General features: G+C 40.7%; 1 protein-coding gene across 3 annotated transcripts; it reads right to left on the minus strand.

Moving 5' to 3' along the window:
• Window positions 1–31,456: 31,456 nt before the first annotated feature.
• On the minus strand, window positions 31,457–40,797 carry pcdh18b (protocadherin 18b). Of its 3 annotated transcripts, none has more exons than XM_026358559.1 (4): window positions 37,855–40,797; window positions 37,386–37,441; window positions 36,904–37,073; window positions 31,457–32,928 (listed from the first exon to the last, which is right to left on the minus strand). In XM_026358559.1, exons 1-4 carry the CDS (start codon window positions 40,342–40,344, stop codon window positions 31,970–31,972), a joined length of 3,675 nt encoding a protein of 1,224 aa, XP_026214344.1. In that variant the 5' UTR covers window positions 40,345–40,797; the 3' UTR covers window positions 31,457–31,969. The 3 variants fall into 3 exon arrangements, with proteins under 3 accessions (XP_026214344.1, XP_026214345.1, XP_026214343.1); XM_026358560.1 differs by having other exon boundaries at window positions 36,958–37,073; window positions 37,386–37,474; XM_026358558.1 differs by having other exon boundaries at window positions 37,386–37,474.
• Window positions 40,798–72,089: the final 31,292 nt, after the last annotated feature.

Below are 72,089 nucleotides of genomic sequence, written 5' to 3' on the forward strand. Positions count from 1 at the left end.
CAATGTGAAGAAATTATGATGTCCTGGCTATCTCCTGCTGGGGAGTTGAGGCCATTCAGAGAAAAAAACCCAGCAGTGGAACTGATTCAGTGTCTTTGCTGCAACAACTTAATGACTTTATCTGCATATATGTAATGACATGGTTGTTTTTCCATGCTAAATGGAAACATTAATGGGGTAACTACCTGCAGCTGTTGCAGTCGGTTGCAATGTCATAAGGGCTATTTTGTGGCTTGTCAACTTGTTGTGTCCTCTCCGTTTCCTGAACACAACACAAAAGCCATGTGTGAGGAGAGGGGGCAGTTCTGGACAGTCTGCAGCCTCAGAGCTTGGTCACAGGCAGAGTTTTTTTGTTTTTTGCTTGGACCGTTAGCTAATGTGCTGCAACTGGAACCTGCTATGTATTAATAAGGCCTTTAAGGCAATTAAGTCCAGTCCAACTGTGCACGGGACACATTCCCTTGTTCTTAAATGTCTATATTTATGTAAATTACAGTATGTGCCTTGCACAACTTGTAACTGTTGGTGGAAAAACTTGAAAACTGGCCCCAAAATTTCCATAATTTAATATCACCAATGGCTTATCATGTTCTTCTTGATCTGCCAATAAAGTAATTGTCAAGAATGAAAGAAATAGAAGTGAAACATTGCTAAGCAATGGCTGTGCTTCTACCCTTGGAGAAGACTTCTGTGTTTAGGAGCACACAGCAGATGTTCAAAGCAACATTTAAAATTAGAACCAATGTGAAGTTTTGTCTCACTAGTGGCTCCTCTTACTTATCTAATTCTGTACTAATCAGGCAGGGTGGGAGATGCTGCATGAGTTATATGAAATAACTGGAGTGCTTTTCTTTCTTCAAGGGCATGATTATTAATGAAACTCCTTCAGGCAAGTACATGCATGAATGTTAAAGTGTCTCTTCCTTGGCTGGAAATTAAAGCTTTAAAGCAAATTGTACAATTTTTACATATTAATGATGACTTGTGATAAGAAAAAGTGCTGTTGACAACCAAACATTTCCATGCTGGTGTTGTTGAGAAATTGGGTGCTATGAAAGGTCAGCTTTTCAGACACAAATGAAAAAAAATACAAAACATTTTAGCTTGATGAATATTATTTTTACTTTGCCCCACTTAATAGAACAGTGTGATGAAAATGTAAATCTAGCAGTCAAGGTCAAATGTAGGGTATTCTTACTCTTTAAATAATTTATTAATGACATACTGATTTGTTTAGCATGAATGTTCAGTGCTGCCCAGAAAGGATGATTTGATTGTAATTTGAAGATGTTAGTGGTGGGTGTCTCTCATTGCTCTGTTATCATGCAATACATGGATGTAGTGTCTGTGTTATCACCCTATGGGCTCTGGATGTCAAAAATGGAGTCAACAAATTTTTACAGTTTTACAAAAATAGACAATCTGTACAGTGTATTCACACTTTCTCCACATTTCTTTATGTTACAGCCTTATTCCAAAATAGAATACATTTTCCTCAAAATTCTACTAACAATACCCCATCATGACAACATAAAAGGAATTTGTTTAAAATCTTTGCAAATCTATTTAAAAAATAATAATTATAATAATAACATTAATGTGTACATTAGTATATACAGTCTTTGCTCAATACTTTATTGTGCATACTTTATTTAACAAGTGTTCTTGAGTATGATGCTACAGGCTTGGCACACCTATTTGTGGACAGGTTCTCCCATTCTTCTTTGCAGTACCTCTCAAGCTCCATCAGGTTGGATGGGGCACAGCTATTTTCAGATCTCTCCAGAGAGGTTTAGGCAGGTTCAAGTCTGGGCTCTGGCTTAGCGGGCACTGAAGAGGATGAAGAGTGGAAAGGCAGTTGTCATACCTGTGGAGGTATATAAGTGTCTAGGAGAGGTGGCAGTAGAGTTTCTGACTTGTTGTTTGTTTAACAAGATCTTGGAGAGTGAGAGGATGCCTGAGGAATGGAGAAGAAGTGTACCAGTGCCAATTTTTAAGAACAAAGGAAATATGCAGAGCTGTGGTAACTACAGAGGAATCAAGCTGAGGGGCCAAACAGGGAGGTTGTAGGAAAGAGCTGTGGAAGCTTGGCTAAGGGCAGAGGCTCTGAGCCCCTTCTTGTTTGCTCTAATGATGTACAGGCCAACAGATGAGGCTAAACAGGAATCTCTATGGACTATGATCTTCGCAAATGATATTGTGATCTGTGGCGATAGCAGGGAGAAGGTGGAGAAAAATCTAGACAGGTGGAGGTATGCTCTGGAAAGAAGAGAGGAATAATGAAGGTTGGCTGCAGTTGGAATGGAAGTGAAACGGTGCGGTTACAGAGAGCAGAGGTAAGAAAGGTGTAATACTTAGAGCAGGGGTCAGGAACCTTTTTGACTAAGAGAGCCATGAAAGCAAAATATTTGGAAATTTATTTCAGTGAGAGCCATATAATATATTTTAAAAGTTGTTCGGAAGATCATCAAAAAGTTCATTGTTCATAGCATGAACGTTTTAGCATACTCGCCATCTGTGAATGGTTTTCTGTTCCTCACTATTGCTAAAGATCCAGCAAAGCTAGTGGAATTATAGTGACCTTGCCGGGAGTTTATACGCGGAGTTGCTGCTGGCTAGCTTGCATCCTGCTCAGTAGCTCTTGGCACACTTTCTTTCTGCTGACTCCCTCAGGCTATTTTGATGCAAAGGTAGCATGGAGCGTGTCAAAGTGCCGCTTTACATTCAACCGTTTCATCGATGCAATTTTGTCATTGCAAATTATACACACCGCAGAACTGCTCTCTCCACAAAAGCGAATTCTTCGGACCATTCGTCCCGAAATGTACAATACTCATCATCTTTTTTTCTTTTCGCCATCTTCTTTGTCGAAGGGTTAGCTTTGAGCTAATGACCAAGCAGACTGATTCAAAAGGGGGCATTTACCTGTTTAGCAAGCAACCTCTAACGTAGGCCAGTATCATCCAATTAAAATAATGGACAATTGCTCCTGCAGCAAACTGCAGCCCTGAACAGGACATGAGCAGTGAAAAATCGATGGATGGATTAAAACAAGTGAGAATATTTTGTTTTATCTGCGAACCAGATGCAATTATCAAAAGAGCCACACCTGGCTCGCAAGCCATAGGTTCCCGACCCCGGACTTAGAGTCAAGGGTCCCGAGCAACATAGCGTGTGCAAGCAGGATGGAACAGGTGAAGAAAAGGTGTTGGAGAGAGCGCTGGAGGTAGCACTTCTTAAGATGGATAGGATACTGAACACGTCCATCAGAGGGACAGCCTATGTCAGATGTTTTGGAAATAATGTCAGAGAGGCAAGATTATTATTAATAATAATAATAATAAAAATAATTAATACTTTATTGATCCCCTTGGGGAAATTGTGGATTGAGGTAATTTGGACATGTTCAGAGGAAAGATTGTGACTATATTGGAAAACGGTTGTTGAGGATGGCCAAGCAGGTTATCTGGAAGAAGACCAAAGACAAGATTTATATGGTGAAAGAAGACGTGAAGTTAGTTGATGTGAGAAAAGAGCATGCAGAATATAGGGTTAAATGGAGGCAGATGATTCACTGTGGGGACCCCTGAAAGGGAACAGCCGAAAGGAAAAGAAAGAGAAGATTGAGACGGTATGGGTGAGCCGCCATTTTTTTTTTGTACCATTTTCTTCTGTTTTCCTAGGGAGTTAGAGTTTGATATCTCCACAGCAGGGTCTAGGTAGTGGCGTTTTTTTGGGGGGGATTAGGTTCTTTTGTTTGTTTTTTGGGCCTATGTTCACCCTGAAGTTTTTTTTTTGTTTGTTTGTTTGTTTCCCTTGTCAGTCACAAACCGTAGCTCCTGAACTTTGGTTTAGGGACTAGGCAGAAAACCTTTTTTTAACCTTGTAAGTTGCAGTTCTCTCCCCTAAACAGAGGCATCACTCCATGTAGCTAAAATCTGTCAACCATGTTTCCAAAGTGAGCCCAGGGCAGAGGATAGCAGGACTCCTGATTTCTCTCAGTAACCTGGTTAATGTGTGTTTTACAAACTTTGCTACTCCAGTGTTTTTAGATTTGTTTTCCGTATGTTTTTGTGGCAAATTGAAGTGTATGTTTTAAAGATTTGGACCAACAAAAGCAGCATGGGTAGCTGCAGGACGAACAAAAGCAGCATGGGTAGCTGCAGGACCAACAAAAGCAGCATGGATAGCTGCAGGACCAACTAAATCAGCGCTAGCTGCAGGTGACCCTGGACCCCGGGGAGCCTTCCGCCTCCGACGTGGACGTCGGCGCTTGCTGGGAACCCCCATCCACAAAGCCAGGCGGGTTCCCTCATATAGTGAGTACAGGGCGTCACTAAAAACTGGAGGCTGGCTAACTGAACAGCCGCTCCGAAGGTCCAGATCAGGAGCTGACTGGCCTTTGAGCTCCGCGTAAATAGAGCGGGCCTCCTCTGGGCTCAGAGCAACGGGTTCCAAAGGGTCAGGTGAGGTGAGTGCAGTGCCATAGGCCAAATGGGAGCAGGGGAGAAAAATGGAGCGACCAGTGGTGGAATGAGGGAATTCCATGGTCGCGATAAGGGCTGGTTTGTTCTGTTACGAACTGGGACGGACAGGACTGACGGGGACCAAACAGGTAAGAACAAAAAAAGGTTTTATTAACAAAAAGCAGGGGACACAGGGAACTAACACAAACTAACAAAGTATCAACACAAAACGCTGCGGGAACGCAGGCAACAGACGAACCAACAAAACATACAAAGTACCAACTAATAAACCACTAGACAAAAATACAAACTACAACTCACTAAAAGACATACAAAGTGACAAACGAAAATCACTGCAGAGGGCAGGAAAACGAGAACAAAACATACAAAACTAACAGGACAAAGTATCAACTGAAAAACACTGCATGAGCGCAGACCGAACAAATCAAACCGACAAACCAAAAACAGAACAGTGCCTCACAGACAAACCAACAAACAAACAGACTAACTGACTGACCAGATTGTGGAGGAGTAGTGTGCTGCACGAATGAAATCAGGGTGAAAGTCAGGGTGAGTGAGCATGAAAGTCAATGTGTGAATGAGCGTCAATGAATGAGCGACAAACCAGCAATGAGCAGAGGACGGACGGGAGCTTATAAAGTGGAGGGATGCACAGGTGAACTGAATGAGTCAATTAGTCCGGTGAGTGAGAGTGGAGAGTAGAGGAAGTCCATATGTGGGTGTGGCAGGAGGGTGAGACACAGAACCAAACATAACAGACAGGGGAAGAGGGAGGAATCGTAACATTACTGGCAAAAAGGGTTACATTTATGGGCTGTGGTTGAGTAGGTACTGTGTGCTGGGTATCAACCTCTGCACTCTTTAATTGATGGTGATCCATTATTGCCTTATTAATGTTTGAAGTTGATCATAACTTGAAATTTGAATGTGTCACCAAGTAGCCAAGACTGACTGTAGCATCCTCCTCTCCATAACTAACACCAAGGGTTCCAGAGAAGTTCCCACTCATCAGTTTAAGTTTGTTGGTGAAAGGAAATGTAGAAAGTAGGTTTTATTTTGTACACCTATTTTTAACCCACCCAAAAGACACGCAGGCTGTCCTTCATTTTCCTTTGTTAGCTCAGTGTAAAATTTGATGTTGAAGCTCCATAGATAGCAACAAACAGTACCGTTTGTTTTCGCTCTGTTTTTAGCCATTTTTACCATTACAATACCAAACTAATTTAACTATTAGCAGGTTCTGTTTGACATGTAACCATTCATTTATATAATGTCTAGCTATCTAGCTACTATTAAAAATGACAAGTTCTGAAATGTAATTTATTCTTTTATTTGTCGAATTTTAGGTTGTCTATTCGTATTTGACAATAGAGATTATAATATGCATGGGACCTATAAGTCACACTAAATAATGTGCTGTAAATATTGTATGTCTTTCATATGTGTCCTAACGTCTGACTGATTTTTCACCCTGGGGAAGCTTTTGTCTCTCGGTTTTGTCAATGTCCTGCTGAAAGTCTATGTCTGTTTCAGACTGTATGCTTCCCTGATTGTTAAAATGCCACAAGCAATGATGAGTTAAATTACTGAGGAGCATAATCATTATTTCATTCCCCACCACCCCCAGTGATGTTAATCCCGTATGAATGGGGCTTAAGACACATTAGAATAAATTAGCAAAAGAGCCGTTAAAGTGCTAACCTCTTCTCAGTATCCTCTCTCTGTGTCTTCTAACACTTCAATTCTAACCACTCTGAGTGTGTGATGTGTTCACACTGAAAAAGAGACTAAATTAAGTACAATCTAAAATGTCAATTTGCATAGTTATAGTTAAGAATTATCCTAATGCTCAGAAACAAAATTGCTAAACTTAATATTCCCTGTTTGTCTTGAAACTATGGGAAGAAACAATTTGAGTGCCTTGATGTTGTGACTGTACAATCTCTTCAACCACCTTCGGCATCTGTTTTAGTTGTCATAAAGTGGTGGTCATTCAGTTGCATCCAAAACAAAATAATTAGAACATTACTTGAGAATGCTGCAGAATAGACGCTGGGTAATGACTTCTCTTCATTGGAAGTGTGGTCGCACCTCTCTAGAGTCCTCTTGCAATACAGGCAAGCTTTGTAAAATACATACAATGAGAATTAAAATTAAATACATCAGTCAGATGAGATTTTGCTTATGTAAATGGAAACACTCCCTTTGCCGGAAACAAAGATCGAATCCAATCTTCAGGCCAATTATCCCCCTGTCTTGTTTTAACACAGGAACATTTCCCAAAGCAGTGACAGAGAGGTGAGCGACATGTCAACAACCCCTCCATGTGCTTTGGGTTCAGATTTCTCAGCAGCCATCCTATCAGAGTGGAGGCTGTGAGGGAGGTCATGCCAAGCAAATTTAACATACAGTACAGGGAGGAACAGGGAAAACAGGGAGGATAGACAAAGACAGCCGAAGAGAGTAAGGACTCAATTAAAAGGGTGGAATGCTGAACTTGACTTGTTTCCTTTTTGTAGGAAACATAATCAGAATCAGAGTGAGGTTGGGGCTGGATGGCAAGAGTGCAAAGTGTAGGATTCTGACGCAGCAGTTCAACTCTATCTTCATCTCGATTACATGCTATTTCGACATGTTACATTTTGAAACTACCTCTGGTTTCCATTTAATCATGCATTTTTGTTTGTGTTTGTCTTGAATGGACAGAAAATGGAAAGAAACAATGGACAAGGCACGCATGACTATACAGCATGGTCATAAAACTATGATTCTACACAGTGAGGGACAGACTGTGTGGGTGGGTGCTTGTGTATGTTGCAGATACAGTGTTTTCTTCACTTGACACATCTGATCACTTCATACACATGTTTTGTTTCCAAATTACAGGAGCCCAGCATAATTTTCTAGATACTTTCTGGATTGACAACATATGAGTATATGTGCTGTAAGCAATGAGCAACAAATTTGTTGGTTCTAGTTGCATTGTGGGGTGGCTTATTCCTTTGGACATGAAGACCATTTAATTTCTCCATTTCATTTTCAACATTTACATTGTCCACCTGCAGGCTTCAGACGGACTGGCTGGGGCTGTCAGTGTACAGAATGGCTGCTTGCTAAGACTCGCTCTCAACCTCTTCATCAAATTCACTGTTATACTTCAAATTGACCAGGACATGAGCCTCATTTTGAAAATATTTCTCATCTTCGAAAGTGGCCATTCCCTCCAAACTAGCTTGTCTGTCATCCAAAATCTGTTCTTTGGCCTCCTGAACGAATAATTGTTTACCATGCCTATTGCCTTACTGATCAATAGTGAGCCACACAGGCAACCCTATTTTTTATAGTGTTCCTCGCCCAATTACTAGTGTAGTATTGTACTCTGTACAATGCCCTTTGAAAATAAGAGATAAAAGATGGAGGTGTGAACTACGGTTCTGCAGAAGGAAGAGGCTAAAATTCCTCCTGAACGATGTGCCAGTCTGATCCACAGCTACAGGAAGCGCTTGGTTTATGTCATTACTGCCAAGAGGGGGTCAACCAGTGATTAATTCACATACTTTTTCTTGCCACTGTGTATATTAATTTATCTATACATTTCTCTTTATTATGCCTTTGCATGTGGGAGATCTAGATCCTGCTGCTGATAATATAAATGAGCAGTACTCCATCAATCAAGATGTTTAGAAACCCTGTTCTTCACAGGAAAATGAGCAGAGGCCAATCAGTCTCTGGCTAAAACAACACTTGGTTCATCTCTCCATAGTTAACATTTAAAATGGGCTTCACAGGTCTGAACATCACATAATAAACACATTGTCTCTGAAGTTAGTGTTAATTATTAAAACTAACCTCTTACCAAGTTTAGTTTTATAGAAATGTAACCCACGCTACTGTTCACGTTATTTTGACTAGGTTTATTGTACTGCTTTCTGTTGTTTACTATGCTTTGTAAAATACACTGTGTTAAGGTTTAGATTTCTTCTCTTTGACAAATTAAGTCACATTATTTATCATCATAATTGTTTCACTTATCATTGATCAAGGATTTTACATATATTCACATGTGTAACATTTAAGTTGTTTAGGATGTTTAACATCCTACCTGTCCTGGTTTACATCGGTGACAGTTTTGATTGTAATGAAATGAGATTAACATGTGGGCAGACCTGTGCTGAAGCTCAGGTAGAGGGAAGTTTTAATGTACTGTCAAGCTGTGCTGGTATTGATTAAAGAAGATTACTGCAAGAGAAACTGTAGCCCGCTTTTACCCACAGCCAGAGAGGAAGGCTGGACTGGGTTACAGAAACCTAGTTTTCAGGAGACAATACACTATCATTCTTATGTTGCAAAAATATTGTACAGGCATTTTGTCTCTGAATGTTTGCACTTCTGCTGTGTCTTCTTGGTCAAAAGAACTTAAGCTCATTCTAATGTTGATCTCCTTGTAAGTCACTCGCTTGAAAGAAGCATAAATATAACACACAATGGAAACAAAAAGAGAAGCTGCAAAATTGGATAATAGCAGGCAGAAGATGAGAGAGAAAAAATGGGGAGTTTCAAAGATGGGGACAAGTAAAAGGAACATTAGGAGATGCTGGAGAAAACAGTGTGCTGGGTATTTGAAAGTGTATTTTTGAAAGGGAGAGGGAGAAGATGGTTGGCAGAAAGAGTGAAAGGCAAATAATCAGAAAGGCAGTGGATTGAAAAAAGCTCTGCTTGACTTGGCAGAGCATGTTTTGGTGTAGTGGAGCATACATGAGAGAGAGCATGATGAGTAGTAGGCAGAGCAGAAAGGAGAAAGGAAAAGACCTTCAGATCAATGTGAGGGTCAGAGCTTGTAACCAGGAAAGGTGACTGTGAGACTGTGTGACATATGTTCTAATTCTCGTACATGTATGCTAACATCACCTGCATGATTCACTGCAAGCTGAAACTCCTGAGTGAAATCCATACATGAAAACCCTTCTCATTTGATTTGACAGATACATTAGTGTCTGAGACCATGTGGGAAATCTGTGATAGTTTTATGCAAACCTGGAAATAATCAGGCGGAGGATTAGTGTAAAAGATTTCAGAATCTGAGCGACCTCTAGGCCAAAACTAATAATATATCTGTGGTCATGGCCATGTTAATGTCTAAAGAACATTCATGTGACACTATGGTGGATCTCATCCACACATTAGATGCTTGTTCATGTAGATCATCTTGGTCTCTCCCATTTCTCTGTACCTTTCTGCTGGTATTGCCAGAGCTGTATGTTCCCTGTTTGTAGTTACTGTCTCTACCAACCTTCCCAGTGTTTTGTCTGCCTCTTGCTGATCTTTTCTTTCTCCACTTTCCACTCACCCCATCTGGTCGAGGCAGATGGCCACCCACGCTGAACATGGTTCTGCTGGATGTTTTTTCTATTAAAGTGAGTTTTCCCTCTCCAGTTTCTCCACTTTTTGTGTATAGCTCATACTTAACTGTTTAAGATCTTTAAACTAAGTCTAAGAAGCCAGGATACTTCTGTGCCGACCTCTTGAGTTTCTAAATTATACCTGAGGGGGCACAGCCAGGTGACCTAAAGCTGAGATGTGATCAGAGCTCCTTGGATGATGTAAATATACAATAACCATTTAAAAGGTGTGTTTGCTACTGTTGAGTATTTTTAGACCTTCTTCTGTTTATTATGAGATACACAAAATAAAAAATAAACATGTATTATTAAAACAATATATATTAGTTAATGTTCTGCATATACTGTATTTTGTAATTGTTTTGTAACACATCCACAGAGTAAACATCTCTTAATATTTGAACATGGAAATTGGTTGCAAAAACATTTTTTTTTTTTTTTATCTGTAGCATTCTATCCACTTGTGTTTTTATTTATCAATGTTTTGAGATTTCTCTTGACAAAAACTCCTCAGGCTACCATAAAGAAGCAGGCTTCACTGTCAGATTTATAGACAGCTGAGTAAATTCCTCCCACATCCCAACACAATGATTTATCTATCACATATCTGATATAACATAGTAATAATAAAAGCATATTGACTGACTGTGGGAGAGGAGGAACCTCCATCAGATCACCGCTGGGCCTCAATGTCTCTCAGTAAAAGTGATCTCATACTGAGCATGTTCAGTTCGATCAGATGGACTGCAGAGAATGATGTCTGGCGATAACAGGAAACACTCAAATGCCTGGAGATGATTGATTGTTTCTAAGATAACTATGTTTTAGTGAAAATGTCATCTGAACAAACTCAATGAAATAACAAAAAGTCCCAAGCAGGAGCTATTTTTTACTGTCCACACGATTTGTTTTGATAAGGTAGGGCTAAACAACAGTAACACCTCTATATTAAATATGCAGTTTCACACCAGCACAAACTGCAGGACATATCACTGCTGACCTGGACAACTCACTCTACACTTTCTGCAAAGACACAGCAGTATGTGCTGGCAGTTCAGTCAAAGTTACTGAGACTAACAAAAAGCTGAATAGATTGATACTGATGATAAAATGATGTGAATTAATAATTGGTTGAACCCCCTTGGCAGCAATAATCTCAACCAGGTGCTTCCAGTAGCTGTGGATCAGACCTGCTGCATTAACCTACCCCTAATCACTGAAAGCTGACCAGGCCCTGGTGCATCAAAGCAGGCACAAATCATTATGTTTCCTCCACCATACTTTACAGTTGGGATGATGTTTTCATCCTCATCCCAATGTTCTTCCTAAACAGTTCAATATAGTTTCAACAGTCCAAAATATTTTGCTAATGTGTCCATGTACTCTTTGGCAAACTTCAAGCAGCAATGTTCTTTTTAGAAAGCAACAGTTTCCTTCATGGTGTCCTCTCATAGACACCCTGCTTGTTCAATGTGTTACATACTGTAGACTCATGAACACAGATGTTAGCCAGTTCCAATGATGCCTTCAAATATTTGGCTGTCACTCGTCATTTCTTTACCTCATTGATGAGTGTTTGTTTTGCCTGTTGAGGTCATTTTGACCGCCCACTTCTTGGTAGAGTAGTCTGTAAGTCAACAATTCTTGATTGTAGATCCTCTGAAAACACTTTTGGCAAGGCATGACCCACAAGTGTATTCTTCTCGTACGGAGCAAACTCAAAATGTTTGAGTGGTTTTGTCAGTTGAAGTCTGGTCCACACATCCAAATAATTTTTCCTAACTAGACTCCAGGTTAGCTCCAGTTAGCTGTTTGGAGCTTATTATTGTCTCGCATAATTTTTCCACAAGCACTATAAGATTTGTATGGTTGTTCTCAACGAAGACATGAAAGATTAGTATTTTTTGTGTTGTTATTTTAGGCAGATCATATTTTTACTCTTGACTTAGATGAAGATCATATAACATTTTATAACAAATTAATGCAGAAAACCACAAAATTCCATATATTATGTATATTTGTTTTTTATTCATCAACCCTATCAAATTTGTAGTATGCTTACAGTGATGGCAAAAGGTCAGGTAGGGTTAACATGAGGGTAGCTGCTCATGTTAGATGAAAACGCTGTGCTGATAGGGGTGTTTATAGGATTATTTTACCAGGTGACATCTATTCAACAAAACAACTCCCTGTACATATATACACACCCTTTATATTGCAAACATACTTATTTCTTCTTACAATAAGTCATAACTAATGAAACATTTATGACTGAGAGCTTATGTATAAAATAAAAATAGGGTTTGTGCTTAAAAGTGCACAATCTGCAAAAGTAGTGAAAAATGTTCATTATCCCTAAAACAGCACATGTCTGTAATCCCAGGGAGTAGAATTAATTAATGCAGCCTGAACCTGGATTTTCTGAAGCCTGCAGGTTGTTGTAGTAGTGGAGGAATACTGCAGGAATACATGTCACACTACAGCTGTTTATTGCTGTTAAGCATTCCTAATGTTTGTCAGACACTGTATGCGTTTGGTGTTTCTCTTTCAAAACTGGTTACAGTTGATAGAGCTGTACACTGGTGTCTTTGGATGGCAAATGTGCCACACATTGAAGTTATTGTTTAATATTAAAATAAAAAAATACATCCATCCCCTTTCATGATCTCATGTGAGCAATCAAGAATGAAAATTTAATCCTGTACTGACACTGTCTGGAGAGAAGCTCCGCCTGTTTACACTGCGGCCACGTTTTTGTATTAACATAGCACATCTGGCATGTTTGCAGTTTGTATCGTGGTGAATGCTAATGTTACCAGTAATAAGCGGAATGGGAACACCTGTGCACTTGTGAAGCAGGCAAACAGCATGGCTGTCAAATTTACCTTTGTGTATAACAAATTCAGGTTACTCAGGTTACAGAATATAATTGTATACAGAATTATATAGAAAACCCAACAATCCCATTTGAGCAAGCGTTAAGCAAAAGTGGAGAGAAAAAACTGGTGGGCGGCCAACTGCCTCGACCGGTTGGGGTGAGTGGCAAGAGGAGAGGGAAAAGAACAGCAGGCAACAAAAACAACAACAAGGAGCAAAAACATTGGGCAGGTAGGGAGGGTCAGTAACTGCACTCTGGAGATGAGGTCCAAGGAAGAGGATACCTGCAGAAAAATAAAGAGATAGAGGGAGATAGAGGAGGAAACACAACTACAGAGAGAGAGAGAGAAGATACAAAGTTAATGACATGCAATGGTGGCATTGGAATGGCTAGAGGAGAAAGGAGAGAGGAGAGGAGCTCAGTGTATCAGTAGAGGTCCCCCAGCAGACTAACCTACAGCAGCATAACTAAGAGATGGTTGTGGATGAAACACTATACTTTACAGCAGCAAGACACAACACCGTTCACACCTGCCCATGTACACCTCTAAGGTGTCCAGCAGATGGGTTTGTTACTACTGCGTCATGTCCACTAACAAATACATACAGTCTGCCAGTGAACATCTTGAGGAGTGAAGTAGTTTGGTCTTGTGGCCAAACCACATACACACTGGCCTAATGTGGGTCATGTTTTGATCTGTTATTCAGTTCTCATAATACATTCATGTGGCTGCACATTTTAAAACCTAGTGTTTGACGCACTCAGAGCCCATTACACAATCACGTTAGTGATTAGTAAACTGCAGGGAAATAGATTTACACATTGTTATGTTGGTGGTGTAATCATCTGCCAAAGCTCAGTGTGAACAGACAAATGAAAACTCCAAACTTTTTATTTATTTATTTCAAACTTGAACTCCTCAGCCCCAACTGATGCAGACTCAAGTGACATCGCTTTAGGACATTTATCACCCTTCACACAGCTCTGTGTGAAACCACAAAAAGCTTCAACTTTGTCCAGAAGTGGCTGACACCTAGAAACCCGCTTTGATGAAGTTCCTCTTAAATACTGGGCTTCAGTCGGAATGCTTCCCCAACTTTTGACATTTTGTGATAACTTTGAAGGAATTCTTTCATGGAATAGTTAAATCACACTACTGTAGATCTAGTTTGTGAACACTGCATGAAGACTGTTGTGGCCTTTACATGAAAATGTCTCACATACAGGACATGATGTGTAGGACCTGCCCTCATATTCTATGTTAGTGGTGCACATGCTCAAATTCTGCTGGTAGATGCTATGTGATTTGCAGGCTAGAATCTAAAGGTGAGATGGTGCTGTAGTGTAAATATGGATATGCTTACATTGGCATTCACACACAGACTTATCTCCTCATTCTTTACCCAGATTATAAAAGAGGTGAACTGCATATTAGCGACGGTCATTTTGCAGAGCCTCGTAATTCGTCACAGAAATCACCCTTCATGCAAGATTAATTTCCCTCTGAAGACTCGCTTCATGAAAGGTTATAAATTGACTTTAATATTAACTAGCCTCTTGCCTTAAGGACACAAAGCTCATTCTGGTTGGTACACTTTCCCATTTTTCCCCCTCTCACTCCATAGTACTCCCTCTGTCTCTTGCCCACGCTCCTTTCTCCAGGCATGCATCACAGACGTGCAGACGCTCATGTAATAGAATGTGATAACAAATCCAAATTATAGTGCGGAAAAAGTGCTTTCATTTGTCTAACAGTAGCTGAGCGGGAGCTTCTAAATGGGCTTTAGTAAAAGTAAAGAATTTTCTTCTCCAACTGTGTATATACTGTATGTGAGAAAAAATAGATCATTATGAAAATTTGTTGCACTTTCTCTCACAGTAGATTTATAATTTTGTGTCCCCTCTGTCAGCCATTATTGCCTCAAACAAAGACAAAGGAGGGTGCATAAGAAGGAGGGTTTTTTTCTTTCTCCTTCACTGTCAGGACTTAAAACACATTTCTCTGCTGTCTGTTCCCACTCTATGTGGGGTGAAAGTCTATCACCGCTTCTCTGAGCTCCTAAATAGCTTCTGCTTGCAGTAAATACAGTGCTTTGTTATGATTTTTGAAGCCTTTTCATGTGTCTCCCTTGGCGGAGCACATCAGTTGACTGGAACTCCAAATCCATCCCCCCGTGTGTAAAAAAAATTATTAGAGAAAATGAACTTACAGCAAATTTCATCACTTTTCATGCTCTCTCTGACTTGGCTGGGGTCCCATTGTCAAAGCAAGTGGAATATACCTGAAATCTCTCCTGGAGTGGAAACATAAAACATGCAAACACAATGCAAATGGTGAGGGGGTGTGGGGACAATGGCGTTCAGGTGAACTTGTTGAGGGTTATTCATTTCTCATTAACACTAAAACACTGCAACAATAACACACACAAACACCCACACACACACCATCAAATGTAATCAGTTAGTCAACATTAAAAAGTCATTGTAGCTCATCTGACTGGCAAAGTGTTTTCCTGTTCTGCTTTCATTTGTCAGGCTGATGGAAAAAAAGGGTGGAGACATTGCTGCCATTCGTCCAGAGGAATAGTTTGACATTTTGGAGAAAAATGCTTCTTTGGCTTCTGGCTTCTGGAGTCAGAAGATATGGAGGATATAAACCTGGATCTGGATCTAAATCCAAAAAGGGCAAAAACTGTCAGAGTGATGTCATTTTTCTTGTGAGTTTAGGAATAGGAGTAAGACCAGCTATGAATATGCCTAATGTAGGATATTAGTTCTATGTCTATAAACATGTAGGACAGCTATAAAGGATTCTTTACAAGTCAGTAGTTGCCAGGAGATGGCAGTGAGGTGTGTGGGAGGTCAGATGTTTTTGTAACTTAATAACAGTTAATTAGGCCTACAAGTGACATCACATGCTTCCCTATAAATAATCCTATTCATTTACGTTTACATATGACACTTTTATTCAAATCATCTTATAAATGAGATATAAAGCAAGAAAAAATATCTAGGAAAATAATTTAGTATTAGATAAGTAAAGTTCTCTAGAAAGAGCTGAGTCTTTTTCTCAATTAAAGGTTTTACATGCAGAGAAAGATGTAAGTGCATTTTGCTGAAAAGAGCTGAAAAGTTTTTCCTGGGATCTTTTGAGGTGAGGTGAGAGAACCACGAGACGTCATATGCTGGCAGAGACCTGGATGAGGGAGTTCAGGTAGGTCAGTGCTGTTGAGTTGACTATTTTGTAGGCAAGGCTCATGGCTTTGAACCTGATGTGGGCAGCTACAGGAAGCCAGTGCATAAGTGATGATAAGTGGTGGAACATGTATCCTTTGTGGCTGATCAGAAATTAGACGTGCTGCTGCATTTTGGATCATCTGGAGAGGTGTGATGATGCAGCTGGTAACCCTGTCAGTAAGAAATCGCAGTAGTCAAGCTGAGATATGACCAGAGCCTGTACGATGGGTCGTGTTGTATAGTTCAGAAGATAGTGTCTGATCTTTCTGATGCTGTAAAAGGGCAAATCTGCCCTTGAGACAGAGGAGACGTGGTCGGTAAAGCTCAGTTGATCATCAAAGATCACCCCAGGTTCCTATTCCTGAATGAAAGTAAAAGTAGGAAGCCTTATGAAAATGTTAAATCCTGCTCTGAAGTATGGTTATTTTTAGTAAACTACTAGCTTACAAATGGTGATCAAGTAGTAGTTGTAGTAATTCTGAGACACCTGATTAATATGTCTGCATGTAGCAGATCTGGAGTAAAGAGAGAATATTAAAGGCAAATCTCACACTTTGGTTTCATCTGCTCATTTTAATTGGAAATCAACACGTCTGATTTCTTAATCATTCATTGGAGAGGAAATTGCCTGTTCACTTTAGAAGGAAAGGAAGAGTAAGTTTGGAAAATTAAAGTAACAAATAGTGTTCTGTTGGAGAAATGCCGCAGGATATAGGATCATTTATTGCATAGATGGTTATATATTAATATTATGGCAGAACAGCTCTGCTCTAGAGGGTGCTCCCCACTGAATCCAAGCAGCAGTGAGAGGTTCAGCAGGGAGTGCAATAAAGCCCTGAGGGCTCTGAGGAACAGAAGCTAGCAGACATATATTACCCAGATACATGACATACACACTGATTTGATGGAACATGATTGCTGACATGTTTCAGTGTTACTACTGAAAAGTCAGCTGATTCAGACTGAGTGCACTGCTGCTCTGCTCTGCCAGAAGTTACACTGTTTGTTTTGCCAGCGAAGGTTGGAATTGATGACTGGAAACCGAATAAAAAGCAACCTTTGAATAGAAAACTTTCTGATGACAAACTGTTTTACATTTTTGGTCCTCTAACAGTAACTGAACAATATTGTGAGATCGTAATCAATGACAGCAGCAACTGTAGAATTACAAACTGTTCTTCCACCATAGACACAGCATCCAACCTGTTACTCTATGGTAAGACTTAGGATTGTGGTTTACAAGACACTAACTCAGATTAGCATAGTGAGGCAGATGAAGGTTGTAAGTCTCAGTTGAACTATGAAATGAAGGCAGTTTCTTACAGCAGGGTTGCATTCCATGACATTCACAGACACTGATACAGCAGTCAAGACCCTCTGTTACATTCATGTACAGTTGGCTCATCAATACTGTATTAGGAATAGCTGGCAAATTTGCTGTGAAAAAGTGCTGGGAAACATTAACATAACATTATATCTTTGGTACGTCTATATAAATGAATGAGTAACTTTCAGGTTTAATGTCAACCATCTAAATCTTCCTCTAGGCGTTGGCTAAAAAAATGCCGCTGTACTAACAGTATCCGCTCTGTTTAGCTTGAGAGGAGAAGCTAAATGAACAGTATTTTAGTCGAAATGTATGTGAACTCAGCTTCGAAAGTACTTATTGCTCTTCAGAGGAACATGAACAAGCTTTTTCCATCATGCTCACAATAGAAAAGACAAACTGTAACCATGGTAACTGTACTCTGCAAATATGGTGACATCTATAGCCTCAAAATCTGAAAAAGGAAGCAATATAAAAAATTTAGGAAACAATCAGTAGTGCAATGTCTTTGTTGACTGAAACTAACAGAAATCATCATTGGTCATCAGTAAAAAACAACTAATGGTTTTACCATTGATCATTTCTGACCTACAACATTAAAACATTGAGGCCAGTTCCTTTATGTTTGCTGTAGACTGAAAACATTTGAGTTTGACATCAAAAGTAAATATGACACATTTTAGCTTTTACTGTCAAGTGTTTACGTCTGGATATGATAAACAACTTAGAAGATAGCACCTTCAGTTTGAACCCATTTATGTGAGCAAAAGTATTAAAACAGAAAGACATAGGTTGGTGAAGTGGAAGTGAAGTGATTTTTGTTTTTTGAAAGATTTTTAATCTACTAATATTTAGTTGCAAATCCTTTGCTTGCAATAACTGCATCAAGTGTACTGTGACCTGTTGACATCATCTAACAATATTATACATACAAGTGTGTATTCTTCTTTTGTGATGCTTTTCCAGGTTTTCACTGCAGCCTTTTTCAGTTGTTAGTTGTTGTATGTTTCGGGTGGTTACTCCCTTCAGTCTCATCTTTAGCATTATAAGGGATTTCCCAGTCAGTTTGGCTGCATCTTTGTTTGAATTGGTTGACAAAATGTTTCCATAGACTTCATCAATGTTACATCATCAATGAAGATTATTGAACCTGACCCAGAAGAAGCCACACAGCCCAAGCCATGACATGCCTCACAGGTGAGCTCACAATATAATTACATAAAGATACTTACACTGATACCACAAGGCATGACAATTGATATATGTTACAGGGTGCAGGGCTACTTATGGGACCTGTGGTTTTTTACTGTGCTGCTTCCTTTTGATTTCACAACACTACACCACAGCCACAGTAACTGTGTTTGTATGAAAATATACGAAAAATGAAATATTGTATTTCCATCCATCCATTATCTTTACAACTTGCCCTCTGAAGGGTCGCAGGAATGCTGGAGCCTATCCCAACTTTCTTTTGGAGGTGGGAGAAAGCCAAAGTACTGAGTAGAACATGCAGACTGCACAGGATAAGAAACCAAGCCAACCCGTGGATTTCATCCCGCGTCAGTGTTAACCACACCACCTACACCACCCTGCCGCCCCATATTGTGTTTCATAATAAAAATAAATATTATCAAAGCTGCCCAAATAAGACTTCACTGGAATAACGTTTCTTTGCAGAATACATGTAAATGAGCATAACTGGGAAAAGCATGGCTGCTGGAGCTGCTGCAGACTCAAGAACCAAGGATTTATGTGTCACCTACTTTTTAGAATGTGCGGTAACGTGAGGCAGGGGGGTCTCTGGACAGACAGGGATACCAGTCTCATTCAAGCCTGTCCCAGAGATCATCCATTCTGCTGTTCACAGACTGGATGCCTGCAGGTATGACATTACTTGTTGCTGCAGTTCCTGAGCTCTCTGCTGGCCACATCCACCACCAGAGATCTTGACTTTTACACACAAAAACCTAGAAAAGCGGTTCAATCAGATGTTAAGGTCATCATTACTGTCACTCCCAACTCCCCAAATCCCTGCCGCTCCCTGTGCTGAGCTCGATATTTCCCTTTGGATGTGACACTGCCATGGTCAGTACACTAACTACTACTTTAATGTTGTACAATTATCTATCAGCTTAATGAAAGCTACATTCACTATGAAAAGGCAGTTTCAAACAGAAACACCATGACCACTGTTTCTACCTGTACTGTATATGGGGTTATGGAGCATGCTGATTGACTTGCTGATATTGCCCTTTTACTCTCTTACAATACAGTTCAAGCGAGAATTGGAGATACAATCACATCCAAGCATTTAACTAATAGTTAGGTAGGTAGTTTGTTATCTGATTGTTGACTACTATTGCAGATACTACGTGACATTGTACCCGTTCCTATAGCTGCAGCACACTGGCTGTAGTAATAATCAGGAGGTGAATGTTGAAAAACGGTGACATTCTCGACTTTCTGTGTGTGGAGTTTCCTGAGATTAGGGAGGATTTCAGCCAGTGTGGAGACAGACTGGGCAACAAGAGAGCTGACATTTATCAAATATTTGCAGATGCTTTAACCAGTGAAGCCACAAGCTATACTTAATTGATTTTGCCGTCTGCCTTGCTGTGCAGTGGAGTCCAAATGAGTAATCCTTCCCATCCTGTCGAATGTGTTTATTTGTGTACTGTATGTATGGTCAGGTACTTTTATCTTAATGCTGACAGTTCTATCATTTTTGATAAATACAGTATGAGCTCACTAAGACATTGCTGAGATCTGTGCACTAGAGGGTGACCACGCAAACCAAACTCAACACGACCTGTCAATAACCGAGGGCTCAGACAGAAACAGAGACTGGGGTTTAGTCACCCAGATCCATTTTTAAGATGGTGAAATGGCCTAAATGTTTCCTTCTTTATCATAAGATATCATAAGGTGGCCAAAAAAACAAACAGACAAAAGAACACCACACAAACTCGGGTTTGGACACATCACACTGTCATGCTGTCACGCTGGATTTGGAGAAAAACTATAGTCTGATTCATACTCATACTCATACTCATACTCATAGGTCCAACAGGTGCTGTTAGACAATAAGTCAGTATCCTGGTTAGAAACAATCCATCTGTCTATCTATATTGTTTAAACCACTTGATTTTGAGGTCAAAATCAGCTGAGCACAGCTGAAATTGGGTCCTCATGAACATTTTGTATTTGCATGTGTGCTGGAGTAAAACTTGTTAATGGGTGTGCGTTTTAGTTAAACCCACATGAGTTCCAGTGTATGTCAGAGGTTTAATCAGCGGCATGTTGGAGTAATTAGAAGCAATCAGCTCTGCTAGAGTCAATCACTCATGGCTGAGAAGACAGCAATTTTGCATCAGGAAAGAGGAACAGAAGAGAGATAAGCAAGGCAACAAGATGGAGAAGAAACAGAGCTCAGAGAGACGGTGAACGCTGCCAGTTGTATGTATGTTTGTTTGTTTTCGTGTTGCACATATGAACAATTTCAGGGAATCAGTGGCATTCCTTAGTGATTGACTTGATGATGATTGGAGGAACTGAACCCAGGCCTGGCACATGGGGCCCCAGCAGACCCTCAATGACAAACAGTGTTAAGCAACAATCATGCAACAATACAATAAAGGGGCAGTTTCTTTAGAGAAAACCAAACAGCCGCTACACAGGAGGACGGCACAGCACAGGACAAGTAACACCTCAGGACCTGAATCAGCTGTGTACCTTCATCTAAAGGACAAAGGACACTCATTCGAGGACAATGATGTCCGCATATTGGTAAGAGAAGAAGAGTGGGTTAATAAAGGGGTGAAGGAAGCCTTGCATGTGCAAATCAACACCCGCTCACTCAACAGAGGTGGAGGACTTAGACACAGCCTGTCTTCTATTTATCATGCTGCCCTTTCATCTATACCCAGAGAGATCAGATCCAATTCACACCGGTACCAGGTTGGACACAACAATGCACTTTAGGTGGTAGGAGGGGGTGGGCAGAGGTGTGAGTATGACATCCTTCACATCCTACCCTCTATTGTTTCCATCTAACGAACCTGTTCAAGCCAGGGGTGGAGTGAAGCCAAACCTGGAGGATAAATATGTCTCTAATCTCTAACCAACTATCTTCAGACTGAAGAAGCTACTTGGATGAGCAGCAAAATGTTTTACCTAATAAGAAGGAAGTTCAGTTGTCATGACTCAACTTCCAGATAACTTCACCTGGACAACTGAGAATCTTCACGGACACAATTCTTCCTGTAGCACGTTGTATGTTTTTTTCTGGACTTGGCTTTTTTGCTTGCTTTGTATCTCCCTTTGAAGAGAAGCGTCTGCTAAATGAATAAATGTTAATGTAATTGTGACTGAGAGATCTACTCTTCATACCAGTTTATTATCCTTAATTAACTTGAACAGTTTCATTGATTGGAATCGCTAAGTGTCCTCACATCAGACAGTGAAATGATTTGATAACTAATCTCTGTCTCCTATTCCAAAAGAATGAACTACACTCAGTCTAAATGAATGAATATGTATTGATCTAATGGCTCATAACAGAATAAATGTGGATGGAAGGTTAATTCCAATAATAAACTATACAGATAATAAGTAAGCATTCTAAATTTAATGTGGTAAACATGGTGATTTTAACAGTAAAGTAATAAACTCATGGTGAAAGAAAATGTCTAATCCCTAACACTAACGCTTCTACTAATTTCCACACTTGTTCTTGTGTCAAAATAAAGATGGACGACCACAAGAAAGGACAGATTTCAGGTGTGATCCTGGATGCAGAGGCGCTGACAACATGAACTTAGAGCCTGTAACAGAGTCTCAATCCATCAAACAATAATAATAATAATGTTATTAAGAACAAATACTGATAAATAAGATAAATGAATGTGAGCCTATTAAGACATATATTTCTAATGTTTCTAATGGATACACTAGGGTGCATTTCTACTCTGTATGAACACCAGTGAATGGGGACAAATAAAAGCAAGTAGCTTTTTACCAGCTGATAAATTTTGTTTTACTACCATAGCAGAATTGTCCATTGACATATCTAAAATATAAATGTATTTGCTTTCAGTTATGAGATGGTTCATCCAAATAAGTATTTATTTACACATGAGAAATTTTACTGGCATTTATTTTGATTATACTTATTATATAATAAAAAACGGCAAACTGTTTATGATGCAGAACATCCTGTTTGTCATGGCCACTGGTTCTGGAAAGAGATTCTGAATTTTTTTTTAAGTGTCATTTTTCAGTGCTTTGCCTCTATGGGTGGTGGTTGAAAGAGCAGACAGGATTGACTGTCAAACTGGATCTTCACTGCAGCTGGAGACAGCTTGAAAGTTATCACCAACAACAAGGAGGACCATGACGTACTGCACATACTGTCCCAGTGCCACAGCCCAAAGCACCCGGAACGTGGTCAAACCACACACACAGACAAAGCATGTGGTTCCAAAGAAAGAGGATGTTATGTTATAATTGTTATAAGAAGGACATGTTCATTCAAAAGAGTGGGAACTTTCAGAAGTAGAACTACCCCTCCCCAGAGACTGACTGGCCCTCCAGGACTCTGTATCCTTGTGAGAGGATGCATTTTCTTGGCAGTCAGACCCAACAAAAGTCTCCCACCTGACAGGCAACGAGGAGCAGAGAGCCAAGACAATCCAACACATCACCAGCTCAATCTTCCAGCAAAGCAGTGTCCATATCCATTACCATCTTTCATCTTCATATTCTGGCACTCCAAACTCAGCTGCAACTGAAATCCATCAGGACTTTGTTTATTTGGTCTCAAATCTGCTAATTAAAAAGACTCCCTAAGTGCATGCAAATATACTAATGGCATTGTTTCCCCTTTAAACTAGTTGAACATCACAAATTCTATATTCTTTTGGGGGAGTATTAAGATACATTGTGTGTTTTGTCCTGTACAGAAAATTGTTTACTTTTTCTATTGTATACTGAATTGACCTTTAGAGTCACCAAATAATCTAAGTGTATGTCTTCGGACTATAAAGAGGAAACCTACCTCAGCCAGCCAGCAGAAGCTACATCTGTTCACCTTGGAGCTACTTACCCTCAGATACATATTTGCACACCATTTGCATCGGTGTGTGTTGACAATCACTGGTGATGTAAAACAATATTAAAACAGTTATTAAACCTCGAGAAAAAAGATGAAATGATGAATCATGAGCCACTTGACTTTCAGTAGTCTATGATGTTTCGATTGTAGGTTGGCCATTGTTAGTGTTTAATGTGCTCACGTCAAATTGTCACTAATCCTGTGCCCGAAGTGTGGTTTCAGGTCCTCTGTTATTCAGTTTATTAACATAAACTGTACTATTTGCAAACGAGTTTATGTTTAATCAAATGTCTAAACACAAATGATGCCTAAGCAATACATGAATAATGCACACAGAGTGGAAGAGGAGGGTGAAAAGAGACTCTAAAGGTTATTTTTGCCTCTGGGCTTCAGAGCATATTCATGTATCTCCGACTATAACTGTGTGAAAAAGTGCTGTTTATTTTGAGTATAACAACACAAGCGTGTATAGTAAGACAGACTGTTGTTTCTGATGCAACTGCTCCACAGTTGAGAGCTGTGCCAGACCAGTTCTACCTGTGACTGAAGTTGATCTGGAGCATAGAAGGTGCACAAACTGTATCTCACAGTTAAACTTATCATTTATGCATTGCTGGTGGTGTAAAAAGAAAAAAAGCGATAACAGATGTGCGCAGCAATCTGTTGAGGCTTTGGCAAAGGGAGGAGAAATCCGATTTAAGTGTGTATACCGGGCATGCATTTTAACACCAGGTGTAAATGTAATCCGCCTAAATCAGAACAGAGACACATGCCAGATATGAGACACATGCTGGTGCCAGTTGGAAAGGAGGCCATAGTTGGAGAAAGAGGGGATATCGAGGGATCATATCCATCCTTTTGTTATTCTGCTGCTGATCCATTTGCTGCTTTAGTCAGAGAGTTGGCAGCCACATCCACAGGGAGGGGAGCAGAGCAGAAAGTGAGCTAAGGCTCTTGAGGAAAAGAAAGAGCTCCACCTAGTGGTATGAAATAATGTGCAATTAGTCTAAACACACGTACAGTGAGAGGTTGGCTACACACTCTTGTCATAAACTGGCTGTCATATAAGTAAGAAATCAGTAAGTGGCTGTTTTTGTGAAAATGCAATGTCCACAAAACACACACATGCACGCACACACCCACACATCCACCCACACACACACACACAGATACTAAATAGACATGTCTTCAATATATTGTATTGTTCCCTTTGTCTTCGTGCTTTAAAAACCACTGTTGCCTTTAAACACAGCTTTAAGCCCAGTTGCTCATCATCACACGGGGTCAGCCTGTGATTATAAACACACACACACACTCCCTGTCGCCCCTAAACACAGCTTTATTTTAGAAGGTGTGAGATGGGTTCACGGTGCATTTCTTTATTAATATGCGAGGCAGCTTTGATAGCAGATTAATTCATTAGCAGCAGTGTCTGTATCTCTTTGGCAGGGAGATGGGTTTGTTTGGTAATTAATCAGGTGCTGTTGATGTAGTGCTGCATGGAAAAAAAACGTATGTGACAGGTTAGTTAGTGCAGAGCGATACTTTGCCAAGTCTGCGTATGCATCGTGTTACACTGTGACTCAGGTGAGTGATACGCTGGCACACACATACACACACACATAGAGTGTGACACAGATCAGTCACACTGCTCTTCAGCTACTGCTGATGCTGGAACTGTGCAATGGCCAGCAGCAGCTCTGAGTTCTGATTATGTGGCACTGGGGGAATACTGCACTTGGTGGATATGAAAAAGGCTGCCTTTGAAGGTGCATGGTTAAAAAAGTTTGCATTTCCAGGTATCTAACCGTGCAGCTTTGGTTTCTCATTTGACATTACTCTCAGAAACCAGATTCATTTTAGCTTTCTGTCCGCATTATTTGCAAGTCTGATTATATGAGTACCAGCTCTCTTTAAGAAGAAGCCTAGTTAAGAATAAATAACTCTTTAATCCAGACACATGGTTCTTGTCATTTTCAGACGCTTCACTTTTACCATGAACAACCAAGTGTAGCACCACACATGTCCATAGTTTGAGGCTAAAACGATGGGCAAGAGACATAGCCACCAACACCCCTACCTTTATCTTTTCAGATACTCAACTTCCCAGAAGCATGTCAGTGCCCTCTAGCAGCTGTGGGAGTTATGACTTTTGTCCACTGGGGGCAGAGGAGGACGTATTATTGGCAAAATATGAGAGAAACATAAAAAACTAACTTCTGAGTGTGTCACTGTGCTGGAGCTCAGTGTTTTGGCTTTAACATCATTCTTTACTATAACATTCAACCTCACTGCTCCCGTCACTCTTATTTCCAGCAACAGTGGGCAGCTGCCTTCACTTAGAAATCTACTGTCTATGATTTGTAGAGCAGCAGCAAACACACAGACCAACACAGTTAGAGATTAAATAATGAACATTATGGAAGATTAAGCAGTCAAAAATTCACCTCAAGACTAAAAAGAGAGAGAAAATTGATTGAATATTGAACAAACGCTATAATTTCAGTATCATTTCATGTATGTATGAATACATTTATGTATGACATATTTGGCCACTGAGGAAAAAACTCAAGTCTTCAAAACCAAATACTGTGCAGCTATGGTTAGAGGACATTGACTTCCATCGGCTTTGTATGTCTGACACAGACTCTCTCTCTCTCTCTCTCTCTCTCTCTCACACACACACACACACACACACACACACACAAAAAGCACTTATATCAAGCTAATCTGCTGTGGGTTGCCCCCACTGTGTTCACAGATAGTAGCCAGCAAGGTGTTTACTGCCATGTACAGGAAGATTACAATGGCTTATTGAGCCCTAACAGACACACACAAACACACTAACACACACATTTCCACTGCCCATTCCACTGCCTTACTACTGCTCACACAGGCTCACACACACTCAGTTGCATCAAAGCAGATACCTACTAGACTGTGGAATTTCATGGTTTTCTGGATTCATTTGTCATAAACTGTGATCTGATCTTCATCTCAAGTCAAGAGTATTAACAAGATAATGTGTGTAAAATAATAACACAATAAAATCAGATATTTTATGTCTTTATTGAGAACAACCATAAAAACCTCATAGTGCTAGTGGAAAAGGTACGTGAACCCTTAGAATAATGACCTCCAAGAAGCTAATTGGATGCCTGGCCAAATAGAGCTTTCAGAGCATCTATCTAATCATCAAGAATTGATTATTTAAATAAAGCTGGAAAGGGTTACAAAGTAATGCCAAAGACTTTAGAAACTCACCAGTCTACAGATCTTCAAGTTTTTATCCTTGCTCTTAATAAAGACATAAAAGATCAGTTTTTTTGTGTTATGATTTTTGTGATCCAACCAAAATGTCTTCACAAAGATGATGTTCAACTAAATTGGTCCACACAGTGGCCTCAGGCCATGTACACTCATGGCTAACTTATACACATGATCACACAAAGAAACCAAGAATTAAAAATGCTCCTATTCTAAATGGGTGACATAAACACACACACACACACACACACTGTGATATCGCTCTCTCGTGCGCATGCACACACACACACACACACACACACACACACAAACACAGTCTACTGTCACATCAGTGCAGATTACATTCATTTCAATTTCAGTTCAATTTTATTTGTATAGCGCCAATTCAAAACAGAAGTCATCTCAAGGAACTTTACAGTGTAAGGTTTGAGACCTTACAGAAAATATTTATACAAGAAAATTATAGAGAAAACCCAACAATCCCATTTGAGCAAGCTTTAGGCAACAGTGGAGAGGAAAAACTCCCTTTAGAGGAAGAAACCTCCAGCAGAACCAGGCTCATAGTGGGCGGCCATCTGCCTCGACCGGTTGGGGTGAGTGGAAAGAGGAGAGAGAAAAGAACAGCAGGCAACAAAAATAGCAACAAAGAGCAAAAACATTGGGCAGGTCGACTGGATTCTGGAGATGTACAGCCCCAGGCCAAGGATACAGTTCAGAGAGAGGCAGAGAGGAGGAAACACAATTACAGGAGAGAGAAGACACAAAGTTAATGACATGCAATGGTGGAATTTGAATGGATAGAGGAGAGAGGAGAGGAGCTCAGTGTATCAATATAGCTATGATAGCTAAAGGCTCTGCCTCCCATTCTACATTTGGAAAGTCTAGGAACCATAAGTAAAACATCAACATCTGTGTGACAGCAGGAATGAAGCCAACAACGCTACTATTGTCACAGTGTGTGGGTGAGTGTTTGCTGATACACACGTTGAGGCATCTCAGTGTTTATGCAGAATGAGATTTTCTACTGTGCTGTGTGTGTGTGTGTGCGTGTGGTATGTATTATGATGGATATGTTGTCATTACCAGTTTTGCATTGACTGTCTGACCAACAGAGGTTAGACGGCAGCAATCCATCTTGTTGAGAACACTCAGGGATTTTCTTATTTCTTATTTCATCAGTCAAATTGAGTCGATTTCTCTACAGTAGTCTATCCCAAATCAGAGTTGTCTTAACAGTGGGCAAATGCTGCAACATGTGGTCACTGGCAGCAGTGCCTCAACTGGGAAATGACAAATACTGTTGTTGTTGCCATAATGGGGTCCAAAGACATTTTAAATATCTCAGTCAAGGAGAAAAACATTAAAGTAGTGTTTCCATTTCATGAGATGGAAGTGAAAGATGAGACAGACAGAAAGTTACGGAAGAGCTCTGGTTTCAGCAGATTTTTGAAAAAATCATCTGCAGTTTGACAACCAAACTCAATGAAGATTCAGTCGATTGATGCATTGATTGATGTATTGTCATCTGTGACAATATATTTAATGGATTTTGGATGACATACTAGAAAAGAGTCTTAGATGTGTTGAAGGTGAAAAATCATTACTAAACAGACACTGTTGACAACAGTTCAAATAAACATTGCTGGGTCGGTACCAGATCTCAGAGGGCAGGTGGATAAGAAAGTAAGAGAACGGCTGGTAAAGTCACAGGGTTTTAACATGAATAGATCCATACAAATGATCTCTTCAGAGAGAGCTCAGGTGAGCAGCAGAACAACAGAAAATATTATATTATATAGATATAAGAAGCACTGAGGAACAAGCTTGAATATGGGCATAGCTTAGACCACACATTAACAACAGTGTTTGTACCCTTCTGTTAAAGAAAGAAAAACCTACAATGGTCATTAAAAGAACTTGAAACTGACAAAAGTAATAATAAATAAAAATGTACCAAAAAAAACTATCAATGATGGTACCCCTAGAAAAGATGTTAAATAATTTGAGCATAGGGACATGTTAACTAAAATGTGTCCTGAAATTAGCATCACAGGTGTCTTCAAATCAGTAATCAATCAGTCTGTCTATATAAATGGTGAGAAGTGTCCTCCCAGGATATGACCACAAGAAGACAACTGATGACAAATTAAAAGAGACAGACAAGATGAATGGTAACCAAACAACTCAGAACAACCTCCAAAGAGATTAGAGGTGAACCCCAAGATCAAGGTACATCAGTGTCAGATCACAAGTCCAAGTGGACAACTAAGGAGGACTCCACTGTCTCAATAAGTATGCAATAAGCAAGCGCTAGGTAACACTACAGTTGGTTCTGACCGAGCAATTTGATCAGACAAGAGACACGACATGAGTGCTGATACAATGTATACCAGATTTATATGTGTTCTCATAATGCTAGCATTATGAGAAAAGCTGAAAAGCTGGAAAAGATGGACCTTTTTCAGAAACAATGTCTGAATTAAATTAGGAATGGTCACAAGGAGCAGGAAAGAAGCCAGTTGACCTCAGTGAGTGGACACAGCCAGGTGAGACAATCAGGTCAGTTAGGTTTTTTACTGTGCTACAACATTAAATGAACATGTGTGTTAAACACAGTGTATTAATGTGTGTGTGTGGAGTACATGTAGCAGCACTGTAGTGTGACAGACAGCTTATAGTCACAGTGGGAGGTGTGTTGTCCAACATGTACACACACACACACAGAATAGGAGTGCTTAGAGTGGTCACATAAAAGACCATCAGCTGAACAATAGCAGTGTGTGTGTGTGTGTGTGTGTGTGCGTGTGATGTGGGAAAAATGGCTAATGAACACCTCTTTTATGCCTCTCTACCTCTCTCTCTCTCTCTCATGCTCTCTACTGTCGTATTCACCCCCTCTCTACATTGTATTTGTCTAATATTCCCTCCCCGTTCTCTCAGTAATGCTCACTCTCATTCTGCCTCCACTAAAGCAGAGAATATCAGACTGCAGAAACAGACAAGGAAGAGGTCTCCATCAGTCCTATTTCTCTTATTTAATTTATTCTGTTACTGAAAATTATATTTGTTAGTATTGTTGGAGGATGTGGATGCGGTAAAAGATTTTGTGATTTGGACGACAAAAACTGAACCATGAGAATAAGTAGAAGTACTGGACCAGAGGACGTAAGAGTTCTCTGCTTCACACTGTGAGTAGTTCATATGTGGGGCAAAGCCAATTAAAGATTCATGGAGAAATTCTGAAACTAACTGGTACAGTAGCCAACGCTGAGATCTGAGAACAAGGATCAATTTATTTCATTTCTTTTTTTCTCACTAGAGTTAACATAATATTTTCTTTTTGCTTGTCTCCCCACAGTCTTTTTTATATAGACCACTGAGGTAGACAGTAGTCCGTCCAAAATAAATATTTTTAAATGTTCTGCTTCTGCTTGAGTTAAACATTTTACTCTTTATATATTCTTTAGCACTGTTATTCAGAAAGGCACAAAGATTTTAGTTTTTATCCTGTAAAAAGGTAGTACAATTTATTGTGGCCTTTTGTATGTTGATAGTAACACATCTTGTGTGTTTGGCGTGTGGGTGTTTGGTTTTCTCCTGCAGCAGTTTTCTCTTAAATCTGCAGTTGGGTGAATTCTCCTCCAGGGGGCTCTCTCCAGTTGTCTGCTCTCTCTCTGCCCACTCTGGTTTCATGTCAGGACTTGGTGCTGCTAGTCCTAGTAGAAGTAGTAATGTGGTGGTAAGTGGCAGGATCACTGGTTTACAGTGCACATAGTGAACCTCTAGGTGTCACCCATTATCTAGCTGTGTTAAGGCAACAGAGGAGGGAGACTTCTACATCAAACCAACCCCCCCCCCATAAAACTCTTACCACCTCTTTTGTGTCTCTTCAAAACAGTTACTTCCATCTGCTTCCACGGCACATTTCCCCCCCATCAGCCAAAACACATCCGAGTTTGATCCTTTTGTTTTGTGAATTCAAGTGGCTCGGAGATTGCTGACAGAACGCAGAGCCTTTCTTTGTTTTCCTGAGCCGAGACGACAATCCAGGCTCTATCAAGTCATTTAGTGTTTGTGGAAATGCTTCAAAGCTTTTTTCTCCTATGAGCAGGAGTGAGTCATACAAATTGCAAACACAGACAAGAACCATGTCTTCTGATGGGAAGTTAGAGACTTATGGTGGGTTTAGTAAAGGGCAAACCCACCACAATGTTTTATTTTGCCTTTACACACTCTTTCATTCTTTGAGCTTTTAGTGAACATGACAATTTTGTGTTTTCATAAACAAGGCTAGGATTGTAGCTAATTACTAATATTACCAGTTACTATCATTAATTTGTCTTTTTTAAATAATACATACATTAATCTAAATAAATGGCCAAGTTAACTTTGGAAATAATTAACTGATTTTGTAGGTTGTTGACTAACTTGTTATTGATTGTCAGATCAGTTAATTAACTAAACATTTCTACATTTGCTGCAGTCATTTCTGAATTCAAGGAAGTTAAGTCCTTTCTCTGCTTAACACTTTGTCATGGCAGTGTACTGAAATCATCACACACTAAAGCTATGAGTAAAGAAAGGTAACTCCTCAAATTTTAAACAGCCATTGGCAAACCAGCTCCACCAGAAGAGACATTCACAGTTGGAAAGTAACTCCTTCCCTGTTTTCCTAACTAAACTCATATGTACATAAACAACACAGACTCAATAATGTTTCTGTATTAATATTTTTATTTGTGTTTGTCCCCTTCCCCACAATAGACCACAAAGACAAGTGTCCAAGTTACTTCCATTAATTAATTCATATATTCATGTGTACATATCATAGTGGCAAATAAAAAAAAGAATCACAATACAAAAGACAACTTAAATACGTAGAATGTCAATCGCATGTCAAAGTCTTGATTCAATGCTTTTGTACTCAACATGCATTCAAAAATATAAAAATAAACTTCTGATTAAGTTTATATACATTTCTTTTATAAATATAAGTGTACAAATGTATTTTTAAAATACAAAGATAAATACAGTCACATAGTGTACATTGTGTACCAAACCAGCAATTACAAATATTTTTTGGATATTTAGCATTCACAAAACACAATTATCACATTGGAAATGCAACTTTAACGACAATTGCAGGTCTTGTTTTTTGTCTTTGTTTCCTTTTGTCACCCACAGTCCTCCACTTTTATTCTGAAGGTAACAGTAAGCAGTCAGTGGGTGATAAATAAATAATTAACATTAGAAACAGGAAGTTTAGCTCTGCCGAACATCCTGTAAGAGTTTGTTGATCTCGGCCACCAGCTCGCTGGCATCCACCAGCTCGTGTCGGCTGTCGCTGCGTTTGCCCTGAAGGTGGCTGAGCACCGAGTCGAAATCGTCCTCTTCATAGTTCTCTGGGATCTCCTCCATGGCAGGCAGCCACTTGGAGGAGGGCCCGGGAAGCGGCACTGGTACGGGCACAGGAGCCGGGGAAGGCTGCACTAGATTTGGACTGACCAGTGCCGTGAGCAGGGGGCTGCTGTGGGGTTTAGGTGTGTGGCCGCTGTTCTGAGGACTGTTTTTGGGTGCCTGTGAGCCCTTTTGGCTACAGCTCTGGGAGCTGAGCTTAGTGCTGGGCTTCAGGGTGTGGTAGCTGCCGCCCTGGTGGTGTCCAGATGGGCCAATGCTGCTTCCTGGATTCTGGAAATGTGTGTTGGCAGCCCAGGCTGCCACACCCTGCTGGTGGACAGAAGGGCTGGGCTTGCCTGGCAGATGGCCTCTCCTGCGATCTAAAGATCCAGTCATAGGTACACCCACCCCACTGAGGCTAGTCCCCTTCTGGTTCTCATTGACCTGGACGTATGAGTCCAGACCCTGGGGTAGCAACCTCTGGAACACACTGCTCATCTCTGACAAGAGTGACGTGGTTCCACATAGGTCTTCATCTCTTTCTTCACTCCCCCTGTCCTCTCCCCCTTCCTCTTCTCCTCCATCTTCCCCACTCAGATCCTTGCCAAAGGTGGAGAAGCTTTGGTTCCGGGCAGTCCCAGTGTCGGTGCAGGGTTGTGGGATCTTTTCCTGCAATGGGTCGCTGGCTTGATTGGACTCTTCCCCAGGGATGTAGAGATTGCTGCGATAGTCAGAGGATGATGAGGGATGGGAGGCCAGTGGGGGCATCCAGCACTGATCTGAGTGACCCAGGACACGACACTCCTCTGTGCAGAGCCTCATAGCTGGAGGGAAAGACAAAAAGCCCATGAGCATCAAGGAATACTAAGCTGCATTCATAGTCCCCGTATTCAGAAATAGGTAAAGCTGGTCATCAAAAGTCAGTTCCTGTTTGATATCAACTTAACCGTGTCTGTAGCAGCTGATACACATTTACATAATCAGTTAAATAATTATTTTATGCTTCATTGCTTTGTTCAAAACTCTAATGTGTTGTTCAAGTGGTCCAACTACAAAGATATTTAAGTATCAATACATAGAACTGAGAAAAGCCCTTTCAACCGAGAAGCTGGAATCAGAGAATGTTTGTCACTCGGTTGATTACCAGCGGAAGTAACTAATCCATTATCTGTTCTTTGACTAGCTGGTTACTCAACTAATTGTTCTATCTCAATTTACACCATATTGATTAGGAAATGAGGCTGTACTGCAGTGCACCAAATGTTATATGTGTATATTTAAATGTCTGAATGTGACAAGCTGTAACAAGGGAACAGTGGGCAGGTAGGGTATTAAATTAAAGGGCTCTAATCACCACAGTTATAATACTATAAGACAAATTAATAATAATAATAAAAAATGCTAATAACAATAATAATGCTTCTGCTTTGTGATTAAGAAACATGTTAAGAAACAAGAAGATTCCTGAGTTGAGTCGGTTTTCCATCCAGCGAATATTTGTCTGCCTCTCCTCAGGTGTTTTTACTGCCCTATCTTTGAAAATCTGCCCTAATTAGTCTGAAAGGCTCTCTCTAGGAGCACTGCCTGCTACCTTCCAATGTATTTACCACAGAGAGACAATTCAGCAAGGCCGATCAATGCCTATTACGCATTCAAAATAACTCCTCCGCTAAAAGCCCTGCATTTTTCCCTTTCAAGTCGCTCTTTTCAATATTAAATCTTCAAATAGAAAATCTCTGAAGAATAAATTAGACAAATCAAATATGCCAACTTAAAGCCTTCATTAAAGGAGCACGGCACTTTTCAGTCATGCCATTGAGGGACTTCATTATCCCCTCATTAACATGAAAGGAACATTTATAATACATCTTAGAGCAGATGAAAAGTGCATTTGAATGCACTGGAAGGAAAAAAAAAAACAGCGTGGGGGCAGCAGCAGATTGGGTGCCCTGCTGATGAAAGGGTAAAAAATGAAAGATTTAACCCAAATGATTTGTGTATAAAAATTTAAAAATAAAATAAAATATAATACACCAGGCAAGCACTAATTGAAAGCCTTCTTGTCTGACAAACTGCAAAGTCAATTCAGTCAAATCAGTTCTTTCTTACTGATTTTCTTGGCAATGAATTATCTGACTTGCTCAGAACCCACAACTAAACGGTTTGCTGTTGATAGTGTTTGTTTACTTCACAGCTTTTATTTTATTGGATTTTATCAGAAAACAAATTTTACTTTTATCCCTGATGTCTGATAGCAGTAGCAGCAGCAGGAGGGCTGAGCACAGAGAAAGACAAGGAACATTGGCAGTGAGCTCTAGCAGTCTGCAAGGACATATTTAAAGGGACTTTCCATCAATTTAGTGCAGCAGTGCAGTTTCATGTGTTAAAACTTAGATTTTTACGACTGCTCAAACAAGATTGGTCAAAATGTAAATAAATAAATAAATATTGCAACTCAGTAGAATCTTTCTGACTAGTAAATGTTATTCAAACCTCTAGAACCACACAAGATAATATGCAACTTTTTGTCAGCCAGTCAGAGTAGTACTTATCACATCTATAGCGGTTGATAATTTAAACCATTTAGAATGAGAAGATCACTATGAGTGTTAAATCTAGCTCAGCATTCAGAGTGGAAGCAGCTGGAATCAAAGCTGGCTCGATGGACACCTTGAATGACCAACGCTTCATCCTCAACCAGTCCTGCTTAGCCTTAATCTTGGAGGTGTTGTTAGATGTATTTTTGTGCTTTGAACCAGAGTAGTAGTTTTCTCTGGTTATAGTCTTTGTGTTAGTTTTGGTTAACCACATCCAGACTCTAGGACAAAAAACACACCGTATGAGATCAATGTTCATCAGTACCTTGGAGCGCAAGCAAACTCCCAATGTATTTGTTTAAAAAGACAATAGAGAATAAAGAGTGCAGAGTAGCTGTCATTCCATTGTTAATGTTTTATAGAATTTCATATTTCCTTTTAGTGTCGTGAAGCGTTTCCTTTTGCCAGGCTGAAAATACACGTATGTTTATATACTGTATAAACTCTGCTACGTCTAGATGGACTGCAAACCGCGAATTTCTACCTGATTCTTCCCTTGAGCGAAGAGGGCTACCATACACAGCCATAATGACAGGGCACCTAGTAAACACTGCTCAAAATCATCTATGCTGCAGTGGACAAGGGGGTGGGAGGCGGGGTGAACATACAGAAGCAGAAATGTGAGCTTTAAAATGTAATTATGCTCTTCAGGGCTTAATCATGAGTGCAACTCCGAGCTGACTCCATAGCAACTACTCGTCACATGGCAATTAAATGCCTCCTTTTCATCAGAGGAGCAGGAGGGCTTCGGTTTGGATGGCTGAAAGTGAAGGTTTGAAGGTGGGGAAAAAGGAAAGTGACTAACGAGCAGAACTCCTCCACAAAGGTATAAAGGAAGGGGGGAAGGAGGTGTTAGTGATGAGATTGTCTGCCCGTCTGGGGCGACTTTAATTGGGATGTAGCTCAAACGCAGTGTCGAGTGATGGCTGTGTGGGAAGCTGGCTGGAAAGAAGAGGGAGCTCTGGGAGGAGAGGGATGGCGTGATAAAAGAAGCTGCGGCAGCTCACAACCTGTGTGACATAAGCTAAGACGGGCTGGAAGTCTGCGGAAGTTTAGAATGTGAAACCGAGTGTTTCTAACTCACCTAGTCAATGAAACCTGCCAGGTATTCAATGCTAGGTGGATAAAATATACTAATGGCAGTAAGTCAATCAATAATAAGTGTTCGAAGTTCTCCATTGTTGACTTAACCGTAGAGGGAATGGAAACTCCATGCACTGTTAAGGTAGGGGAGGTGGGTTACTCTAAAGGAGATCAGATAATCAATCTGGAGAAATATTTTATGAACTTAGTGACAGTGAGGTAAAACCAACTAGTTGAGTCCTCTACATGCAGTATCATTCACAAACATCTTAGGCCCATGTGCGTGCAGCGTGCCATGCAGGAAAGACAAAAACAATGATTTGCTAATGGACATCTAATACATGAAGTGAAACCCAAAGTTTCTTAATCTGTTCTGACATGTTCATAGGTGAAAGGATTCTCATGATCTCAGCAATAGACTTGTCCTTTGTAATGTGGATTTATGTATGGAATCCTGTTGACTGCTATTTTTAGAATAGAGAAAAGTTAAAAAGCTGTTTTATTATATACTGTACACAAATACTCATTTGGTTTTAAGTATGTCGAATGATTGATCTGTGGCCTTGTAGTGATCCTTTCTAGCTTAACTTAAGAGTTAGGGAGATGAAGACAAACTCCACACTTATCACTCTGTTAGTTCAGCTTAAGTTCAGCTGTAGCTAATATGAGGCTTCAGCACGCTAAGTAATATCAAGTGCTTATATTCCAGAGTTAATGTCTTCAGTATACAAAACCCCTCTTTGTGTCTTGGGAGACATATATACAGGCAGAAGCGTACTTATATAGTTCACATCCATTTGTTTTGTGTAAATCTGACCCATGTTAGAATTTTTACTATATAAGGGATAATTTCATGAATGTGATCTATGACTGCAGTAAATAATAACCCTGTGTGGATTTATGAAACAAAGCTATTTAATTTTTCCTTTAATACACTCATGACAGTCTAAGACATCTGGCACAGTCCTGTGCTTGAAGAGCTGACAGTGAGTTTTTGGGAAGAGCTGTAAAAACTAATACATTTGGATTCAGGACAAGATCCTAAAGAGACAGGAGAGGAGTGATGGAATATGAAGGGAGGGTTGTGGGGTGTTGTGGATACTGGGCCAGGGGGTGTACCTGCATGCGTTCTGTGCTGGCCATCAGGAGCATATATCTCAGTAAAGCCCTCACCAAGGAGCCTATCCATGGGCGACTCCCTGCCAGGCTCATAGTCGCTGTCCCCAGCCTCGCTATCTCCACGGCCGCTGTCTTTCAGACTGAACTTATCCATCTCATTCAGGGCATATCTGCACACGGACAGACAAAGACTAATTAGTGACATCATATTATCAAATGGTTATAGAAATGTCATGCTACTTATGAATAATAATGCGCAAAGAGAGGCACAGAGTGCAAATGGGAAGTTTTTGAGCATATAGTTTGACTCCAAACCAAAAAACTACAGGATCTAGATGTAAGGAGCTATGTAAAAGTACTGACACCAAACAAAACCATGTAGAGACAGTTTATCACGATTTATCACACAAAAGTGCATTCCTTAATTCTGACCTTACTACCTCTATTGTTTGACAACAAAGGTAATTTTGCATGTGCATTACCTGTAGCTCCTGGTGTATTTGTTGCCTCTGAAGCTTGGTCGTGGCTGGTACTGGCCCTGGTGGAGCATGGACAGAAGCTGTGAGACTTGCTACAATTCCAAGAGAAACAAGAAAAAAGAAAGAAAGAAAGAAAAAGACAAAAATAAAGGGAAAATGAAGAGGGGAAAATGAATGGAGTCAAACAAGCAAGGCCACAAGACAATGTTGAGTGGGGGGACATTGTGGGGAAAGGGTTGAGGTGAGGGGTGGTATGACAATTTATGAACTGATCCTGAATGTGATGGTGAACAAAATGAAACATAAAGCTTGAGGTAACAAAATATGGGGGCAAATTAAAGTAAATACTTAATATAAGACAACAAATGTGATTCTGGACAGAAAGGTTATAAAATAATTTTGGAACTTGTTTATCCTGTGTTTTTGGAAAATAAATAATTAAATAAAATGAACTGAAATCTATTTGTCTTACCTCAACAGGAGGTGTGGCGTGGGCCAGCTCCAGCGCAAAATTCTCTGTTACATGATTGGAGGAGATAGTGACCAGGCTGTTCAGTGACTGGCGGCTGTGATGGCTCTGCCTGCTCCCCAGCGTGCCCCTCTCAGGTGTAGGGGAGGCTGAGGGGGAGCGTGGGTGTGACCTAACGGGCAGAGTCCCGTTGGCGGTCGGTACCAGGGTGATGTCCGTCTTGTGGATCTGCCTGGCAGGCTTCTTGGGGTGATTCTGGTAGCTGTTCTCTGCCACACGGCAGTTGTAGTTGTGTCTAGGGTCTTTCTTCTCACGGTTGCAGCGGGCAGTGGCAAACATCACCATGACTATGAGGAGTAAAGCACAGACAGCACCAAGAGAGATGATGACGATGAGAGAGAGATCCAGTGAGGCTTGACTGGACCCAGTAGGGTAGAGAGGGGGAAGGATGTCCATGTTCTCTTGCAAGGAGAGCCTGAGGAGGGCCCCAGTGGACAGTCGACTGGTGCCTCTGTCCTGCACTTCCACCCTGATTTCCATTACATCCCGTGGAGCCTGCTCCAGACTGGCATTGGTCCTGAGCTCACATCGCCGGGCATCCATCACAAACAGCCCATCCTCGTTGCCACCAATAATGGCACAGCTCACCTCTCCATTGGCTCCAGCATCACGGTCTGTGACTTTAAGTGCAGTGATCAGCTGACCCGGTGATGCATACTTCCACACTGGAAGCTCAGCAGTGTGATTCCGAAGGGAGGGGGAGTGGATAATGGGTGGGTTGTCATTTTCATCCAAAACTGTCAGCAGGACGGTCGTGTTTGCTGACAGTGCTGGGTTTCCCCCATCACGTGCCTGAACAGTGAAGGTGATCCGGCTAACGTCTTCGTGGTCAAAGCTGCGTAAGGCATAGATGGCACCATTAGAGGGGTCAATGGTGACGTAGGTGGAGATAGGGCTAGTTTGAACCATTGCATCTATAATGCTGTAAGTGACCTGGCCATTAGTGCCCAGATCTGGATCTGAAGCCACCACGGTCATCAGATAAGCTCCCGGAGAGTTGTTCTCTGATTTAAAGACCTCATAGCGACTCTTTTCAAAGCGTGGAGGGTTGTCATTTTCATCCAACACCTGAACAGTGAAATGTTTGATGGTGGAGAGGCTAGGAGATCCCTTGTCCTCAGCGATAACTGTGAGACTGTACTCTGACCTTTTCTCCCTGTCCAATGAGACATTGGTGAGGATCATGTAATTCTTCTCGTAGGTCTTCTGGAGTCTGAAGTGGCCATGTCCATGCAGCCTGCACACCACCTCACCATTGAGCCCTGCATCACTGTCATCAATACGCACCAGAGCTATGAAGGTGTCCACAGGGGCTCCCTCTGAAATATAAGCTACTTCCTCTTTGCCAGGGGTCATCAGATTGATGTTTATCTCTGGTTTGTTGTCATTAACATCCACTACTTTAACCACAATTTTACAAAGTCCAGGGATGGAGTTTGGGCCCAAGTCCTGAGCCTGAACATCTAACTCATAGGAAGCAGTAGTTTCAAAGTCCACTTTCTTAATGAGGGTAATATGCCCATTTTCTGGATTGATCTTAAATGTTTCCAAAATCTTTGGTGAGACATGGCTACTGAAGGAGTAGACTATTTTTCCATTAGTGCCCTCATCTGGATCTGTGGCGTTCAAATCAATGATTAGCGTCCCGAGTGGAGAGTTTTCCAGCAAATTAATGATATAAGCTTGCTCCTCAAAGGCTGGGCTGTTGTCATTAGAATCTAAGATGCTGATATTGAGCAAAGTGGAGCCAGACTTGGGTGGTACACCATTATCGGAGGCTGTGAGCTGTAGCTGGTAGCTGGACTGCACCTCTCGGTCCAGCTCCCTCATCACCACCAGCTCTGCGTATTTGGCCCCGTCAGTCCTGGTTCTAATATCAATCTTGAAGAAGTTATTTGGAGTCAGGGAGTAGGTGTGCAGGGAGTTCTCTCCGACGTCTGCGTCCACGGCGCTGTCCAGGGGGGTGCGCGTCCCCACAGATGCGCTCTCGGAGATCTCGATGTGCAGAATGGCGCGGGAGAAGTACGGGGAATTGTCGTTGATGTCCAGCACTTCCACCTCCACATGGAACAGCTGCAAGTATTCTGTCGGGAGCGTGACCACATCGAATTCAATCGAGCAGTTCAAGTTTTTCTCACAAAGCTTCTCGCGGTCGATTTTGGTGGCAATGCTGATTTCCCCGTCTTCCTCCCGGACAGACAGGAACGGCGTACTCCCCCGTTGCATTGCGCGAAACCGAAAAGTCAGGGAACTTGGTAGTTTGGATAAAACCCCGGCGACATCCTCCTTTAACCGTGCAATGACCGTGCCTACTTTCTGCTCCTCGTAAACTTTGTATTTCAAAGTCTTACCGGTTGCGCCGTGAAAGAGCACGACCAAAAGCAATAGTTTAAGAAGAGTGGGTGGAAAAATATATCCTTTGTTTTGGATCATTTCTGCACGCACAATGTGGAGATTACTTCCACAGACGGAAAAAAAAATCGGATTGGTGGGGTGGGGGGGGGCGGAGATGATGTCTTCTCAGAAGTCTGGCATGTTAAATCCTCTGCTGCTGCTCACTGTCCGCAAAAACTCCACAAAATAGAGAGGTAAATAAATAATAAGATAACAAAGTAGTCAACCGCCCTTCTTTTGGAAATAAGAATTGTAGACGCAGTCAAAACGCGGCGCGCTCCTGTGGTAGATCTGTTGCATATATCCACAGATGTCCGTCGCCTCTTGTGTGTGTGCGCCAATGAATGAGTGAGAGTGGATGTCTGGGCGAAGAAAAGACGCAGCTTTCTCCCAGTTTGTGTGAGTGTGTGAGAGAGAGAGAGAGAGGGGGGGAGAGAGGGAGAGGGAGTGAGTGAGTGTGCCTGCGTGTGTGCGCTCTGCGCCGTGCGCTCTGCTCTGCTCTGCTGTGCCGCCGCTCGAGTCTCTCTCACTCCAAACCGCCCCGCACCCAAACTGCGTCTCTGTTCCACACAAAACACCCCCACTCCCCCACCTCCCCACACTCGCTGGCCCCCCTCTCCTCCTAAATCACCAGAATGGCCTCCTTCAAGCAGCACAGGAGGGACTATTGATGGCAGCTCTCTCTCCCCCACTTCCCTCCCCAGCGCTGAAGACACCCCGGCATTAAAAGTGTGTCACAACAATGGGCCAGAGGAGGAATTATTCCGGGCTCAGCCACTTTTAACACAGCCGCACCCTGACCCGCGGCAGACTTACATTGTTATGGTTCCAATTCCCAACGTGTGCCAGCTCATGTCTTTTGTCATGTGTGTACAACGCGCTCAGAATAATGATGCCAGTAGGAAACATGGCCTTCAGCCAGCCTAGTTACATGTGCTTGATCACTTCAACAATCATCACCACACCACCACATGTTAATGTTTCTTTCTTCATTCTTTTCTTACTGTGATTATGCCACAGATAAAACCACAGAAGCAACAACTCCAGAGTTATTTAGGTTTTTACAGCTGATAGATTTTTTTTATCTTTCTATTTAATTGCGGGTTATGCTATGACCAGTGCTTTGCCCATCCACCCAGCTGACTCCCACGTGTGCTCTTTTCCCAAACCTCCTCATCCTCTTATTGCCTGATAATGTCATATGGAAGCTTGCGCCTCCCGATCCGACCAAATTACCATCCTGCACACTCAGAGTGTCGCTCAGAGAGCAAACAACCGGGCAAGCGGAGCTTTATGAGAACAGCACCAGGCCATCTGGCCAGGGCCTCCGACAACCCAAACCTACAATTACCATCTATTCAGACTGTGCCGCCCCCAGCCGAGAAACGCCAAGTGAGAATTAGCCCCGGCTCGTGTCAGATAAAATCCAAAGTCATTTTCATGTTGCTCTGCAAAACTGTTTTCTAAAGCTGAATTCATAGTAGTAATCAGATGCTCTGGACTGATTTCATTTTGATATGTCAGAGCCTCTGATATGCTTCTGTGGAAGACAAAGGAGGCGGGGGGGGGGGGGCACAGGCTGATAAGTCTCTTTTATAGCTCTTGTTAATCCGTGTCTCACTCCTAAAAGTTCCCACCACAACAAACATTAGAATAGTACATCCTCATAAGCGTGTCATGGACTCCACTTAGCCAGCAAAAGCCAATTTTGAAGGTTCCCCTGATTCCATTTTTGCCCCGAGTCGTTCTGGAAGTAATGAGTCGCGCCGCGCAGACTTATATTCTCAATAAGCTTCACTTGGAGTGCGAGCCATATCTGATAACCGCCGCGCTTATTGGTTTCAACAGAGCAAATTATATGGGGCCGGCATCTTTGAGAGGATGTCTCTGTGATGGATTTTATCTGCATTTTAAATTCCTATGTGTGACCCGTGGGAACGGGCTCTCTGCGCCGCCATCTGTCTCTGAGCAAACACATGGACATCGGCTTCTGAGCTGATCTACACACATGCTGATGCTGGATGACTCAACTAGGGCAAAGCGTCCGCACAGCCCACAGTTTAAATGTTCAAGTTTCATCCCATTCTTTCTCAACAACTGAGACTGGTATTAGTTATGATAGTTAGTGATGCTGGATGGCGCTTCTGTGCCTACTGCGGTCACCATAGGAATGACCACAGGCGTGTTGATGAATGATACAAGCTCCAAATAAAACTTTTTTTTTCAGTGAGGCAATCAAACGCCGTCTTCCTGTACCATGCCTCTGCTGATTTGAAGTTTTATCCAGCCCAATGAACCATTACGCGCGAGTTCTGACCGCGCAGAGCGGCCACACTGGCACAGACGAAGACGCAGCAGCCCGGCATGTCTGCAGTGGAATAAAGCGCAGGTGAAGGAGTCCTGTAGCATTTAACAACATTAGCCACGGGCCAGTGCCTGTGCACACACTGTGTGAGGACTACACACACACACACACACACCCGGTGGACACAGACAGAGGGGTTCTAATGACATTACTGGACGCGAAAGAAACAATAAATACATTTATTTAATCCCTAAAGAGCTGCACTAAGATGATGCTGTGAGTCTTGATACATCTCACACAGCCTCAGATGCTGGACTGCAGCAACAACAACAAAAACAACAACAACAATAGACGTTCTTCAATGACGTCGATGTCCTGTTAATTGATAAAATTAAGTCCTGTGGCACATTTAGAACTACTGAGGTTAAACTCTGCAGAGAGAGCAGACAGGCTGCTGCGTCCCACCCAGACCCCTCATGAGGCCAGTTGGACGGAGGATGAAGAGATTCTGCCCTTAGGGACCATAAAATTAGTGAAAGGAGCGCGGAGGAGCGTGTGGGGGTGGGTTAGGCTAGGGGCGCAGGGTCAGGGGCTCAGCAACTTTGTCATTGAAATGAAGCAGGAGATTCCGATGACAAAAGCAGCGTAGCAGGTGGAGAGAGGGCGGCGCGGGGAGCCCCTCCAACCACCCCCACTCTCCCCAGAGGAAGATTGGAGGGGGGTCGGAAGCATGGGGATATATGTGGTTCCTGGTCTTTCTTATATGTAAGGATTCAAACAATCCTTCCTGACCTGTAGATAGCAGTGGAACATTAACCACAGTGATGGAGAACTTCACACTGCACACATGGACACATACTGGAACACAGTCACAGGGAGCAGGGGTTCGTTCTCCACCTGTGTGGTTAGTCATCATCCGTCTGGCTCCATCAGGCTGAAGGGGAGTCTCGACGTGTGTCGGAGGTCGGCTGGATTGTAAAGGCACGCGAGCATCTGCCAGCATCTCATTACCATGCTGTTAACTCGCACGAGACGGAAGAGATTTGGGCAGAATGTCTCCACCCACCAAGCCTGGTCACAAAGTCCACATTTAAATGGGACGCATCATCAGCTGGTCACTGGTGGTGACAATAGAAACTGTGACTCAGTCCAAAGGAAGCTGCTGATGCTGAGTGTTCACAGAATTAAAGGACACATGCAAAGCTTCAGTGTGTGTGTGTGTGTGTGTGTGTGTGGACACCTGAACATTTCACTCGTGTGTGTGTTTGTTCAAAGTGTCTTTCCAAGCCATCCAGCAGCTCTGGAGCCTGGCTGAGGAGCTCTGCTTTCGTCCAGCCACACTGGAGAGCTCCACTAATGGTTGGACAGCAGTCATCATTCCAGCTGAGTTCAAAGATGCTGGAGGAGCAGGATAATAAATGATTCAATTCAAGATTCAAAAAACTTTATTAATCCCAGAGGGAAATTGTTTAAAATGAGAAATAGAATTAGGCCCTGTACTTAAATTAAGAGATGTCAGAATCTTTACTCAAAATATATTTAAAAACAGCATTCAGGGGGTATTAATTCAGTTAACTGAAATTTAGATTAATTTATTAATTAATATGAACAGTGTCAGAGGTGGGAGGTGTATCTTTAAACTGTGGTCTGTAAAATCAATCAGTTCCTTCTTTATGTAAGCATTCCACTAGCAGTGTCCAGTTTTGAACCTACAAACTAAGTGAAATGGTGTTTTGTAAATTATGTCAAGGAAAATCCACTGTTCACTGTTTTATCTGCTCACTGGATTTCAGCAGTTGTTCACTGATGACATTTTCCACTTTACATATTTGTGGATTTATTTATTTGTTTATTTTTTTGCTGCATCCCAAATGATCAGCCTGCTCTGTCAGAACAAAGGGACTCTTACAGTTGTGACAGCGGAGAGCAGGTTTCGTGAAACACCACAGACAGATCTGCAACCTTGCAAACTTCAGATGGGAATGTTTATGTCCTCTGGATTCCTCTATGTTAAATGCTGGTGGAAACACTTCATTACAGAGACTTCATATTTGTTGGTGTCAGTACTAGTTTGTCAGAAGCTAGCTCAGCATCATGTCATCTACGTTTGTAAGTATCCACAAAAGCAAACTAGACTTCTTTTAAACTTAACTGCAAAATGTGTGCTACTGTCAGTGTAGAGTACAAACTATATTTTGTCTCTATGATCAATCATGCTTGGATATAACCCTCCTTGTGTGTTTCTATGGCAGCAATGCATAAAAAACAAACCTGTTATATGTATTGATTGGGATGCTTTTTAAATAACAGCTATACAAAATGCCAACTCTTAACCTCCAGCTCCACAAAGGTGAAAATGTTGCTAACCGAATAAAAAGTTGCATTTGGTTAAAGGTTTGTGGGTGAAATTAATTCATTATTCATTATTAGATTTATTTGTATGCATTGAATTACAATTATGTAAAGCTCTCATATTTTAGACATTTATGCATGTGCAACTATTCCAACATGTTCTCATCTCATAGTGTCAAATACTGGACGTACTCTCTGGTATATTTCCAGTTAATAAGTACTTCCAGGACATGGAGTTCTTTCTCCTGTGGGTCAACCCTGCATGTTGTGGACCCATCCACCTATCTCAGTCTCCTCCCTCTGTAAATTTTTGGATTAAAAGGGCACAACATTGCTCTAGGCATCAAATATTGACTCACCTGAGTTATCACTGTAGCTGACGGACATCCCCATGTGTCTCATACCAACACAAATAGAAACCCTTATCATCAGTATGAGACATGTTAGGACTGGACAGTTTCATTATCTGGTACCCTGGAAATGTAAACATGCTAGTTATTATGAAAAGTTTCATGAAGCTATTTTTGAACTAGTAAGAATTTTTGTGCCAAACATTAGTAATGCAACACTATACGCATAATCATGTTTGTAATGAGCAGCTTCATATGGTTAGCAATCTTCCTCTATATCAACATAATTTCCAGGGTGTTCAGAGAATAGTGTACCGTTAGAGTAGATACTGTAAGCCTGTGTCTCATGGAAAAAGATAAAACAAAGAAAAGGAGTCTTCGTGGACATTCAGTAAATGTTGTAATTACTACATTGTATAGATCACATGTAGCAGAGTCCCTGCTCAGCTGTCCTCATGCTGTAAAGTCTGTGAACAGCAGAAAAGCTTGTTTGCTTTCCCCTTGTCTCTGATCAGCTCTGATTGTCTTCACTGGGATTGCCAGCCCATCCATAAAACCTCTGCTTCTACCTGGGGTGCAGTCTTGTTAACTGCCCCCCAGGACTCCATTCACATTTGGAGGCATTGAAGGAGCTCCTTGACTTGGTAATGAGATCTCCAAGCTGTATACAAGGCCCTTGTCTTGTTAGGTATGTACTGTGCTCTGGCACCATTTACCTTGTTGACTTTCTCTGAGCTTTGAAAAGATGCTTTCACATGTCCCATTTTGCCTTGAAGAGTGGCTTTCACAAAGGAAAAAAAGGAAAAAGGTGGAACAAAAGGTTTCTGCAGGGACGATTTGCCCTTTGAAAAGAAAAAAAAAATCTTTTTTAACGTTGGTCTAAAAGTGACAGATTTGAAACCAGGCTGTTGTTGAAGTTCTTTCACATATGAGATATTTATGAGCTTCAAAAATCAGGAACATCTCATCAATACTCTGCATGCAGCAAGTTGTCATCGACCCTGTTCTGTAAATTAGAGCAGCGCTGACAAACACCACAAAGGTATCCGTCTGCGGGGACTTTGCTGGCTGGTTTTGTCTCTCACAAAGGATAATTGACTTCTGTGGCTCACTTCAAAAGAACTTGGCCTGTTTAGGATGATCACAGGCACTTTTACACTAGGCCCTTCCCTGCATTCACGCTGTGACAGAGGCAAAGCCCTCCACTCTGACGGACACACGTCTGGCATATGCTGCCGTGATACCTGATCGCTTGTTTTTGAAGTAGCACAATAGTCTCTCCTGGTCTACGCCCTCTTTTTAAATCTTGGGACTGTGAGATTAGTGCTCTGCCAGTTGTTGTGCCAATGTAATAACCTCGAAAGCCTCAAATGCTACTTTTTGTATGAACCCTCCTCTATTCATGTTACCCCACCCCATATTTAGCATTTTCTTTTTCTTTTCAAAAGGGTAGCATCTGCCAGATACTAAACTAACACCTTCCTTTTGTCTCATTTAGGTTTCATTTGAAACCTGTTCTTTCTGCACAAACACAGTAGCAAAGCCAACACTGGGGTACTCTTCCTCGCATGGATCACTGAAATCGTAGTTTGCCCACGACCTGGGATACAACTCATTAGGTTTGTCTACATAATGCTGCCTTTTTTCAAACTGTCTGAGTGTTGTTGGTGGCGGACGCTTGCAGGACAATAGGAGGACAGCAGCAGCTAAAGAGTTTCTCTGCATTGACCTGAGTGTTGCATGGGAGCGAACAAAGACCTCCTATGTGGTTCGAGTTGAATGTTTACCACGTGCAGGTCCAATGGGTGACATATTTTCAGCAGTGCTCATTCATTACACTGAAGATTTACTACCCCACCCCCAGCAGCCCACCGGCCCCCACTTCTTCTTTTCTATTTGTCTTAGCAGATGTGAGGCAGGCACTGGCCTTTCTCTCTCTCTCTCTTTTTTTTCTTCTCCCTTTTTGTGTGGGGGTAGAACCTTTCTTATTCAAGTGACACGTGTTCATAATTTTGGGTCAGTTTGCATGGAAACTCTTCTAGATCCCTGGCTCAACTTTCGCAGCAGGCTGAAATGCTCCCCCTCTGTTCTGACTCTCAAGTTGAGCTCTCTCAATTTAATATTTGGTTTAAAATTTATTCACTTAGTTGTTCTTTTGTGTGCAATTTCCCTTTGCTGTTGATACTTCATTAGTGTGGCATTGCCAGAGGAATCAACTGGTTATTAAGCACTAAACCGATTACTTAATGCACAAATGTAATTGTCAAACATCGAATTCATTACAGCAGAACTAATTAGTGGGTGCAATCATATCATATCATATTTTCTATTTTAATGATTTTAAAGTTCTATTATTTTGCAATTAGATGCAAGACCAACTGTGAGTGAGGGCTAATCATCAGATTTGTTTTTCATTATTAGCTATTACTTTACTAACTTCAACTAACTACAGGCAAACAGATTTCCCAGGGAGTACTCAGGTGCACCACAGAGCTTTGCTAATAACTGCCTGCTGAAGTACCCCACACAAACACCAACACTCTGTATAGGCTTTTGCAGTAACTAGTTATTGCAGGCAAGCCAGTGCTATTAGTTATCACTGCATGATCTTGTTTTATGACCTTAATTAAAAGGTCCAGACAGTGAAAACAGCAGTTGTGTTTATCATGGAGGCCCAAAGGGAAGGGGATACTAAAGGGTGTAGTTATTACACGGCCCATAACCAGGCCAGTCCTAATGATTCTCAGAACCATGTGCTTTATCTAAACACATTCCAGGTTGCGCTTGGGGAGAAAACTGCAAGAGCTTGGTCTAGTGAAACTTTTAACTAGCTAATGGCCTGAGCATGATCCTCTGCTTTGTTTGACCTCCATTAAAGACTGGGTTTGGTAGGGAATTCTGGTCTAAGGCAGATAATCTAAGAAAAGTCTCTTCAATCAAATGCCATCAAGTCAGTACCTTGTGGTACATGCTCAGCCAACACCAGCAAAAGCCATTTCTTCCCTAAAACAACAGAGTTTGTAGAAAAGAAAAAGGAAAAAAAAAAACCTGTAAGTGTGTATTTGTTCAAGTCTGCTCTCAAATCTGCCAGTTGGTTTAAGTCACTACGAGGAATAGACAGGGGGAAAGCACAAGTGCAGGCAGTACAAGTTTTTGGAAGTGTATCAGGGATGTGAAAGCCCCAGAATGGGGCTGTGGCACGGTGTAAAAATGAAAAGTAAACATGATTTTCTGACAGCTAAAGAGTCTCCTGGCATCTAAAAAGCTCATGTTCTCCAGACAGACCCACTCCCAGCTACTGAGGGAAGTGTACAGGCAGCCGCAGGGCACAACGACAGGGGTCTGTGCAAGTCTGTGTGTGTGCAGATTTCGTGCAGAATTATATGGCTGGAATGTGGGCCAGAGTCAGCACTAAGCTAAGGGCCCAATACCTGCGCGCTGATGAGCAGGGACACATTAAAAGCAGCCGCCGATTCACATTAAAAGCCACAAACACTTAGTGGCATGTTCCCTCCTGAATCATTCATAGGCAAGTCAACACATACATTCAAAGACGCCTGAAAAGTAGGGGTGGGGAAGGAGAGGAGGAGGATTTGCATTAGGAAAAGTTGAAACGTCAGAGCAGCATTTGTGAGCGTTCTCGTCCACACACAGCACTGCATTCTAGCATCGATTTAATAGTCAGGCTAATTGACTATTAATTTAAATCAGAGTCTTGCACAGTGTAAAAATAACTTTGTGAAAACATCCCTATGATCTGATTGGGTACGTTGTACGTCCTCTTTCTCCCCCCTTTTCCCAACTGCTCTTTTTTCTTCTTTCTTCATCCCACTGGGTTTGTTAATGAAAACTTAAGGTTCAAACAAATCCAATACTCTCAAGAGGGATTCTCTGCAGGGGCAGGCTAGGGTGGAAAGAGAGCAAGAGAGATGCACCAGAAGCATTTCTTCTGCCTAGCTATGTTTAAGCTAATGAAAGAACTTCCTAATTACTTTGCCAGCGTTGATTTCCATGAGAAAGCCCCAGTCATCAGTCACGTCACCTTATTCATTAGTCTTGCCTAAAGGACAGCCCCTCCATTTCTGGCCGCCGCCCACCCCTCGTCTTCTACTTTCATTTCCAATCAACGCTTTCTCACTCCTTTGCTTTTTGGTCTATTATAATAAGCCATAGTGTTTTCAGAGTGAGAAAAAGGGAGAGGTGCAATAAAGGGAGTAGCCACAATTCACTTTACCACCATATTCATTATACACAGCTTCATGGAGTAGTCATCTCAAACAACAGTGTGTAGTGAGACATCGTTTAAGATCTAAAAGAAGATGATTTCAAAAATGATTTGGTAAATGCATTACGAGTTTAAATAGTTACTTACTTCCCTTTTGAACTTACAAGTTAATTAGTTTATTTTGATGATGTAACTTGGCAAAATGATGTGTGGTTAAAGGAAGCATTGCCATGGTATAAGTGAAGGAACACAAAGGTTGTGCATCTTAACTCTGCTTTATGTTTAGAGACACAATAAAATGTTGAGATGTTACCAATATTAGTTCTACATTATAGACTGTGACTGTGGTATAGTTATTGACTGTACTGTTTTCATACTTCAGATTGAGCCAATGGGAAATCTTATGGTTGGTCCACTTAAATGCATTTGTCAAATGGGATAAAGTTGATCCTATTCTAGATATGAGGCTTGAACTAAAGCAGTGATGTTGCATGTATGCAGCATCAAAGGAAGCACTGAGATTGAAGATGAAAACAAATCTCTCAAGACCAAACTACTGAAGTTCCACAAAAAAGCAGAAATACATGTAAATACTCAAATTCAACTTTTGCTATATTTCCGTAAATCAAAGTGGTTATATTATATTTCACATGAAACATTTAACAATGCTAAAACAGCCTTGTACAGCTCAAGTTGGTTTTAAATTTGGCAATACAGGTATAAAATTACATAGAATCATGTGACTGGTTGGTGAATGAAATGTATGCAGAAAGTAACCACACGACAGCTTTCCAATGTTTTATTTGTATTTATTTATTTCTCAGTCTGAACAACTAAAGCTAATGCAAACAATAGCCCTGCATTCATCCAGTTAGACATAAGTGGACGCCATGTGGATAGAAGACAGGAGAGACCTGTCAATCATCTATTATAGAGCCTTTTTCAAGTAACATCTGTCTCCAGCTAATTTATCCATGGGCGTGCCAGACAACAAAAAACCACACACACACCGTAGCATGGGGCTCAACACAAGCACGATTCCAGTTTATTACAACTTCAATTTTATTTTCATTGTTTTGCCACGATTCCTGTCAGTGATAACATGTTGCTGGAGTTGTTTACTGGAATACCAACATAAGCAGGTTATTGATTGAAGACTGTATAAATGAGTAGTTTTATCAAAATGATCTACTGGTTCACTTAATCACTCCAGAGTTTTTAACTGTCTAGAAAGGTCTTTGGTCAAGGCACGCAAAGTACACGGTAAGCTTTAATCACATGGAAACTGTGTAAGTTAGCATACAACTGACACGAAACTGTGAGATTTAGTTGGACACATGAAGTTAAGAATTAGATTTCATACTTAAAACACAGTATTCAGGTTTTATCCTAAATTCATCAATTTATATAACATCAACATTAAAAAAAACTATTTTAAAAGTATGTTTCCATGTAATACTCGTCTTTCAATGGGTCATACTCTGTGTTGAACTAGCAAAAGTGCAAGTCTAGACAAAGGCTCTGCACTCTACACCTGTTCATCTGCTAGTACGTGAGTGAATAGCGGCAATGAGATGCAGATGGATGGCAGCTTAAATCAGCCGATCTGCTGATGCTTGACAGCAGGAGCTGTTCAGCACCACAACATGTTGTTACATATCTACAGATGTCCACCCATCCTGCACCACCATCACCCCCTCTCCACACACACACACACACACACACACACACACTGCTCTCACTCCTATTGTGTCATAAGTGTCAGTGTTCTGGGATGTACAGATGTTAATTCGTCATTGTTAGAAGCCAAGCGAGAGCCGATAATATGCCTCCCAGCCCCCACTCCCAGGCACATGACTTTTTGTGGGGGGCTTATGCCCCTTTTCTCAAGCCACAGGCGACCCCTGACCCCTTAGCCCTTCCTTCACCAGGGACCCACACATGCTTAAACCCTATTTTAAACACACACACATACACACACACACACACACACACATAGTCACACATTCAGACAAAGCGACTTGTACGCTAACACCGATTCAACCCTCTCCCTCGTTCTTTCTTGGAGCTCTTTGTGGGAGGTGAAGCCTCCTGCAGGTCATTAGCGTGCAGTGTGCTGAGATTAACTGAGCCTCCTCCCTTAATTAAGAATAAAGAAAGAGGAGCGACACAGGGGATAAATAGACATCAGACAGAAGAAGAAAAAAATATCTATGAGAGCCTACAGAGCAGAAGAGCTCTCACCCAATATTCCCCAAAATGTGCACATATCCATGAAAGTCTGATAAAGGTTCCCTGTAAGGCAGCAGGATTCAGTGTTATTGTATTTTTCTTCATTAGCATTAACATTTTAACAGCTTCCTGAGGGAGATCACACATCAACTGCTGCCTCGTGAAGCTCACACATTACCTTTATGGATGAGGGAGGGTAGTTTCAAGTTTCAAGTTTTTTTTAAAGCCAGCGAACAGTTGGCATTTTTCTCTCAGAAGAAACCTCACCTCACAGTTTCAGTATACACAGGGAGCTCAAGTAGTTTGTATTCCACTGTGCCACCCCCCCCCCCCCCCCCCCCTCCCAATTTTAAGACATTATGCAGAACACCTCACAAAATACTGAGGGGGCTGGCAGTGGTGGAAAACGAGAGGGAATCACAAATGTAAAAAGATGAAAGTGTGCAACTTATCAGGATGAATATTGATGTGGAGCCCATTTGGAAATCACCCTACTTTTTCTACCAACTAAGTAAAAGAAAAAAAAAAAAACAATGCTGGCCTCCTTTTTTACCTTCTACTCTTCTACTCAACTCTTGTTTAAAGTAAGAACAAGTGTGAGAGAAATCAAAAGAAATCAAAGAGTCCAATCACATTTGTTTAAGTTATTGCCAGGTTTGCTGTGCTAATAACTATTCATCAGTTACTAACTGGGTTAGGATTTACACAAAGAACTGAAGGTGTTCTATGAAGACCAGAGACACATTTAAAATACATGCAAAGGAGGGTAAACATACTTTCAATTGTAAAGTATCCTTGAATGTCTTTACAAGTGGTAATTTACATTTTTTGTGTTTGCACTAAGAGGACAGTTCAATTTCCTGTTAATGTCTCTCTCCAACGTCTCTAGTAATACTGACAATAAAGCTAAACAGTGTGTGGGCTAGTCGGGCCAGGCCTTTTTGAAAGTGGGGGCAAGCACAATGTCTCAGTGCAAAGACATGTGGGGGTGCCATTATGTTTTGTAATTTTGGTGAGCACAAACCAAGCACAGCTTGGAGCAATGTGGAAGAGAGTCTGAATACATTATCAGTAGAAGGAATACCAAATTAGCAGGTGGAGCCGGGGCTCGGCTTCAGTAATGACCCATCACATGAGCTCATCCACTTTAAGAGCAGCCGACAGATGGAGTCAGCCAGGCTGGAAAGAGGCTGATGTTAAAGCAGACAAACAAACAGTACCCCAATACTAATATGAGCTGAGTGACCTCAGATATGCTGTTTGTGCTCAGTCTGACTGCTACAACATTTGCAAAAGTGTTTTTACAAATACTTTAAAATCTGTATTACTGTCATTCATGTTTGCCATCTGCATTATTCCTCACATATGTTTTCTCCTTGCTATGCTTTTTGAAGTGTAAGTTAACTTTCTTTATAGAGCACCTTTTCTAGGTCAGACATCACAAAGTGTTTCACAATAAGACATAAAAGATTAACATAATAGACATAAAGCAGACATACTGTATATAAAAACAAAAGGATTATATGGTGGGGGAAAATAACAAACTAACTAAAATAACATCTTGAGCTGCTTGTAGAGAGTTCCAAAGTTAAGAAGCCACAAGTTCAAAAGCATAGTTGCCTTCAGTTTAGCGTCTGGTGTGAGGAGCAGCCAACAAACCCTGTAGACCTGTAGATGATATAAGGTTGCAGTAATGGACACAGGTGTCTGACCATGTTCGACTATGAATGTAACCTTCCATTCTGAATTTTATCAGGAGTCAATAGAAAGAGATGATGGTCTGTGTTATCATCATCATCAACTCTTGATTAGATGCATGAGGTGAAACTGTGGAAGTGTGCACCACAAAGCTTGCATTCTCATGCATCTCCATCTGCTTCTGTGCTCCAAGAGACAAAATCCAAATAGGAAGCAGCATAAAACGTGTACTGCACTGCTCACCAGGACCACGTCTGGCAAAAACAAAGCAGAACAAATACATTTTACAATACATCACTCTGTTTATGGTAACAGGATGCATAGGTTAAAAAGACATACAGTATTATTTAGAACATTATATATGTATCTGATGCAATAAGTGTATTAACCTCATGACTGTCGGCAGTGTTCCTTTGAAATAAACACAGTTTTAACTTGAGACTCTTAAAACTAGCTAAACATGAATGATTGAGTGTTTTTATTTGAACTTCTATTAAAACATTTCTTTCTATAATTACTTCATCAGCTGCACATATATATAATAAAAATGTCGTATCAAATTTGGCTTAAATTCTTCCTATAAATAAGCAAGTATCGTTTTGAATAAAAAGTCAGTGTGGAACCCATCATTCCATCTGATCCCGTTAACACGCTTTGTTCTTTTTCAGTCTGAGCACCACCTCAGCTAATCAGCATAGCAATCAGCCTGCTCTATGCGTGTGCATGTGTGTTCACTGCAGCGTTCTTTCCACTTCATTTGGCCACCCTTCTCAGCCACCTCCCCCCCCAACTGTCTTTTCACATTCTGTCACTTGTTTTCTTCTCATTCCCACTTCCTTAATTTCTTTCTTTCAGTGGCAGACCCAATGCTTACCGCCAACGGGCGGTCAGCTTTGCAAGAACCTTGGAGTGGTCATTGTGTGTGTGTGTGTGTGTGTGTGTGTGTGTATGTGTGTGTGTCTGTGTTCAAAGCCAAGCCAATACACATGCATAGACACATGTTCACTAAATGCCCATGTGTATGCACACGCAGGCCACAGAGTTATACACACAATCTGGCTCAAGACATAAAGACTGGTGATACATGTTCTCTGGCAACATAAATACCCCAACCTCTTAGACACACACACACACCAGAATGTATGCAGATGAAAATGTACCACATCACAAACATAACGCTTTACCACATCACACACACACACACACACACACAGGAACGCACACATATAGACAGCACCTACCTCACTCTTCCTCTTGAGGAAATCAGTCGCATCTGGAGCCTTGCAGCTCTGTCTTTATCAGTCTTTCTTCTCCTTTTCTTCTCGTCCCTCTCTGTCTCTCTTTCCTCCCTCAGACTAAATCAGCTCCAACTGCATCTCGACCCACGTGCCAGCTCAACCCCACAAAATTGTTTTTTTTTTTAAAGTAAAACAATTGCTGCATAGCTCATAATGACTTAATACATATCTAGCACATATCCACGGATCATCATTGCACACAATAGTAATAGTTAATAATGAACACACCAAAACCAATGATGCTGTAATTGTAAGCCTACAAATCATTGCATGCCCAAGTTCTGAAATTATTCAGTTTCCAAACAGTGGCACCAAACTCCCATTACATATTGGTAATTTAACTATTCCTTTCTTATGGAAAAATCTACTTGTAAAACTCAAACAATAATGTTTGCTGGTTTGCTTTTAATTTGGGTTGTTAATATGACAAAGACTATGATCTGCAATCATTGATATCAAAGTGTGTCATTTAATCATGACCGTAATTGTTCCTTAACATTATATTAATTAATTTAGTTTACTAAGTTTAGCTAAATTCTTAACTCTGATCACAGAAGGTAGAGGGAAGGATACTGTACTTCAATTTAGCTTAGCTAAACAGAAAATCCGTCTAAAGCTAAGGGGTGTACACCCTGTGTGTTTTGGGCAGTCCCAAATGAAAGATGACAAAATGTGATGATATCTTTGGTTGTGGTTCTAAAACAGTGGTTCATCGTTGCCCTGCAGACATTCAAACATTGCAATGACTAAAGACAGCAAAATTCTGACAGTGTCAGAAATTTAGGATGACCGTCTGCTACTAAGACCAACCAATGACCACCAATTGAAATAGCACATGAAATTGTGCACTCATCAACACAGCATCAGTACCTTTTGGTTACAACTCTGGCAGTGCAGATGGATCACACAACTACATGATATTTTATTCCTAACTTATATCATAACATGTGATTCAGTAGATGACACAGATGGTGAATCTATGGTTAACTTACATGCAATGCCTTACTCCATGTCTAATGGTGTACCTGCAATAACCATATTACTTATTATATTACCAAATATTACTACTAAAATCTCACAGTCTGTAGGTGCCTGAAGAATGCTAAGTTGGACGTTGCATCATGGGAACTTCATAACTCCAACTCCACATAACCAAAGTAGCTTCATCAGTCTGCTGAAGTTACTTAACAAGTAGGAATTCCAGAGATTTACATGTAAACAAAGCAGCAAATAAGCTAAGTCAGGGAGGTGACATTAAAATCAAAGGAACTTGAATTCTTTACCTTTGTCTCATGTTCTGTCTTCTGTTGTGTCCCTGCATGCTGGCTACTATTGAAACTGTGCCATTCAAGTAAAACAAAATGCACCCAAGCTTTCATTCTTTCAGTGCATTAAGATACTAAAGTAAGAATCTCAATCTATTAAATGATACTAACCTTTTGAATTTTTAATATCCCAAATTCCCATTAATTTAGAATGTTACTTGTAATTTTACATTGGATATTATGAATATTTTCTAAATTTTTAGATGAAGAACACAGAATAGCAGAACACTATCCGCATCACCGGCACATTCATATCCACATCACAATGACATGATTACATGGGGTCGTGGAGTGATTTTTGTGTGTATGAAGAAGAGTGGAAGGGATGACCTTGGTGGTGTGATTCACCCATATATCCCACATTAGTGGAAACTTCTCACTCTTTGTGTGTGGACTTGTGTTACTCATCAATCATCAATATCCTCTAGAGTGAACAAAATATGACGTGTGTGTGTGTGTGTGGAGATGCACTGTTAGACTTAATTATAGATTATTTTAAAAACATCTTGTCAATTATAACAAACAGCATAAATACAGCGGAGATTGATGATGCTCTGAAATCATCTTGTGTGCATGTGCAAGGTGACCATGGTAGAGGCCTTAAAACAGCCAGGCGGTGGACAGAGGTCAAGACTCATATAGGTTTTCTGGTCAGAATGATATACAGCATGTGTAGAGTTTGACGCTACAAGGACAGTTTTTTTTTATAAATTCACCTTAAAACAGAATGATCACATGATCCAAGGCAATTTTAATGCATGTGCATGTTGACACATATGTTCAAAAACAAAAACACAAACTATGTGTTACAGCCTATTGGAGATCTTCTGATGCTCTGAGTGAATTCCCCCGTGGCTGTCTGTGCTTTATGAGGTGGATGAGTCATGTACCACACACATACACAATCATTCATTAATTGCCACTGTTTGGTGACCATTCTGGGTGCCATGTGGTTACTAAGTGGATGAATCGTGGCATTGTTTTTTTTTTTTTTTGAGGTAAAGCCTTTTTGACTTTTGTCCACAAATGATAATGTTACATTAGATCATTACAGCACACAGGTCCTTTTGTGAAATTTACCTTTTGGATCTTGTTAAGAGTCAGACTACTAAATCATTATTACTTTCATCCTTGTCCATCCAATAAAATAAGGACAAGGACATTTATAGATACAAAAGCCTGGCATAGGGACAAGCACTCATACACATACATAATCATACACACTCAAACAAAGTTTTGTAGTGAACCTAAACTTATAGCAACTTAATACAAAGTACTTGTTTATCTGCCTATCAAAACAGGTACGCTAGCTGTTTCCAACTGCTACTGTCTATAGAATCACTTTTTATAAGCACAATGAAATTTGAATTGAACTGATTTTATTTAGGTGCTCTTGGTCAAAGTCACTGTGACCACTTGTGTGTCCTGCCTGTTGCTTTTTTGAGAATGTGATATCACACATGAACACACACACAGGAACGAATCAGCAGCAGTGATGATTTAGTATGTTTAGTTTTTGAAATGATTTGTTCACATATTCAATGCAACTTTAATGGAGAAACAAGATGCAAGCTTAAACCAGAAAAACTACAAATATGATGATTGATAATTAGTGTGATTATAGTTAATGAAAACAGCCCATAATAACCTACAGGCAAAGAGTTTACGTAGCTTCTACTACTACGAGCTGTGTGAAGCTTCAGTGGATGATTCAAGTGAAAGCAAAGTGACATGATGTAACTGTCATGAATAACAGCAGCAGTGCCGTTAAGGCATTTGACTGTATTTCACTACTTTGGAATCAGAGTCACCAATTCCCACTGTCTATAAAATGTTCTCATGCATGAGTCTGCACACTTACCAATCCAGTTTGGCTTTAACAATCATAACTCGAGTGTAGAAGTGACTTTTGCAAGCTTTCCTTTTAACTTTTCTTTGCTTGTGCTTTATGAATCATTATATGCTAATGCGGAGCCTGTGTGTCTGCAAGTAAACCTTTTCTCACAGGACAACAAAGCTGAACACAGAGAAACAAAGGAAAACGCCTGATGATGATAACGCAGAATTACTGTGTGTAGCCTGCTGAGCTGTGTGTGTTTGTGTGTGTGTGTGAGTAATTCGGTGAGTGAGAGAGAGAAAGAGAGAGACAGAGGAGGAGGAGGTTTTGATTGGAAAATATTTATTTTGGAAAGTACAGGTTGGAAACTACGGTTTCGTTCTCTCTTTCCTTCTCTTTTTATTTTTCTCCTCTTCCATTCCCCCACCTCCACCCTCCTGGTGTCCCATAACTAAAATGGACCATTCCACTTCACTTGAAACATAATACTGCCTCCATCCCACCCCCACCTCTCTCTGTCTTCTCCCCTTGACTGAATTCCAAACAATGAGATCCTTTATACTCGATCCCTCTCTGTCTCTTCAGACACCAGCCAACCCCCAGTTCCCCCTCCACTTCATGCCTCCACCCCTACTATGAAGTGTCTTTAATGGTATGACTCTTTGTCAAAGATTACAAACTTTGATCATTAAATGCACGTACACGTTTGAGCTATATGTAATCGTCACAACTAAATGTAACTGTAACCCCAAACTAGACCTATAACTAAAGCATGAGCTAAATCTCTAAAAACTATTGTTAGCCCTCAATCAGCCCATTTGAAAGTATTGACAGACTGTCCTCACTTTCTAGCACTATCCCCACTCCCAACATCTAAAACTCAAACTGGTCCATCATATATGAACAGTATGTGTGCAAAAAGAATGTAAATGACCTTTTGCAAATGAGCAATAGTTGGGTCATTTGCATATTTGTCACACTTAAATTTCCCTCTGGGATTAATACAGTTTTTTGAATCTTGAATATAAACGATTCAGATCATCAAACAAATGTTAATATTAAATAAAGGTAACCCTTGTAATGCAGGTTTTTAAAATTACATACGTTTACTGCCAAACCTTTTGAAGAGAGACGAAGTTGTATGACAAAGGGAAGTACACTAAAAGATCGCATGAAGCAACACATCATGCTGCAATCTAAAGAAATTCAAGAACAGATAAGGAAAACTAACTAACTAAAAATAACTGACATGAATCAGTCAGGAAAGGGTTAAATAGACATTTCTAAGGCTTTGGGACTGCAGTAAACCACAGTGAGAGCCATTATCCACAAATGGAGAAAACTTATCCAGGAGGTCATAAAAGAGCCCAGAATAACATCTAAAGAACTGCAGGCTCACTTACCTCAGTGAAGGTCAGTGTTCATGATTCAACAATAAGAAAGAGACTGGGCCAAAATGTCATTCATGAGAGAGTTCCAAGGCGAAAGGAACTACTGACAAAAAAAACACAAAGGTTTGTCTCACATTTGCCAAACAACATCTTGATCGCTAAGACTTTTGGGCAACTATTCTGTGGACTGAAGACACAACAGCTTTTGGAAGGTATAAATCCTGTTGCATCTTTTGTAAAACTAACTAACTAATATCATTTTGTAAAAATAACATAATACCAAGAGTCAAATACGGTGGTGGTAGTGTAATGGTCTGGTGCTGCTTTGTAGCTTCAGGACCTGGACGACTTGCCATAGAGGAGTAAAGATGAAGTCAACTGACAGGCGACTCTCTGTCTGTCTGACAGTCTGGGTGATGACTATCCAATAAAGGAATCATCACTACAGTTCGATTTGGAATTCTGTGGGATAACAGTGAGATCAAAATTTAAGTTGAGGACTTTATATGAACTCCTGATCTCATATGTCACAGGCCAAAGAAACACAATAGCATCTTAAGCCATTCTCAACACAGGGAGGAAATCGTTGTGAGTGACTGCTATGTTTCACCCGGATGGTGAATTTGCAATCACATCACCAACAAGCTGGCTACAATCTAGTTCAGTTTACACTACAGTTCACATGACAGCGTTCAAATCAGCACAAACCATAATAAAACGAGGGAAAACACTAGAGTTGGATAGAAATGTACCAAGCAGGGTAAGTGTGAAAGCAACTGAATGCTACAGCTGGTATAATGGAATTCTCTCTAGAGCTACAGTTACTGTACACTACGTTAACCAGCAGCGTTTTAACACAGCACTGTGATGTCCGTGGCTGTTCACTTCTTTTGCTGATCAGCAAAAGTCACATGATGAAGTCATTAAAATATTGTCTATAATTAGATAAATGAAGTCATAAAACAGAATCAATACATCCAAATGTGTGTGGAAATAAGTACATAGAAATATGACAGAGGTGCAAAAGGGAGGCACTCTTTGTGCATGTATTCAAACTGTGCTCAGATTTGACTTTAGACAGACTATGTAGAGAAAAGAGCTGACAGGCATGGGACATGTGTTTGGAATCATTCTGGGAAAGTGGCCATGGTTTGATTAGTCTCAGATTTCTTCTTTCTCTCTCTTTCAATCTCTCTACATCTCCCTCTCTGGTCTGTCCATCTTTCCCTCCACCTCTCTCATCTATGCTTCCTTTTTGAATCCAGACCTCACATTAAACACACGCACAGAAAGAGAAAGAGAGAGGAGGTATATAAAGTTCATGCTTTTTATGCTACATTCAGCAGAAAACCACTCTAAGCCCAAGGGATCCCTGTGCAACAGACATGAAAACTTGCACAAAAATAAAAGAAGCAAAAGCAGCATGGAGGAAGAAAAGAGGAGAAGTAGAGGAGGCAGGGAGGGAGGGAAGGCTGCTGTGGGAAAAGCTCTGGCTCCTCTGACGCTCTCAAATTGCAGCCTCTCTCTGTTTTCAAAAAAACACTGGAGCGCCACAGAGTTTGGGGACTGCAGCTAGTCAAATATTGGTTTTAAATGATGTAAGGAACATGGCATTCTGGAGAGCCACAGCCAACGCTCAGCTCTGGAGACCCAGAGAAAGTCACTCTGGCAATGCGTCTTCATACACAGAAACATGGCACCGTCTCCCACTGGCACTTGTCAATACTAAGAACAAGGGGAAAGAAAATCCTGCATGTGCTCACTGTGGATCCCTTAAGACAGCTCATCTTACTCTGCTGATCTCTTACTGTCTGGGGCTGAGGAAAATATGGTTGTTAAATAGGAAATATGTGATATTTAAACTTCATAATTCTGTGGGGGGTTGATTTGGTTCTTGATGACTACCAGCAACTCCACGATTACCTGGGCAGCTGATGTGATTTTTAGCAGTGAAAATGGTCCTTCTAGTATGTAGTATTCCTCCCTCCTCCACTGCAGTGTAAGCAGTGTTGATTTGAGTGTATAACAAATAAAGATGCGGTTGTGGATCGGAAGATAAAGCGTCCACTTAGCTCATCCTGGCTTGATAGAAGTATCCTTGGTTAAGACACTGAACCCCAAGTTGCTCCAGGAGGGGGCATATGTAAAATGGCATGGGTGAGCGAAAGAGAGGAAATAACAGCAGACAATAAAAGAACAACAGCAATAAGCAGCAGACAAAGCACTGGGCAGGTTGTTTGGTAACTGCACACTCTAAATGTACAGCTCAGAGACCGGGAAAACCTGCACATACATACTGTAGCTAGAGAGAGAGGAGACAGAGAAGAAGAAGTACTGCATGGAGAAGACACAAAGTTAACGACATGCAATGTTGGCATATGAGGAGAGGATAGAGGAGAGAAGAGGAGAGAGGAGATCTCCCGGCAGGCTAAGTAATTTGCACCAGATGTGTTTGGATGCCAGTGTTGGCTTGGAAATTGTAGCACTGTATGCTGTCATTGTCACATTTGCGTTGGTGGGAAAGTGGAGACTTATACAGACATATACAGTGGTGTACATATGTGGCTCTATGGTAGCTCTCTAGCATGTGAAAAAGCTAAATGTCTTTTAGGGAGGTTTGCAAATTAAACAACACTAGCGCAAGGCCAGGACTATACATAAATGGATAAAGCTTCGGGTGGATCGTCGGATGGGTGACCCAGAGACGGGAGGACTCAGGCAATGAAGCAGGAACTGGGGCCTTGGGGCCTCCTGCAAAGCAAGGCATGTCCCCAGGAAAGTGAAGTTGCAAAGATGAAGCCATGGTGGGGATCAGGAGGGTGACCAAATAAAAGCATGGGACAGGAAAAGGAGCCAGGACCATGGAGCTGTCAAAACGGGGTAAAGGCCTTTCAATGGAATTCCAAAGTCTGCCAAAATTCCTAGTCCTTTTATTGTGCAAAAATGTATTCCAATGGGTATCTAAAGGTAATATGAGGCTTCTGCAGCCTGAGTTTATTGAATCAAGTGGATATCTTCCAAAGTTTAACTCTTTTAAGTATAGAATTCTCTTTGTGTTTCCCTGGACAGTGTTTCCCTGTTGAGCTGCAGTGTAACAAGGAAAGGGGAAAATTTATGCAAAAAAAGTTTGCAAGATTTCAGCTTAATTTCACTACATATAGTCATGTAATAGGGTTGTAATACAGGCATTTTGCACAGATGGAGAATTTTGGTCTTCATCACATACACAGAAAACATCTTTTGAATCTAATAATTGCGCTGTAATGGCTACAGTGAGAAACCTGCACTATTTCTATAGGTAACAGACCTATAGACAGTTACAACAGTTATGAGAACCATCTTATGAACCTATTGGATAATGTAAAAACAATGATGAGTGCAGGTTTAATAGGTAGATTTTATTATTGACTGTAATGGGCAATTTATACAATTGCAGCTTATGTTTTTGCCAAATTTCATATATTTTACTATGGATTATGTTGGTCTTAGATCCTTTTCTCAACTTTAAGCTTTTAGATTAGTGTAGCTTAAAAGGAATGTTTTATGGGTTGATTTTATGACTCTGTCAGCTTTAGTTTTGACCTAAATCCATGTATTTAACCATCGATTTTAAACTTGTTGAGAAGCTTGTAGTAATAACTACTTGATATTTTTTTCATTGCTGTTGTTATTTGTCTCTATTTGTTTACAGTATGAATATGTGAAAATAAAACTGAAGCATGGAAAGAGTGAAAGAGCATGAAAGCTGAGCTGAGTATTTAAAGAAAATAAAACTGGTTTAATGTCTCTTTTATGACTGTTTGATGGGTGTACGGTACGTGTGTGCAGTTACTGTTGTGGGTGATGCGCTGCGATTCGTGGGTTGACTCCCTCAGTCTGCATGTTTGTTCCAGTTTCTATTCTTGCCTGGGATGTAGGGAGAAAGCTGGGAGAAGGAATGTGTCCCATATCCCTCTTGGGACCATGGCTCCTTTAGGGATTTATATTTTTGGAGCACTCTACTAGTGACTTTACTAGTAGTTTTATTTATGTGTTCCAAAAATGTTCTTGTGTTATTTACCACAGCAAGTGTGAACTTGTTTTCCCAGACATCCTCTGTGGTTCTATTAAAATGTTACAGTCAGGCAATAAAGGGGCACTGAAAATAGGAGATTATATAAAGGTCCATGTTGTGTTTAGACTAGATTTAGCCAAGGTTAAAAATCAGCTGTGTCTATTTAAGACTGATGTAATGCCTTTGATTCTCTGGACGTCTTGCACTGACCTGGTGTTGGGCTCCAACTCAGGTTTTAGTTTTTTTTTACATACATGTATTTGTTGTATACCACAGCATACCTCAGGGTTATAACTGTGGTTGGTCATTAGAGTAGTCATCCCAGAACTGCAGGGTTAGTGGTTAAACCCCATAGTACCTCCATCATATACTGCATGTGCAGCTGTCCAACCAAAATGTCCCCATGGGGACCAATAAAGTATTTGTATATCATTGTGTCTCTGCTGTGCATCACAGAAGTTTCACAGTAAACACCAACAATCAAAGTTTTTTCTTTTAAAAAGCTTACATTAAAAGTAAGACATTCAGACTTTCAGAGTGATTTAATCAATGTCTCTTTCTCCCAGTCTTATTCACATAAAAGCAGAAAACTCTCCAGGCCACCACACTGAGCTGTGTGCAGCAGTCATGAGGTCAGAGCCTGCAGCTAGCTTCCCACTGGGGCAGTGTGTAAGGGGGGGCTGTGGGGATTTGGGGAGATGAGCATCAATCTGAAACATTGGGACATGTGGGCTGTGGTGAAAGAGACAGACGGTGGCTGAGAAGAGCATGACAGATGCCCTTTTCACCACCAAAAGCCGGCACTCTACCAGAAGTCAAAGCATCAGTCAGAGGTTAGAGGTCACCCCGCCTGCAGCATGGACAGGCAAGTGATGTGACAAATATGATGATCAGAGGTCACAGCATTGAGCTTGTGGACAGTAAAAATTAAATATTAGTAAGGAAACATTAGTATCATGTACCTAAGTACACTAAAAACACACTCCAGCCAACATTGCTTACACACACACACACCCACACATTTACACATAGGTAAAAGCAACACTAATGCCATCTCTAATGGCTCGGTATGAAATATGAAATATTTATACAAGACGAGAGCAGCATTCAACCCCGAGGCCTCTTCTCACAGGAAATGGATCCTCTCTGCGTGTGTGTGTGTGTGTATCTGTTGTTATGTGCATGAATGACTTGTTGTGAGATGCTGGGAAAGCATGCCTGTACACACATACACAAAGACCTGGATGTTGGGAGGGGTAAATAATACGTCCTATTTTTAGAGGTCTGCTCCAATTTGTGCTCCTTTCCTCTGAACCCAAACAGAGTCAGAGCTAATCAGCATTGCCTCCCCACAGCCACAGCCTGGATGTTCCTGTGTGGAGAAAATACCTCTATTTCTTCACAGCTTTGCAAAATGATAGCCAGATTAGAGCTGGGTTTTCAACAATCTTTCTTTTTGAACTTTGGTAACTATGTGCATGGTTATTACTCAAGTCTGCCATACAGATCAACAGGTTGATCATTAATTGGACAGTTGCAGATTACATTCTGCATCAGCTTCTGATGATTATATTTGCATTCTTTTATATCACAAAAATAATGAAACTGATAATGAGCATCATAAAAGATTGCTGGTATAAATAATGTGAAACAGGAAGGATCTGCTTTTCTGATGCATATACATATTACTATGCTTATTAAGAATTTACATAAACTTACTCATGTCCAAGACATGTCAAATTGACTTAAAATGGTGAATCTTCCAACAGGGTAAATGGCAACATGTATGTAGATATGATGCGTGTGCTAGAATGAGAGAGCTAGAAACTACATAGTAACAGTTCACCTACATTTTATCCTGTCTCTATTTGTCATTATTAATTTCATATAATGTTGCAGTCTTCATTAGGTAATGAATAATAAATATACTATCAACAGGGGATCTTGTTTGTGTTTAACAACAGTGATAATACAATAACAAATTCTTCATTTGAGGTAAAATGTAAGTAATTTGAAGAATTAAATAAACTTGAGAATGAACTAATTAAAAGTTAATATCATGCCTCCATACAGCAGACTGTCTAATATTTCTTTTCTTTTACTATGAATCTGTGAGTATTCCTGCTCGTTGTGTCAAACCTCCTTTTTGGCTACTCACAGTGCAGCTCATGCAGCTGAACTGACCCCGACCTCCTCCACATGCTTCCATCCCTGCTCACATGCTCTGTCAGTGTGTGTGTGGAGGGTGTGCGCCTAAATTCATGTTTGGTAAGATTTGTATTTTGAGTGTGCAAACAAAATCTTGACCTTAAAACAAAACAAAGAAACACACATGCAGCATTGATGTACACTACACTGCTCACATGCCTCACATTCCTGCCTGCTTCCCTTCCTAAATTCCTCTGTTAAGGGAAAAGGGGAGACCACCGTTGACCTCTGGTTGATTTGAGGTATGAGGAAGATGAAACTAAAACACAGAAAGGTTGAGATAATCTGATAATTAAAATACATAAAAAGCAAATTGAATTGAATTGAATTGAATTGAATTGAATTGAATTGAATTGAATTGAATTGAATTGAATTGAATTGAATTGAACTGAATTGAATAAACCTCCAGCAGAACCAGGCTCAGGGTGGGTGGCCATCTGCCTCGACTGGTTGGGGTGAGTGGAAAGAGGACTGAGAAAAGAAGAGCAACAACAAACAGCAGACAAAACACTGGGCAGGTTTAGTTTAGGTTCAATTTGCCTTCCTTGTCTACAACGTGCAGTACATGGCTGCTCTGTAAATCACTTGTGTGCTATTGCTGCCAATTAACAGTAATAGCAAGAAACATGCATCCCTAACTGATGCAGTGACTAGCTTCTTCTTTCTTAAACAACCATGTCAAAAGACAAATCCTGTGGTCATGGAAAATATGTTAATCTGTTTCAGAAGGGTCAAATTATTGGCATGAATCAAGCAAAGACAGACCTGGTTATTCCATCCATGGAATCTTTCTTTCATATGTCATGAATATGTCATATTCCAAGATGAAAATGCCAGGATTCATCAGGCTCAAAGTGTAAAAGAGTGGTTCAGGGAACATGACACATCATTTTTCACACATGTATTGGCCACCACAGAGTCCAGACCTGAGAATCTTTGGGATGCGCTGGAGAAGACTCTGTACAGTGGTCCCACTCTCCCATCATCAAAAGAAGATCTTGGTGAAAAATGAATTCAACTCTGGACAGGAACAAATGTAACATTGTAAAAGCTTATCGAAATGATGCCATGGTAAATGCCTGCCATGATCAAACATAAAGACGGTCCAACAAAATATTAGAGTATGTGACTTTTTCAATGTCTGACCAAATGTGTTAGCAAACAATAAGATTAATTTAGCAAAATTACTGTTATTCAGACTGTTAATAATGCAGAGAGTACAAGATGAAAGATGAATAAGAAAACATGTTTAATAGTTAATAAACTGACTCTTGCATATGCAAAGCAGCAGACAGAGAGAGTAGAACTTAATACATATAGTCAAGTAACAATCCAACTGCATCTTTACAGGTTTAATACAAATTGAGCATAATTTAATTGTCTCAGATCAAATTAGGCATATTTGCTGATGATATTTTATTAAAACTCTATATTTATGATTATCTAAATCATTCTTTCATGATCCTCACCATAACTACGGGAGCAAGATAGCAACTTTAGCCTGTGTAGGCACACTTGTCTAATCCCAGTGTCGTTTCTGGACTCACACACAATTGTGCATGTGCCTGACAGCTCTGTGAGGGCTGAAAGCTGTTTCCCACTGTTAAACTTGATCGTGGATGAGGGCTTTCTCCCAGTCTTTTGTTCCTTTTATAAACACTTTCCTTAAGTCTGCACTTTGCTTCAAGGAATAACCAACAATTTATTGTGTCATAATGTTAAAAATAGGGACAAAATAGGGAAAAGACTGAGCTGACATGTAGCTGATCAGTAAGAACTGTGTGTTGCTGTTTGACTAAAGATGACATGGTAATAAAACCCAGTTTGTCTATTTTCAACTCAGTAGATTTAGCCACAGTTCTTCCGTAATTGTTGTTGTGCTGTGCAAGGGTCTATTTTTGCAAACATGAAGATCGGATCATCTCTAAATGAAACCTGCAGCTAACCCGACCCATTGGTAAAAGTACATGTAGTCTATGCTCACTTTAGCTTAGCACATATACCAACCACAACATAATCCCGTGTTTTTAATGCTGTTTTGAACAGGGGTCAGCGTGAGCATTATGGCCAGTGTGCAAACAGAATTATCTAACCCTCAATATTATGAATTTCATCACATTTGAAAAAAATCCCTTTTGCCGGCCTTCACAATCTCACGCCAAACCCCTGTAATCACGCAGCTGCTTACATTAGCACCACGCTACCATCGATGATTTATCACTTCTAACATATGTGCTCATGTATTTACAAGATGGATTTATTCCCCTGTGCACTCCCATGCACCTGTGGAGCAGATTTATGAAATACAAACTCCCTCATATCGCCACATGTGTCTTCCACATTAACAGGATGAGGGATGGTCTGTCTTTTGGACACTGGTTAATTCAAATCAAAGAATTTTTCCTGTCAAGATTTGATTTGGGAAGCAGAGAGAAGAGAAAAAAAAAAGTCTCTTTTCCTCTTGTTGTTTATGCAAAGTCAGCTGCTGTAAAATCCTTTTACACTGATAACAGAAATGAGATCGCCACTGAGGATCTGCAGTTTTCTGCCAACATCTGCACTATCTCAGGCTGGTGCGCACACATTCGCCCACAGGCACAGGCATTCACACATAAACACACACATTCTGTCTAATCTGATTGTTCCGGAAAACTGAATGTAAAATTGCAATCAGTGTAGTGCAATTATTAGCCACCCTGCAATTCAATCTGCACTTGTCTCTAACTCCGCCGCTGCTGGAAATCAGCACATTCACTATAGGCAAAAAGTGGCACAAGTGAGTGGGAGGAAATACAAAGAAATACGTGAGTAAAGACACAGAGAGAGAACAAAAATGAAAAGAAAGAATGAAAAATCACTCGCTGTCACATCTATCGCAAAAAGTAGAAAGACATAGAAGGAAAGTAGTAAGTATGAAATATGCAGAGAGACAGAGAAATGGCTGAATGAGGAGCAAAGTAGGAGGAGAAGTGGAGGAGGTAGGGATAGTTGAAAGAACAAAAGCAAAATAAAGATATCAATTAGCATCAAATCCGTCAGAGGAGGTCGAGCAGTGGAAAGAAAGAAAGAAAATGAGAAAAATGTTGAGGAGGGGAATCACATCTGAAACCTGCATCTAAAATTCAGAAAGCTTCTTCATGAACCTACTGAAATATTCAAACAGCAAAATTCCAGGGACAGCACATCCACTGGCCTAATAACTTTGATTTTTCCATGTAGAAATTAAAGCCAAGGTTTAAAATATTGATATCAGCTTCCTAATGACCTGTGGAGGATGTGGAGGGAAATGATGATGTACAGATGAAGAAGAAAATAAAAATGGAATAAAGGACATGAAGTAGAGTTTTACTTCCTCCATGAAAGGTGGAGAAGATTGAGCACAGACACTGGAAAAACCTCCACAGAACATAATCTCATGGCATTAAAGGTGCTGGTGCAGCAAACGGGACAATGACCAGTTTAGTCTTCTACTCTCCTTCTCTTTAGTTTGTGTAGTCTTGCAGTCTGGCAGTCTGAAGTGGACTAGCTTTGACTTACTGTACCTGTTTTCCAAATACTGTGTCTGTGTTCACTAATTCTAGTGTTTTAACATCCTACTGGCTCTACCCACACAGACTGGCCCACAGGAGCAGGTCACCAGATAAATCACACTTGGTGCTCGCGCATGAGATAATGGCTCTAATGTCCATCCCAGAGCCTGAGTGAGGCCTGTTGAGGGGGGGGGGCACTTCAAAGTAAAATTACACTGTGAACGCCTCCCACTTTTACAGTACACTAACAACGCAGCAGAGACAATGACAACCTTACTACACCTTACCTTATTATATTTGTATCTGTCTATGCTGATTATCAGCACTTTTTTTTTCACTCTTGCTAATTCTCCATTTTTACCAGTTGTGTAAATTCATCCCACTTGTAGAAAACGTTGTTCACACCCTGATCTTCCTCTGAAAAAAGATGAGAAATGAGAAATGACTCTTTGACTTTGACTTGAACTTGAACAGTCGATCTATTTAACCAAAACATTGCCCTATTAAAACTAGCTTTCTGATGTCCATGGAATTGGCTGTCGATATTCATGAAAACCAGAGTATGGGCATTTTGATGATCCATTGACCTTCCCTTCAACAGATTCTATGCAAATGTATTGCGATTGCTATTAAAATTACTGAGCATTACTGATTGTTAATGCTACCATCTCCTCTCTGTCTATCCATCCGTCTTCCACCACTTAACTGGGCACTGCTGACATTTAATTGCATTTAGTGTCTTTCCTTTTTAGCCATTTTTCTTTGACTATGTTCTACTGCTGTCATTAGTGCAATGACCCAATTTAACTACCGGAATGATTAAAGTTTGATTTCACTTTTTATTATTTTTATCTCAAAGTTCAGATAGATAACGTGCATGCTAGTTGAACTAATATGAGAGGATGTGTTTTTACCATTTGGCAGGGATGCACTTAGCTGATCTACCAAGTCAGGGGCAGACGCTGGGATCCCTGCTGATCTTATTATCTTGGTCATATGTCAGGTACATGTCAAATATGTCTTTGATTTATTATGCTGAATTGTATGTATTGTATGTATACTCTTTAGTAAGTGTATTCAAGCAGACAGAAATATTTGTGTCTTCGGTTTGAACCCAGGTAGCCTTGTAGCTGAATACCACAAACATTTAGGTCATTTATTGGTGCTAAGTAAAAGCAGATAAACAAACAATGCAAGTACAGTCAATTAACAGTAATGTGAATCTAAGCTCAGAAAAACATGGGTTCTCCAGGCTGAAAAGGTTTACAATAGAATTTCTAGAAAAGTCTAGTTTGGACAAAGATCATACCAAGACTAAGGTGTGTCAAGGAGGTCCCAAGGAATTCCAGAGTAATATCTATAATTTACAGCAGCAGATAATATCAGTGTTTATGACTGAACAACAGTGGTATGCATGGCAGAGTGGATGAAGCCACTACTCTCCAAAAAGTACATTTCTGCCTGTCTACAGTACAAGATGATGTGGATAAACCAGGAGGCTACTGAAAGGATGCTCTGTAGCTGGATGAAATCAAAGTAGAACTTTGTGCCTTGAATGAGAAGCATTATATCTGATGACAATCAAATGTTACATTTCAGCAGGAACCTATTAAACTAAAAAACCCTATGTGAAAATGTGTGAAACATGGTCAAGTATTGTCATGATTTGAACCTCCTTTGCTGCCTCTGAACCAGGACGACTGTATCATCATTGATGGAGCTGTGAATTCTGAGGTGTACAACAAGATATCAAAAAAAATCAGTTTAACGTGACTTTTTGTTTAACTGAAGTTTAACAGGGGCGGCTTGATGGTGTAGTGGCACTGTCACCTCACAGCAAGAAGGACCTGGGTCAGCGGGGTGACCCATAGATGGAGATGAATGATAGCTAAGATAGGCTCCAGTAATCCAGTGTCCCCTGAGTGGGCAAGCAGTTAAGAACATGGATAAAGTTTAACAAAAAGTCGATCATAAAGACAATAACCCTAATCACACAAGAAGTGTGTGTGTAATTTGTACCAAAAAGGTTGAAAAGCACTATATAAGTGCAGACCATTAACCATTTACAGTACATGCAAGGAAGCCAACCAACATCCCTGAGTTAAAGTTGTTTTATAAGAAGGAATGCCCTTAAACATAAGTGCAGAGCTAATTAACTGAACTTTTGAACTGAAGGGTCCATTTTATGATATCTGGTATCATTGGCAAGGCCCAAATCCCCAAACATGAGCCCGAACACATACAGAAGAAATCACCAAAAAAGATTTTTAGCCTAATCTTTACATATATGCTGCCACAAGGCTTTCTGTGACCTTCAGGAGCTAAAACAACACATTTCAGGCACAAAGTCAGGAGAGGTCCTGCACAAAGGCACATCATAACAAAAGTAAGCAGTTTAACTGTAACTGTAAATCATCCAAAACTATTACAATAAAGCAACCCCCAGAAAAAAAAGGAATGGAAAAAGAAATGAGCCCAATATTACGCTAATGTTGCATTTTTAAGATTGGAGAATAAACTAAGACGTAATAATTTTGTCTCATGTGTCATTTACTTTCCTTTATCTAGTTTTCTGACTTGCATAAACATGTGATCATTTATTTGGTCAAATTTATCCACAAGGTAAAGCACCACTGCATAGGGAAATGTTAAATCAAAATTAACCAGCCATAAAATTAGACTTCTGGACAGATAAAATAAACATTAAAAGCAGAAACATTTTTAAAAGTTGCATTTAAAAGTTTAATAGATCTCCCTGCCAGCTGTATTGTCTCAGGATGGTCCATATGTTTGTACTATTCCTTCACACTATAGGCTGGATATTAAAATATACTGGTTCCATCCATCAAAGCACACATAAGTCAAACCCTGGTATAACTCCATATCCACATGCATTATTCCAGCACATTACTGTTCCATCAGGCATAGCGGCTGCTCGACTAGCCAAGTCTAATGGAAAGAAACAGATCAGCGACTGCA

Source organism: Anabas testudineus, chromosome 10 (genome assembly GCF_900324465.2).
Source record: "Anabas testudineus chromosome 10, fAnaTes1.2, whole genome shotgun sequence".
Lineage (NCBI taxonomy): Eukaryota > Metazoa > Chordata > Actinopteri > Anabantiformes > Anabantidae > Anabas > Anabas testudineus.

Coding starts and splice junctions, on each gene's coding strand:
- pcdh18b (XM_026358558.1), bottom strand. CDS start 40,344: ATGATCCAAAACAAAGGATATATTTTTCCACCCACTCTTCTTAAACTA. Junction 37,475..37,854: donor ACGCCACACCTCCTGTTGAG/GTAAGACAAATA, acceptor TTGGAATTGTAG/CAAGTCTCACAGCTTCTGTC. Junction 37,074..37,385: donor AAATACACCAGGAGCTACAG/GTAATGCACATG, acceptor GTCCGTGTGCAG/ATATGCCCTGAATGAGATGG.